The sequence below is a fragment of the Leucoraja erinacea genome, chromosome 4, assembly GCF_028641065.1.
Source record: "Leucoraja erinacea ecotype New England chromosome 4, Leri_hhj_1, whole genome shotgun sequence".
In the NCBI taxonomy this organism is placed as follows: domain Eukaryota; kingdom Metazoa; phylum Chordata; class Chondrichthyes; order Rajiformes; family Rajidae; genus Leucoraja; species Leucoraja erinaceus.
The window spans coordinates 99,252,790-99,324,878 of NC_073380.1; the positions used below are offsets into that span (position 1 = coordinate 99,252,790).

Here is a 72,089-nt window from a genome sequence, read left to right on the forward strand (position 1 = left end):
CTTTCCTGTTCTTGCCACCAAAGTGGATAACCTCACATTTATCCACATTATACTGCATCTGCCATGCATTTTCCCACTCACCCAGCCTATCCAAGTCACCTTGCAGCCTCCTAGCATCCTCCTCACAGCTAACACTGCCCCCCAGCTTCGTGTCATCCGCAAACTTGGAGATGTTGCATTCAATTCCTTCATCCAAATCATTAATATATATTGTAAATAGCTGGGGTCCCAGCACTGAGCCTTGCGGTACCCCACTAGTCACTGCCTGCCATTGTAAAAAGGACCCGTTTACTCCTACTCTTTGCTTCCTGGCCGCCAGCCAGATCTCTATCCACATCAATACTGATCCCCCAATACCGTGTGCTTTAAGTTTGTATACTAATCTCTTATGTGGGTCCTTGTCGAAAGCGTTCTGAAAGTCCAGATATAACACATCCACTGGTTCTCCCTTATCCACTCTGCTAGTTACATCCTCGAAAAATTCTATAAGATTCGTCAGACATGATTTACCTTTCATAAATCCATGCTGACTTTGTCCAATGATTTCACCACTTTCCAAATGTGCTGCTATCCCATCTTTAATAACTGACTCTAGCAGTTTCCCCATTACCGATGTTAGACTAACTGGTCTGTAATTCCCCATTTTCTCTCTCCCTCCCTTTTTTAAAAGTGGGGTTACATTAGCTACCCTCCAATCCTCAGAAACTACTCCAGATTCTAAAGAGTTTTGAAAAATAATCACTAATGCATCCACTATATCTGGGGCTATTTCCTTAAGTACTCTGGGATGCAGCCTATCTGGCCCTGGGGATTTATCGGCATTTAATCCATTCAATTTACCTAACCCCACTTCCCGGCTAACCTGGATTTCACTCAGTTCCTCCATCTCATATGACCTCCCGTCCCCTGCTGTTTCCGGCAGATTATTTATGTCTTCGTTAGTGAAGACAAAACCAAAGTAGTTATTCAATTGGTCTGCCATGTCCTTCTTCCCCATGATCAATTCACCTGTTTCTGACTGCAAGGGACCTACATTTGTTTTAACTAATCTTTTTCTCTTCACATATCTATAAAAACTTTTGCAGTCAGTTTTTATGTTCCCTACCAGTTTTTTTTTAATAATATATTTTCCCTTTCCTAATTAAGCAGTTTGTCCTCCTCTGCTGGACTCTGAATTTCTCCCAGTCCTCTGGTAGGCTGCTTTTTCTGGCTAATTTGTATGCTTCATCTTTTGGTTTGATACTAACCCTGATTTCTCTTGTTATCCACGGATGCACTACCTTCCCTGATTTTTTTTTTTGCCAAACTGGGATGAACCAGTTTGGCTGTCTCTATCTCAGTTTCTCTCTCTCTCTCTGTCTATCTCTGACACTCTCTCTCTGTTTCTGTCTGTCTCTCTGTCATAGAAACATAGAAATTAGGTGCAGGAGTAGGCCATTAGGCCCTTCGAGCCTGCACCGCCATTCAATATGATCATGGCTGATCATCCAACTCAGTATCCCGTACCTGCCTTCTCTCCATACCCCCTGATCCCCTTAGCCACAAGGGCCACATCTAACTCCCTCTTAAATATAGCCAATGAACTGGCCTCAACTACCCTCTGTGGCAAAGAGTTCCACAGATTCACCACTCTCTGTGTGAAAAAAGTTCTTCTGTCTCTCTCTATCTATCTTGATGTAAACTACCGCGGGCCCCGTCTTCCCCAGCAGGGCAGTGATGATGTTGGGTGGGGTAGAGCATCCCTTGAGCCAAGGGAGCAGCAGGGTGAGGCCGAGGGTAGCCGGCGCGGTGTCTCCCCGCCCCCGGGTTGCAGCCGGTGCTGGGACCAACTGTAACATAACTGTAACATAACCAACTGTAACAATACATTTACATACACTATCGTGCATCTTGACAAGACAAAAAAAAAGGCTGTTTTTTTTAAAGAATATCTTAGCTCACCGAGTTGGTTCAGTGATATGAGTAAGTGTGAATCGGCGTGCATTAGTGCCAGCGTGCACGCCCGATAGACGGGAAGTGTTCACGCTGCGCTGCCTCAAGTCTTTATTCCCAGTAAGCAGAATTCTTCCAACTTCCGTGGACCCCCTGCTGAAGCTGAGGGCGGCCGTGGCTGGACAGCGTTGGCCCCGGGAGGAGAGTGGGGGCTGTCCCGAGGGATGCGCTTCTTCAGCCGCTTACACCTTGGTGCTCGGGTTCAGAGTGCCCAGTCACCCTCCAGCCCCGGGCAGCCTTGTGTGGGAAAAGTAAAAGGCCTGGATAGAGTGGATGTGGAGAGGATGTTTCCGCTGGTGGAAAATTCTAGGACCAGAGGCCATAGCCTCAGAATAAACAGATGTACCTTTAGAAAGGAGATAAAAAGGAATTTCTTTAGTGGTACAACTGTGGAATCATCTCTTTTTGATATCTAGGTGAATTTTCATTGTCACGGCTCACAGATTTTTCGCTTTCAATTTATATTTTCGTTTCCTTTTCAATTCTTTCTCAAGTCTAAATTCTGCAGATTTTCTATTACAGACTCTGACAAATACTCAGCCTCTTGAGGCCGTTGTCGACATCAGCTGCAGCTCAGCTGGTGGTTGTCTGAGTCAACATGTTGTGATTTAAAGACATTCTTAAACTCACCATTTAGACTAATATCATGCTCAATACTAAAGCAATCCAGTACAACACTGTCGGAGGTCCTGTACTGTCAGATACAAAATTCTCTCTGAAGGATAAAAAAAATCCCAAAACAGAAATTTGAAGAAATTTGGTAAACATAGAAAATAGGTCAAGGAGTAGGCCATTCGGCCCTTCGAAGACCAATCATCCAAAATCAGTACCCAGTTCATACTTTCCCCCCATATCCCTTGATTCTGTTAGCCCTAAGAACTATATCTACTCTCTTGAATATATCCAATGAATTGGCCTCCACTGTTCTGTGGCAGAGAATTACACAGATGCACAACACTCTGGCTGAAAAAGTTTTTCCTCATCTCAGTCCTAAATGGCCTACCCCTTATTCTTAAACTGTGACCCCTGGTTCTAGGCTCTCCCAACATGGGAACATTTTCCTGTCTAATCCCTTAAGAATTTTATATGTTTCCATAAGATCCCCTCTAATCCTTCTAAATTCCAGTGAATATAAGCCCAGGATCCATTCTTTCATCATATGTCAGTCCCGCCATCCTGGGAATTAACCTGGTGAACCTCCATCAATAGCAGAATGTCCTTCCACAAATTAGGAGACCAAAACTGTACACAATACTCCAGGTGTCTCACCAGCGCCCTGTACATCTGCAGTACATCTTTGCTCCTAGACGTAAATCCTCCCGCTATGAAGGCAAACCTGCTGTACCTGCATGCTTACTTTCAGTGACTGATGTAACCTAATATGAGGTATCAAAATAGTACTTTTCCCTCAACCAATGCTTCAAAAGGAATTTCATTGTAAATAATCTTTTCATTCGGGGGTTGCAAAGGATTTACGTGAGGCATGTTACGTTTTTTAGAGAAGCTCACAAAAAGCAAGTTGGCTCTTTCACTGGAGCTGTCAATACCATTGCACTGTTTATTTTCTCTTTTGCTCTTCCTGCTGATTCATGTTTGGTGTGCTTCGCCTGTGGTAGGATGTGTAGGATGTGTAGGATCAAGTCATTTTACAGTTTTGGTCTCCAAATGTGAGGAAGGACATTGTTGCCATAGAGGGACTGCAGAGAAGGTTCACCAGACTGATTCCTGGGATGTCAGGACTTTCATATGAAGAAAGACTGGATAGACTCGGCTTATACTCGCTAGAATTTCAGATTCAGATTCAATTTTAATTGTCATTGTCAGTGTACAGTACAGAGACAACGAAATGCATTTAGCATCTCCCTTGAAGAGCGACATAGCAAACAATTTGAATAAAAAAAAATAAATAATGGTGTCCGGGGGGGGGGGGGGGGGGGGGGGGGGGGGGGGGGGGGGGGGGGGGGGGGGGGGGGGGGGGGGGGGGGGGGTGATTGGCAGTCACCGAGGTACGTTGTTTAGTAGAGTGACAGCCGCCGGAAAGAAGCTGTTCCTCGACCTGCTGGTTCGGCAACGGAGAGACCTGTAGCGCCTCCCGGATGGTAGGAGGGTAAACAGTCCATGGTTGGGGTGAGAGCAGTCCTTGGCGATGCTGAGCGCCCTCCGCAGACAGCGCTTGCTTTGGACAGACTCAATGGAGGGGAGCGTGGAACCGGTGATGCGTTGGGCAATTTTCACCACCCTCTGCAGTGCCTTCCGGTCGGAGACAGAGCAGTTGCCATACCATACTGTGATGCAGTTGGTAAGGATGCTCTCGATGGTGCAGCGGTAGAAGTTCACCAGGATCTGAGGAGACAGATGGACATTCTTCAGTCTCCTCAGGAAGAAGAGACGCTGATGAGCCTTCTTGATCAGAGTAGAGGTATTGTGGGTCCAAGAGAGGTCATCGGAGATGTTGACTCCCAGGAACCTGAAGCTAGAAACACGTTCCACCTCCGTCCCGTTAATGTGGATGGGGGTGTGCGTGCCACCTCTGGACTTCCTGAAGTCTACAATGAGCTCCTTGGTCTTCTTGGAGTTAAGGGCCAGGTTGTTGTCAGCGCACCATGCTGCTAAGTGCTGGACCTCCTCCCTGTAGGCCAGCTCATCATTGTTGCTGATGAGGCCAATCACCGTTGTATCATCTGCATACTTGATGATGGTGTTAGTACCATGTACAGGTGTGCAGTCATAGGTGAAGAGGGAGTAGAGGAGGGGGCTCAGCACACAGCCCTGAGGAACGCCGGTGTTCAGGGTGAGGGTTGAAGAGGTGTGCTTGTCTAACCTCACAGACTGGGGTCTGTTGGTTAGAAAGTCCAGTATCCAGTTGCAGAGGGAGGGGTCGATGCCCAGGTTACCGAGTTTGGTGATCAGTTTTGATGGAATAATGGTGTTGAATGCTGAGCTGTAATCGATGAACAGCATTCTTACATAAGTGTCTCTGTTGTCAAGGTGGGAGAGGGCGGAGTGAAGTGCCGTTGAGATGGCATCCTCCGTACTCCTGTTCTTGCGGTAGGCAAACTGATAGGGATCCAGTGTGGGGGGTAGGCAGCTTTTGAGGTGTGCCAGGACCAGCCTCTCGAAGCACTTGGTGATGATGGGGGTAAGTGCAACTGGGCGGAAGTCGTTGAGGCTTGCCGCAGTGGAGTGTTTTGGCACTGGCACGATGGAGGTGGCTTTAAGGCAAGTGGGGACAACTGCTTGGGCAAGTGACAGGTTGAAGATGTCAGTCCAGACGTCTGTCAGCTGCGCAGCACAGGCACTGAGCACGCGCCCGGGGATGCCGTCAGGGCCAGCAGCCTTACGTGCATTAGTCCTACTCAGTGCCACGTACACGTCGTAGGGGGTGAGTGTGAGGGGTTGGTGATCGGCAGGTACCACAGCCTTGATGGCTGTCTCTAGATTGTCCCTGTCGAAGCGGCCATAGAAGTGGTTAAGCTCCTCAAGGAAGGAGGCGTCGCTGGATGTGGGGGTGATGTTGGAGGGTCTGTAGTCCGTGATGGCCTGGATACCTTGCCACATGCGTCGGGGGTCGGAGTTGTTGTTGAAGTGTAGGAGATTGAGAGGGCATCTTATAGAAACTTAGGAAATTTAGGAGATTGAGAGGGCATCTTATAGAAACTTACAAAATTCTTAAGGAGTTGGACAGGCTAGATGCAGGAAGATTGTTCCCGATGTTGGGGAAGTCCAGGACAAGGGGTCACAGCTTGTCCTGGACCAAGTGTGCCTGAAGCAAGCCTCCACTCCTCAACCGGCCACCTGCTCCAGTACTGCTCCATATCTGACGGGGGTCCCAGCCGAGTACCATGACTTTGGGGAGGTTTTTAGCAAGTCTAGGGCCACCTCCCTTCCTCCTCATCGGCCCTACGACTGCGCCATAGACCTCCTGCCTGGTTCCGCTCCTCCTAGGGGTCGCCTTTACTCCCTGTCCGCCCCTGAGAGAGGCGCCATGGAGAAATACATAAACGACTCCTTGGCTGCTGGTCTCATCCGTCCCTCCTCGTCTCCTGCTGGGGCTGGGTTCTTCTTCGTGGAGAAGAAGGACAAATCTCTGCGTCCCTGCATAGATTACCGGGGGCTCAACGGCATCACGGTGAAGAATCGCTACCCTTTCCCACTCATCACCTCTGCTTTCGAGCTCCTGGAGGGGGCCACCATCTTTTCGAAGTTGGATCTACGCAACGCCTACCAGTTGGTCCGCATCAAAGAGGGAGATGAGCGGTCGCCTTCAACACTCCCACGGGACATTACGAATACCTGGTGATGCCCTTTGGCCTCACCAACGCTCCGGCCATCTCTCAGGCTTTGGTCAATGACGTTCTCAGAGACATGTTGAACAAGTATGTGTTCGTCTATATTGATGAGATCCTCATCTTTTCACGGACCAAGGAGGAACACGTACACCACGTCCAGGCAGTTCTACATCGGCTCCTGGAAAACTCGCTCTTCGTTACAGCTGAGAAGTGCGAGTTTCACTCCCCGTCAGTCTCCTTCCTAGGATACATCGTTGGCCAAGGGAACATCAAGATGGACCCCGCCAAGGTCTCTGCTGTCACCACCTGGCCTGTTCATGACTCCCGCAAGCAGCTCCAAAGGTTCCTGGGGTTCGCCAATTTTTACCGAAAATTTCCGTGGCTACAGTACTGTGGCCGCACCCCTCACGGCACTCACCTCCTCCAAGGTTCCGTTCTGGTGGTCTGCCGCGGCCGACGAAGCTTTTCAGACACTCAAGACAAGGTTTGCATGGGCCCCCATCCTCCAAGTTCCGGACTCAGAGAGACAGTTCGTGGTGGAGGTGGACACCTCCGACGTGGGGGTGGGAGCTGTTCTGTCCCAGGGGGCTGCCGGGGACCAGAAGCTCCATCCATGCGCCTTCTTCTCCCGACGCCTGACACCTGCTGAGAGGAATTATGACATTGGCAACCGAGAACTGTTGGCGGTTAAGTTGGCGTTGGAGGAATGGCATCACTGGTTGGAGGGAACCGAGCAGCCCTTCTTGGTTTGGACTGACCACAAGAACCTTGAATACCTCCAGTCAGCCAAGAGGCTCAACTCTCGTCAGGCCCGCTGGTCTCTCTTCCTCACCCGCTTCAACTTCTCCCTCTCCTACCGACCTGGGTCCCGCAACGTGAAGCCCGATGCCCTCTCTCGGCAGTTCTTGGCCTGCCTCTGGCCCCAAGACCATCCTCCCATCCTCGCACAGGGTTGCCTCCCTCACCTGGGAGGTGGAGGAGAAGGTCAAGGATGCCTTGGAGAACCAGCTGGGACCTCCTGATCGCCCGTTTGTGGTTTCTGCCCTGCAGTCCGACGTCCTTCAGTGGGCCTACAGTTCTCGACTCACCTGTCATCCCGGCATTCAGCGGACCAAGGAGATGGTGCTACGGAGGTTCTGGTGGGCATCGCTGGAGGAGGGCACTCGGGAGTTTGTCAACGCCTGTCCTGTTTGCAACCAGAATAAGGTCTCACACCAAGCTCCTGCGGGTCATCTGCTTCCACTGCCTGTACCCCATCGACCATGGTCCCACATCTCCCTGGACTTTGTTACCGGCCTGCCCCCATCCAGTGGTCACACCACCATCCGGACAGTGGTCGATAGATTTAGCAAGATGGCTCACTTCGTGCCTCTGCCCAAGCTTCCGTCAGCCAAGGAAACTGCCGAGCTCATGTTACTCCACGTCTTCAGGCTCCATGGTCTCTCCGACCAGGGACCCCAGTTTGCCTCTGTGTCCTGGAGGGAGTTCTGCGCGCTTGTGGGGGCCACCGTGAGTCGGACATCCGGATTTCATCCCCAGTCCAACGGTCAAACTGAGAGGAAGAATCAGGAGATGGAGACGGCGCTGCGGTGTATGGTGTCCAGGCATCCCTCCCTCCTGGTCCCAGCAGTTGTTGTGGGTGGAGTACGCCCACAACACCCTGACAAGCTCGGCCACTGGGCTCTCCCCTTTCCAGTGTGCCTACAGGTTCCAGCCTCCACTGTTCCCGGCGCTGGAGAAAGAGGTTTCCTGCCCGTCCGTCCAGGCCTTCATTCGTCGCTGCCGCAGGACGTGGACCCAAGCCAGGGCGGCTCTTCTCCGTTCCGTGGACCGTTACGCCACGGCTGCCAACCGTCACCGTACCCAGGCCCCCACCTACCTCACGGGCCAGAAGGTGTGGCTGTCGACCCGGGACCTTCCCTTGAGGGTGGAGTCCAAGAAGTTGGCACCCAAGTTCATCGGTCCCTTTGAGATCCAGAAGGTCATCAACCCAGCGGCTGTGAGGCTCAAGTTGCCTCGTTCCATGCGGGTCCATCCTACGTTCCACGTGTCCAGAGTAAAGCCAGTCCGGGAGAGCTCCCTGGTCCCCGCAGTCCCTCCTCCTCCACCTCCTCGTCTCATCGACGGTGGCCCCGCATTTACGGTGCACCGCCTCCTGCGTTCCCGCCGTCGCAGGAGGGGTCTCCAATACCTGGTCGATTGGGAGGGTTTACGGTCCAGAGGAGAGGTCCTGGGTTCCTGCTCGACACATCCTGGACGCCTCCCTCATCAGGGGGTTTCACCGGCGTCATCCCGACCAACCGTCCAAGTCCGCCACTCCTAGAGAGGTCGCCGCTCCTGAGACTCTGTCCCCTCTTTCGTCTGAGGCGCCCAGTGATGACGAGACGGAGCTTTCCTCTGATGCCATGGAGGAGGATGCGGACATGGATGTCTCGGACGAATATTAGCCCTCCTCCGGTCCCCCTCCTCCCACCCAACTCTGCGTGGGATTGGGTTTATTTTCTTTATTGTTTTTATTTTTGTTTTGGGACGTCAGGAGCCGTTCCTTGAGGGGGGGGGGGGGGTTCTGTCACAGTCTGCCCTCTCCTCATTCTCATCCAATTCATCTCCCAGTACTTTTCCACCGGTCTCTCCTTCTCCTCACCTGCCTGTCTGCCACTCCCCTCTCATCAGCCCAACTCTCCTCACCTGTTGCACTCAGTTGCCTCTGATCACCTAATAACCCGGTATATAGACTCTCCTCACCATTCACACAGTGCCAGATTGTTCTCAACATTCATGCAAGACTCTCCAGCGATTTCCCGACTGCCTACACGGATTCGAACCTGCCTGCCCCTGACCATTCCGTCCTGTCGTCTTCCCGGATATCACCTCAGCCTTCTGTCCCCGACCACGGCCTTCGTCCCGTACCTCCTGGTTTCGGTCTGCCTCTCTCCTGAGCTGTTTGGTGTATCCCTGCAACGGCTCCACGACTTCCTGCATGGCTTCGACTCTCCTTTTGTCTGTCCCTCGCTGGTTTGTTTGCATCGTGTGTTGGATCTCCTGGTTACTGGACCTTCCGCTACCCCGACTACGTCTCCTGCCTGCCCCTCTTCGGAACCCTCGCTCAATCCTGAGCCTCTGTGTGAGTACGGTGTACCCATTCCTGTGTTACTACTCTGTGTTACAGTATTGTAATAAAGTTCATTAACAATTATACCTGCCTGATTCTGTGCTGCTATTGGGTCCAAGCTATACCCGTTACAGTGAAGTCCCTTGATGCTGGGGTCCAGGGCACGGTTAAGGGGTTTTAGATGCTCTCTGATCCATTCTGAGCCTTGTTTTGGAGCATTTTTGCACCAAATTTATGACCAATATTTCAGAAATTAACAGGAATCTGAGGTAGCTTTTTCACACAAAGGGTGCTGGGTGTACGTAACGAGCTGCCAGAGGAAGTAAAGATAGAGACTATCCTAATGTTTAAGAGACATTTGGACACGTACACGGATAGGACAGATTTAGATGGATATGGGCCAAATGCGTGTGAGTGGGACTAGTTTAGATGGGACATGTTGGTCGGTGTGGGCAAGTTGGGCTGAAGGGCCTGTTTTCACTCTGCATCATTCTATGACTAAAAAGTGAAGAAGAAAAATGCATGTAGATAAGTAGAGCAGATTTGAAAAAGTAGTGAAATGTAAAGGCAGAGAGAGGTTTATGGGTGGAAAGGAACATAGGAAAGGAGGGGGGAGAGTGGGCTTGGGCAGATGGGTGAAGGGAAAATAGTCACAAAGTGCTGGAGTAACTCAGTGGGTCAGGCAGCATCTGTGGAGAATATGAATAGGCGACGTTTCACTGAATGCTGGAGTAACTCAGCGAGTCAGGCAGCATCTGTGGAGAACATGGATAGGTGACATGTCACAGAGTGCTGGAGTAACTCAGTGGGTCAGGCAGCATCTCTGGAGAAAAGGTATAGATGTGAAGTGGTGATTGGAGTGGAGTGGGTGTAGAAGGGCCCAGTCTTTGCAGACTGAGGTCAGGCTGTGTTAAAGAGGGAACTGCAGATGCTGGAGAATCGAAGGTTACACAGAAAAGCTGGAGAAACTCAGCGGGTGCAGCAGCATCTATGGAGCGAAGGAAATAGGCAACGTTTCGGGCCGAAACCCTTCTTCAGACTGTGAGTGCGGGTCAGTGAAGTGGTTGGGTGGGGTGGGAAAGGTTCCATTCTTTTCATACTGGAATCTTGCCTTAAGTAGGCGTGAAGTGGTGAATGGGAAGGAGAGGGTGCAGGGTCCATTCTTTGCAGACTGTGGTCTGGCTGTGTTTGTTGGGAAGGGGGTACCAGGTTTATGTTTCTGATTTTCAAGCCTGCAGTAAAACTCATTCAGGTTGTTCATCAGCTAACGATTGTCCAAAGAGCGGGGGGCTTTCCTCTTATAGATAGTGATTTCTTGCATGCCCTTCCAAACTGTAGAAGAATCACTAGCTGAGAACTTGCACCTCAACTTCTCAAGAGTATCTTTCCTTGGCAGCTCTGATTCCTCTTCTCAGCACTTTATCGATTAGGATATCGGCTTGATGCATATTTGCCCCCACCACCCCCCCCCCCCCCCCCCCCCCCCCCCCCCCCCCCCGATCTCAAAATGGAAATGTTACATCTGTGTATAATAATCCCATTAAAATGTGTATTTATGTCACAAACTATGGAATTCATATTTTTCAGTATTGTTATCAAGGAAAATAAAGTTCCAATTGTTTGATATTATTCATATGGAGGAGAAAATATAATAGCTTTAAAACCTACCTTAATTTTGCAATCTTGCTCAAGATAATCCCCCTTTCCGTCTCCTCTCCCTTCCCCTCTCTCTTTCTCCCCCTCTCCCCTCCCCCCTCTTTCGTGGGGGGGAGGCGAAGATGAAGGTGGCGCGGGCCCCGTGGAGGTGGCGGGGACCCAGCTGGTGTTGGTGGGGGTGGCGTGGACCCAGCGGGGGTCAGCGCGTGAGCCCAGCGGGGGTGGCGTGGACCCAACGGGGGTCAGCGAGGGGGGCGTGGACCCAGCAGGTGTCAGCATGGATGGCGTGGGCTCAGCGGGGGTGGCGTGGACCCAGCAGAGGTCAGCTGGGTGGCGTGGGCTCAGCGGGGGTGGCGTGAGCCCAGCGGGGGTGGCGTGAGCCCAGCGGGGGTGGCGTGGCGCCCAGCGGGTGGTCAGCGGGGGTGGTGTGGGGGGAAGATGGCTTGGGCACCGGTGGCAGGGGGGGAGGCGAGGGGAGCGGGCTCCGCCGCAGTGGCGACTGGTGTTGGGGTTACAGCCGTTGGGTTCAGATTCAGCCACTCCCGCCCGGGGACGAGAGAACAGAGAACTGGCCATTTCCAAAGTGGAAACGATTTTTTTTTGGTGACTTTTTTCTTAAGGGAAAAAAAGGGGGGTGCGGTCGCACCCAACGCACCCCCCCTTCGGACGGCCATGGACATGGACGAAGACATTTTATGCTATCAAAGCTTTGGACTGTTATGTTTTGGACTATATACTGGGTATCATGCCTGATTTTAAGGGTTTGGTGCGCACGGTATGACTTTAAACTAAAACCAGTGTTTTAATAAGATTAATAATCAAGTTATGCTTGCTTCTAGAAGGTGAAAGTGAAGATGGAAGGGTCGATGAAGAATTCTGATTGCGGATATATAGGGCACTATTTTTTCGTTAGTATAGTGGTTAGTGTCCCCGCCTGTCACGCGAGAGACCGGGGTTCAATTCCCTGATGGGGAGTCACGGGATTCAATTTCCTGACTTTTTGCTTTTGATCTAGCCTTCATGGCTATTTTTTTGATGTTTATTTATAATTGCCTCGTTATATACTCGGAACAATTAGGGCCGGTATGTGGTGGCTATTTGGCGTGTCATTAATTATGGCTTGTGTCTTTAAATTTTATACTGCCCGTTATGTGGGCAGGATTGATGACGTATTCTAGGGCATGCTTGGAGCTGCATTTCTTGCGCAGAAGCTTAGTTTTTAGTTTAGTTTTGGACTTGATGGGGAAGGCAATACAAAGTGTAACGGAGACACGAGGAGTTTTCTAACCTTTAAAGCGATATGTTGGAGTTCGATGAAGATTAAAGTGTATGAGTAGCAATGTTACAAAATTTTGAGATTTTAAAAATCAAGTCTGCAATTTATCCCATCAGATAAAGCATAACAATAAGTTTAATTTGACATCTAATTCACTTTCATATCTCAAGTATTTAAAAAGTTATGGCCATCTTCATACTCGGAAATTAGCATCTTGTTCCCTATTGATTTTCTATGGACATAACAAAAAAGCTGTGATCGTGGACAGTCAAAAGCCCATAACTTTCTTAAAAATTAAGAGAACTGAATGAAATTTTCAGTTATCTTAGATTGAAGCATTCTGAAACAAATATAAAATAATCTTACTTGGATGACCTGAAATTAAAGCATATAATTAGTTAGTTACCCAATTGGAGCTAATTTCAAACTTCAATTACTAGATCTAAACATCTATCCATTTCTTAAGAATAGATTAACATTTTTAAATAGCCTAATTGTCCAAATAATATTCACAAATAATTCGCAATAAAACATGATTTTTAAATCTCATTGACATTAATTTATAGGCCAAATGGAAGGAATTTAGTGTTCAATTGCTGTAAATTAAAGTCCATTTAAATCAGCTTTCTAGTGGGATCCTGTGAACGCGCTGGTTTAGAACGTTCACATTGCGGTAGATTTGTGCCCCCAAATGCCCAGAAAAATACTGCGGGATATAATGGGGCCCAAATTAGCTACTCGCAACATTAAACTTTGTATAAAGGGATCTTAAGAAGCCCTTTTTAATGTAAAAATAAACAGCCTACCTTCTGTTGTCCCCTGTATGAGATCCGGCCGGTTGCCGGCGGTCGCGGTTTAGAGGTTAATTTTTAAACTACTATAACAATTAGATAAAGCCCTTAAAAGTAATAATAGCTAAAGCGACGGAATCTTCCAGCGATTTTTCGTTAATAATTAACTAGGCTGAACATCCTCGATTTGAACAGCCTAGGGGAAATCGCGTTTTAAACCCGCCCCCTCTAAACGGCGCCAAAATCACGCACACGGGCTGGGACAGATTTTCAGCGACGCTTCAGGTACGTTTTGCAACATACCTAGTATGAGTTGGAGTATAGGGTTGGATGCACCTTATTGTTTTTCTTCAACAATAAAGAAACTATTAATCATAAGACTTTGTTATGAAGATTTGGCTGTGAAGAAGATCTGAAGGTCTCACGGAGAGCTCACATGCGTATTACGACATTCTCCTTAATCATGTAGTCTATTTAGTTGCTAGAGGGAGTAATCTCTTGAACGATATAAAAATCTGCTGCTACACTCGGTATTTCCCAATTCGGACCAAATAACTATCCTTCAACCAGCATTGCCAAAGCAAATTGTGTAGTCATCATCACAATGCTGTTTAGTGGAGGCTTGCTGTGTGCAAATTGATTACAATGCTTCCTTTATTACAACATAAATTGTCATTTGAATGTAAATGTGAGCTCTCCATTGATGGACTGAATGAGGTGCAGTAAAAGATTTGACGATAGAATCTTAATGACTATAGGACTAAGAGAGATGGCTCATTAAATGTTATACCTATTATTCTCTTAGGAACGGTGCAACCATGCGATGGAACGTTGTATTGTCATGGTAATGAAAATGTGCTTTTAATTATAGCATGTAATCACTCAGTATAGTTATGATTAATTGACCATGAGCCAATTGGTTAATCCATACACTTTTAACTATTTTAACTATTTGATGACATCCTTCCTTATAACTATAAAACTCCGATCTTGGATGTGTATTTACTTATTTATTTGTTTATGTGTGATCACATCTTCTCTAAAAAAACGACGCGGTAACGGTAAAATGTTGACATATTTCGATAGAGATTTATCCCTTGGAGTCCAAAATTGCCTTATCTGAAAAATTCATGTATTATTTCTCGAATTATTGATCAAAATGTTCAAAAATCTGAAGTAACTTAGATAATAAAACCAGATGGCTTTGGCTGACATCACAATTGGTTTGCACGCTGTGATCCACATGCTGGGAGTGACGTCACCCAGCAGCCTGCCGCCGTGGGCCGCCCGCCCCGCTCCCTTCCTTCTCTCTCCCCCCCTCTCCTCCCCCACCCCCCCCCCTCTCTCCCTCTTTCTCTCTCCCCCCTCTACCCCCTCTCTCACCCGACCTTTGTGTAACAATTTCAAATGGCTGATCATCCCCAATCAATACCTGCCTTCTCCCCATATCCCCTGACTTTTAAGAGCCCTATCTAGCTCTCTTGAAAGCATCCAGAGAACCTGCCTCCACCGCCCTCCGAGGCAGAGAATTCCACACACTCGCCACTCTCTGTGAGAAAAAGTGTTTCCTCGTCTCCGTTCGAAATGGCTCACTCCTTATTCTTAAACTGTGGCCCCTGGTTCTGGACTCCCCCAACATCGGGAACACGTTTCCTGCCTCTTGCGTGTCCAAACCCTTAACAATCTTATATGTTTCAATGAGATGCCCTCTCATCCTTCTTAACTTTCGGAATATCATTAACTTAGAGCAGCCCTCTGACATTCCTAATATTATTAATTTTGAATCTGACTCCAATTGAATTTTGAGTGTTTTAGAAATGGTATTGAATATTCCCATCCAGAAATGTTGTAATTTTAAACAGGATACAAAGGATTGTGTTAGGGTAGCTTCTTGGAGGTGACATTTATCACAGAGAGGGGAGACAGTTGGGAAAATCTTATTCAATTTGGTCTTTGAGTAGTATAACCTATGCCGTATTTTGAATTGTATCAGGCAATGCCTGACATTTAAAGAACAGTAATGTATGTATAGTAGGCTTTCCTCCCATATATATTTTGAAATGGGTAAACCCAACTCGTCCTCCCATGCTCGCCTATAAATCTCAGAAGGTGGGGTATCAATATTTAAGAGAGTGTTATAAATGTAAGATATCAACTTGTATCGGCATGTCTATTCAAACAATCGTCTCATATATATGGACCCATAAAAGGACAGTCTTGTGTATATGTTTTCACATAATCTCGGATTTGAAGGTATCTTAAAAAAATTGTTTGCGTTCAAGTGATATTTCTCCTGTAGTTCTTGAAAAGAAAAGAGAGTCCCCTTCTTTAAGAGGTCCCCCACAGTATTAATTCCTAGGTTTTTCCATTGAACAAACACCATATTTAAAGTAGACGGTTTAAACGAGGGATTGTTTGCAATAGGAAGAAGGACAGACATGTTTCTCAATTTAAGACTGAATTTCAACTGTTTCCAGATACGGATAGTACTGTGTATTATCGGATTTTGCCCACTGTTTCTGATTCTGAAACAAATGAAAAAAATCTGATTTCTGGAGCAATGCATTATTTAAAATTGGTGAGAATGGAGAACCAACTGCCAAATGCAGTGCTCTGGCAAATAACAGCTGTGGTAGAGAAGGCATATTAATATAAAAGTACTAGAAATCTTAAAATATGAGTGGAAGGGATAGAGGTGCAAATATGCAGGCAGATTACATAAAAGTGCAAAAACAATAGGGCAGTCACAATGGGAAACTTTAATTATCCCAATGTAATCCTTCAGGATGTTACACAGCACAGAAACGGGTATTTCAGCCCACCATGTCCATGCTGGCCATTGTCTATATTAGTCCCATGGACCCACATTTGATCTGTAGTCTTCTATGCCTGGGATAGTAATAGGGTTAAGGGCAGAGAGGGTAAAGATTTTTTATAAAATGGGTCCACCATAATATTCCAGAATAATATGTTTCAAGGGGAAAGGGTGATGTTTTGGATTAGAGTGTTACCATTGAGGTGATCAAGTACACCATGTTTAGGTAGGAGAACATTTAGGAAATAGTGAACATAACATTATAAGACTTATGTTAACTGTCGAAAAGAGTTGGGGTGATCCAAATTAATAATATTTAATTGGAGGAAACCTGTTTCATGGAATGAGAATGGAGCCAGTCTAGCTAAATTGGAACCTAACACTGACAGATAACAGAACATAGATTACCTTTTATGGAAAGCATTGTTCAAGTTCTGATGCAGCACATTCCCTGAGGGACAAAGGAAAAGAAACAAATCAAGTGCTCCCAGGATGAGGAAAGAGATACAGAGCAAGATAAACCAAAAAATTAATGTGTATGACATTGTAAATACCAACAAGAGCCAATGTCAACACAAAAGAATTAGGGACATGAAAATTAAAACGAGAGGCAATAAGAGACTCTGTACAAAGATCAACTGTCAACATATATGGGAACGTCAAGTGTTCTATAGGCATACAAATAGTATAGATAGTTCTGCTATAATGGCACAGTTGCGTACCGAAGAATTGTATTGTATTGTATTCAAATTTATTGTCATTGTCTCAATTTGAGACAACGAAATGAATTTCCCTTACAGGCAGTATCATGAAAAAAATCACCAAAAAATAAATAAATAATAAATAAATAATAAAACATATTAAAAATAAAATTGAAATTGAATTTTTAAAAAAAAGCACAAACACAGAAAGTCCACGACACAACATAACAATGATGAGAGGGATAGACAGAGTTGATGTGGACAAGCTTTTCTCTTTGAGATTAGGGTAGATGCCAACAAGAGGACATGACTTCAGAATTAAAGGGACAGAAGTTTAGGGGTAATATGAGGGGGAACTTCTTTACTCAGAGAGTGGTAGCGGTGTGGAATGAGCTTCCAGTGGAAGTGGTGGAGGCAGGTTCATTGGTATCATTTAAAAATAAATTGGATAGGCATATGGATGAGAAGGGAATGGAGGGTTATGGTATGAGTGCAGGCAGGTGGGACTAAGGGGAAAAAACATTTGTTCGGCACGGACTCGTAGGGCCGAGATGGCCTGTTTCCGTGCTGTAATTGTTATATGGTTATATGGTTAACATAAATGGCACCAAGGTGAGGATGGCACCATAGTCCAGCCAGCCTCCCCTCCGTGTTCATCCGTGGTCGGGGCCTTCCGAGCACCCGCAGTCGCCGCCCCGGTTGGCCCGATGTTCAGGCCCTCACGCCAGGCTGGTGGAACGCCGACGCCGAACCCCGACGGTGAGCATCCTCCTCCTCAGCGGCCCGGACCTCCTGATCAGCCGCCTCCCGCTGCCGGAGTCTGCAGCTCCTGAGTCCACAGGCTGAGCCGGGCAGAGTCACAGTACCCCGCAAGAAACCTCACATTATAGAATATCACATTATTAATATAGTCAATGCGGTAAGGAAGGTTATGGGTTTGAGTGTTTCAAACTCGCAATGCCAAAGATTTCTTTTCTGCAGGATTTTTAAAAATTCTGTGTTTTTTTATTTTGTAACTGCTAGCTAAAACTTTTAAAAGCTGTATGTCACATTGTTTCGTAGAAAATCGTTGCACAATTGATAATAGACGTAATTGCAATTTAAATGACCACAAATGGCCAACAAATTACATTTAACCAATTTGATAGAATGTTTTGATGAGGTGGCAGATGGAGTTGATTAAATTAATCACAGCAGTCTGGTACACAATGGCTTCCAGAAGCTTTGACGAAATACCACATAAAAAGCAAATGTAGGGTTTTCCAGACAATTGATGGGGTTTGTAGAAAATTGCTGGGGTGAATTTGTTAGAAATTACTGACTCGTTGAAAAGAACAATCTGAAGTGGTACGGAGACAAAGAACAGCCTGCAAATGTAAGGTTATAAGTGTTAAAAACATAGACAGAATTGTGAATAACAACCCCTTCTGAGGACAAAGGTGATGAGGTAATGCCAATCGCCCCCCTGGAATCAGGACCAATAAGGAAGAGCACACTGGACACTAAATGCTGGAGTGACTCAGCATGACAGGCAGCTTCTCTGGAGAGAAGGAATGGGTGACGTTTCGGGGTCGAGACCTTCTTCAGACACAACACGGTGACTGGTTTTGAATCAGTAAGATGCACCACAAAGATTGATTGCATAATCTTCTATAAATAAAGAAGCCTGTTTTCAGCTCTATTCTGCAGTCTGCTCTGTGATCCTCAGATCTTTTAGTCTGTGGACATGGTGGACATAGCAAAGATAAGTGGGAACCAGAGGATTGGGTAACATTTAAAGAGCAACAGAAGACAACTAAAGCAGGCAGTGAAGAAAGCGAATGGCATGTTGGCCTTCATAACAAGAGGAGTTCAGTATAGGAGCAAAGAGGTCCTTCTGCAGTTGTACAGAGCCCTAGTGAGACACACCCAGAGTATTTTGTGCAGTTTTGGTCTCCAAATTTGAGGAAGGACATTCTTGCTATTGAGGGAGTGCAGCGTAGGTTCACAAGGTTAAGTCTTGGGATGACGCGACTGTCATATGCTGAGAGAAAGGAACAGCTGGGCATCTATACTCTGGAATTTCGAAGGATGAGAAGGAATCTTATTGAAACATATAAGATTATTAAGGGTTCGGACATGCTGGAGCAGGAAACATGTTCCCGATGTTGTGGGAGTCCAGAACCAGGGGCCACAGTTTAAGAATAAGGGGTAAGCCATTTAGAAGGGAGATGATGAAACACTTTTTCACACAGAGATTCGTGAGTCTGCGGAATTCTCTGCCTGGATGCGTTCAAGAGAGAGCTAGATAGGGCTCTTAAAGATAGCGGAGTCAGGGGATATGGGGAGAAGACAGGAACGAGGTACTGATTAGGGATGATCAGCCATGATCACATTGAATGGCGGTGCTGGCGTGAAGGGCCAAATGGCCTACTCCTGAACCTATTGTCTACTGTCTTAGAATGCTTCAGTTTGATACCATGAAACCACTGTACCTGAATAAAAAGTTTTAAAATGCTATCATTGGACTTGACAAACAACAGCAAAGCTGAATCACTTGGCATGAAATGACCATTGATATGAAGGATACAAATTTGACAATGGTAATGGTGATAGGTCTTTTATTGTAATGCCCCATCTATAGGAATTCAAGCCACAATTTCTGACTTTTAAGATACCATAAAACGTGTTAACTGCAAAGAAGATATTGATAGACTGTAACATGATATAAACAGGCTGATGAATGGGCGGGTGCATGGCAGATCAAGTTTAACGCAGAGAAACGTGCCGTGATGTACTTGTTAAGGTAAAATAAGAATCTATACAAAGGACACTGTTCCAAATGGGGTGCAGGGGCATTGAAACCTGAGGTATAGGTGCACAAATCATTGAAAGTGGCAGGGTAGGTTGAAAAAATAGTTCATAGAATATACAGAACTTTGGGCTTTATTAATAGAGGCATTAAGATCATTGGGACCTGTATAAAAATATTGCTCTGGCCTCAGCTGTTCTGTTCTGGTCACTACATTACATAACCATATAACAATTACAGCACGGAAAAAGGCCATCTCGACCCTTCTAGTCCGTGCCGAACACATAATCTCCCCTAGTCCCATATACCTGCGCTCAGACCTTAACCCTCCATTCCCTTCCCATCCATATAACTATCCAATTTATTTTTAAATGATAAAAACAAACCTGCCTCCACCACCTTCACTGGAAGCTCATTCCACACAGCTACCACTCTCTGAGTAAAGAAGTTCCCCCTCATGTTACCCCTAAACTTCAGTCCCTTAATTCTCATGTCATGTCCCCTTGTTTGAATCTTCCCTACGCTCAGTGGGAAAAGCTTTTCCACGTCAACTCTGTCTATCCCTCTCATCATTTTAAAAACCTCTATCAAGTCCCCCCTTAACCTTCTGCGCTCCAAAGAATAAAGCTCTAACTTGTTCAACCTTTCTCTGTAACTTAGTTGCTGAAACCCAGGCAACATTCTAGTAAATCTCCTCTGTACTCTCTCTATTTTGTTGACATCCTTCCTATAATTAGGCGACCAAAATTGTACACCATACTCCAGAATTGGCCTCACCAATGCCTTGTACAATTTTAACATTACATCCCAACTTCTATACTCAGTACATGTGGTAAATGAGGGTATTCAAGAGAGTCAAAAGATTTTTGTGAATGGCGCCTGATATCAGAAACAAGAATATAGAAGATGGAACTACTTTCTTGGACATAGAGGAAATTTGATAAGTATATAAAATTATGAGGGATCTGTTCAGACTGAATAGTAATAGGTTGTTCCATTTCATTGTGGAGGAGGGGTGGGTGAGGACTAGAGATTAGTGGTCAGAGGTGCAAACTAAAAGCGGAGAGAAGTAAGAGTAACATGATGGAAAACATTTTTATGTAGCGTGTGGTTGAAATCTGGAATCCACTGCCTGCAGGTGTTGTAGAGGCAGATAAATAAACAGCGATGTAAAGTTTGCAAGACAATGAAGAAATGGCTGAATGATGCTACTGTGTTGCTCTGGTCAAAAGCTGGCCCCGACACATTGAACTGAATGGTCGATCACCTTCTGTGCTTTAACCATTCTATGAACATTTTGGAACACTTTGGTGGTGAGAGAGAAATGGGGCTAATATTTCAGATGGATTTTACTTGAAATGTTAACTAACGTTCCCTCTTGCAAGATAGGCGTTGCCTTGTAGTAGTTGCAGAACCAAAAATTATTCTTATAATCCTAATTTTGGGAAGCGGTAATGTTGGCACTACCTTAAGTGACATCATATGGCGAGAATCCATTGAAGTTTTTATTAGTTTCAAATAACAATGTAATCTTGCATAAAATCTACTGCTTTTTGCTTTACCATAGCCCCAGGCTTTTGTTAGGCTTTAAGTAAATCTACCCTGAAATATTTGGTGGATTCCAGGCGCAAGCTTGTAGTTAGAATCATACACACGGAAACAGGCCCTGCAGTCCAAATCATCTATGCCGATCAACATGTCACATTTAAGCTTGTCCTATTTGCTAGTCCTGTTTGGCCCATATCCCTCTATACCTATCCATGTACTTGCCCGAGAGTCTTTTAAATGCTGTTATAGTATTTGCCTCAACCACCTCCTCTGGCAGCTCATTCCATATACACACAACCCTCTGTAAGAAAAAGTTGCCCCTCAGCTTCCTGTTAAATCTTTCCCTTCTCACATTAAATACATGTCCTCTTGTTTTTGATCCCTGCCCTAGGTAAAATACTTTGTGCATTCACCCTATCTATTCCCCTCATGATTTTATAAACCATAGTAGAACCTCCCTCTTCCTGCATGGCAAGGAATAAAGTCCTAGCCTGACTAACCTCTCCATATAGCCCAGCCCCTCATATCCTGGCAAATCCTCGTGAATCTCCTCTCTCTTTCCAGCTTAATGATCCTTCCCACAACAGGGTGACCAAAACTGAATACAGTACTCCAAGTGTAGCCTCAACCAGACTTGTACAATTGTAACATAACAACCAAATTCTATACTCAATACCATGGCAGATGAAGGCCAATGTACCAAAGGCCTTCTTGACCACCTTATCTACCTTGATGTCACTTTCTGGGAACTATGTACCTGTACTCCTACCCGATCTCCTGGTTGCTCAGCACTAAATCCCCCTCCCATTCCTAATCTGACCTTTCTGTCCTGGGCCTTCTCCATTGTCAGAGTGAGGCCCAGCGCAAATTGGAGGGACAGCATCTCATCTTTCCGTTGGGTAGCTTACACTCCAGCGGTATGAACATTAACTTCTCTAACTTTTAATAGCCCTTGCTTTCCCTCTCTCTCCATCCCCTCCCCCTTCCAAGTTCTCCCACTGGTCTTACTGTCCAACTACATACTATCTCTGGCCCGCTCACTCTCCTGACATCTTTTGGTCTCCAAATCTGAGGAAAGACATTCTTGCCATAGAGGGAGTACAGAGAAGGCTCACCAGACTGATTCCTGGGATTCAGGACTTTCATATGAAGAAATACTGGATAGACTCGGCTTGTACTCGCTAGAATTTAGAAGATTGAGAGGAGATCTTATAGAAACTTACAAAATTGTTAAGGGGTTGGACAGGCTAGATGCAGGAAGATTGTTCCCGATGTTGGGGAAGTCCAGGACAAGGGGTTACAGTTTAAGGATAAGGGGAAATCCTTTAGGACCGAGATGAGAAAAATATTTTTCACACAGAGAGTGGTGAATCTCTGGAATTCTCTGCAACAGAAGGTAGTTGAGGCCAGTTCATTGGCTATATTTAAGAGGGAGTTAGGTGTGGCCCTTGTGGCTAAAGGGATCAGGGGGTATGGAGAGAAGGCAGGTACAGGATACTGAGTTGGATGATCAGCCATGATCATATTGAATGGCGGCGCAGGTTCGAAGGGCTGAATGGCCTACTCCTACACCTAGTTTCTATGTTTATATCAGTCTGAAGAAGGTCTCGACCCGAAACATCACCCATTCCGTCTCTCCAGAGATGCTGCCTGTCCCACTGAGTTACTCCAGCATTTTGTGTCTACCTGTTCTCCAAGATCCGTTTGCTCTATAACACTCCACAGGGTCCTCTGTTCACTGTAAATGTCCTGCATTGGTTTGACTTCCCAGAATCCAACACCTCGCACTTATCTGCATTAAAATCCATTAGCCATTCCTCAGCCTACTTGCCCAGCTATCAAGAGCCTGCTGTATTATTTGATAGCCATGTTCGCTATCTATGATACACCCACTTTAGTGTCATCTGCAAACTTACTTTTGTACATTCTCATCCAAATTGTGGATAAAAACCAGACAGCAATGGGCACAAGCCTCGAGACCAAAAATCACCCTTCCACCACCACCCTCTGCTTCCTTCCATGACGCCAATTATGTATCCAGTTTGCTACCTCTCCCTGGATCCCAAGCAATCTAACCTTTCAGAGTAGCCTACCATGCAGAACCTTATCATAGGCCTTGCTGAGGTCCACATAGGCATTTTCCTTTTCAAAAACCTTAATAAAACTCTTAAGACACGATCTCCCATGTACAACTATGCTGACTCTCCCTAATCAAACCCTGTCCATCCAAATGCATATATATCTTATCCCTCAAAAATCCACACCAGTACCTTACCTACCACAATTGGAAGGCTCATTAGTCACTTCCCAGACTTTTCCTTGCAGCCCTTTTTAAATAGAGGCATATTAGTCAAGTCCGTCACCTCACTGATATCTGACAGCGATTCATATATCACATCCAGGGTTCCTGCAATTTCTTTCCTAGCTTTCCACAACATCCTTGGATGTAACATATCAGGTACAGCAGATCTATCTACTTCATACACCCTAAGTACTGTAAATAAGTAATTGTAAGCTCCCCCCCCCCAGTCTAGTTTCAGTAAATAAAATATTGAGTCGAGCACTTGTGCATCTAAACTTTATTTTGGAACATAACAGTTCTCCACTACTATACCTAACCTATGTGGGTTTGATCCTTGTATCTGCTTGGCCAAGCCCTCCTAGCCTCGTGTAAGCAGAGACACTCCAAAAGGTCACGCAGTCCCAAGCGTTCTCCCAGAAGATCGACACAGGACTTCGTGGGAGCGACCTTTTATAGATCCCCGAACATTGAGGGGCCCAACTATATGGGGATGGTCTCTTTACAGTCCAATAACAGATATAGATTAACACAGTACATGATAGACATTTCCCTAACGCAATAATACAGTAACTAATACAATGTATTCAAACGGAGCTTCTGGAAGGAATCAAGACCAAGGAGCTCATTGTAGACTTCAGGAAGTCCAGAGGCGGCACGCAAACCCCCATCCACATTAACGGGACGGAGGTGGAACGTTTTTCTAGCTTCAGGTTCCTGGGAGTCAACATCTCCGATGACCTCTCTTGGATCCACAATACCTTTACTCTGATCAAGAAGGCTCATCAGCGTCTCTTCTTCCTGAGGAGACTGAAGAAGGTCCATCTGTCTCCTCAGATCCTGGTGAACTTCTACCGCTGCACCATCGAGAGCATCCTTACCAACTGCATCACAGTATGGTATGGCAACTGCTCTGTCTCCGACCGGAAGACATTGCAGAGGGTGTGTGAAAATTGCCCAACGCATCACCGGGTTCCTCGCTCCCGCCATTGAGTTCTGTCCAAAGCAAGCGCTGTCTCTGCGGAGGGCGCTCAGCATCGCCAAGGACTGCTCTCACCCCAACCATGGACTGTTTACCCTCCTACCATCCGGGAGGCGCTACAGGTCTCTCCGTTGTTGCGAACCAGCAGGTCGAGGAACAGCTTCTTTCCGGCGGCTGTCACTCTACTCAACAACGTACCTTGGTGACTGCCAATCACCACCCCCCCCCCCCCCACTTATTATTATTTATTCAAATCGTTTGCTATGTCGCTCTTCCAGGGAGATGCTAAATGCATTTCGTTGTCTCTGTACTGTACACTGACAATGACAATTAAAATTGAATCTGAATCAGAATCTGAATCTGACATTGCAACATTTGCCCAGATATTCAAGAAACCCAGACAAGGCTCAACACTTAGCCCAATCAACATCTCGCAAAGTAAAGCTTTGCAACAATATGTACAATGTGTATGTCTGGTTTGCATTCACCCAATCCGTTTCATGCAATTTACACCCAATTGTAAGAATCTGCAAATGTTCCCTTCTTTCCCTGCAACTCTTATCTGGGCACTAGACAAGCTGGCACCATTCTGCAGTTTGTCCCATTTCTGCAAAAGGCACATTTAAATTGACCAAATGGCCTAGCAGCCCAGAAGCCTTTACTTAATTTTAGTGTCCTGGCATCTCCAATTTGGCCAGAATTAACAGTACCTCTTTGATAGGAAGACAGACTGTCCTTGCGATATCTTCATTAACTGCCCCCAATTTCCCTAACATTCATGTTTTCTCCATGGTAAACAGAGAGGAGAAATATTCATTGAACACCGTGCCCATCTGCTGCGGCTCTATACATATATGGCAGCTTTGGTTTCTGTGGGGCCCTGTCAAGTCCCTCTTGTCAAGTGTCTTATTGTCATATGTCCCAAAACAGAACAATTACATTCTCACTTGCAGTGGCACAACATATATATAAACAAAGTACTCTTTAAACACCATAATGAACAATTAAAAAGTCAGTTTATTAAAAAAAACACAATAATAGAGCGAACACAAAATCAATGGCGTCAAGTCTACATAGTTCAGAACTTATTTGGAGGTGGTAGTGTTTAATAGCCTGATGTTTGTTGGGAAAATGCTACTCCTGAACCTGGACGTTCCAGTTTTCAGGCTCCTATACCCAGTGTTGCAGTGCTCATTATTTAGGTGCTTGGGAGGGGCATGCTAGTCTCCCAAGGGTCAAACAAGATTATAGCCTATCACCACATCCCAGTGCATTACTAGTGCAATAAAACATATAAAACTTAATTCTGCTGCTGCCCCTCCCCACTACCTCCCCTCCAGCCACCCTCTCCTCCACCCCCTCCTCGCCCCTTCCTCTTCCCCCCCCCCTCCCCCCCTTCCTCTCCTCCCCCCCCTCTCCCCCCTTTCTCCCCTCCTCTCTTACCTCTACTCTCCCCCCAACATCCCTCCCTCCCCCCCCCTACCCCCCCCCCCCCTCTACTCCCCCCTCTCTCCCCCCTTGCCTCTCTCTCCCCCTCTGACCCTTGCCTCTCCCTCTCCCCCTCTGACCCCCCCCCCCCTCCCCACTACCCCCCTTCAGGGCTGCCAACATTGGGTAAAGGTTGAGATTGAGAAATTGCGTGGGAGTGTAGCGACCGAGGGGGGGGGAAGGGTGCAGGATGGGGTGTCCCCCCTCCCATGGTAGGGAAAGGGGACACCTCCTCTCCCCCCCCTCCCCCCCAACCCCCTCCTCCTCCTCTCTCCCCCCCCCCTCCCCTCCTCCCCCCCCCCCCCCCCCCCCCCCCCCCCCCCCCCCCCCCCCCCCCCCCCCCCCCCCCCCCCCCCCCCCCCCCCCCCCACCCCCCCCCACCCCCCCCCCCCCCCCCCCCCCCCCCCCCCCCCCCCCCCCCCCCCCCCAGAGGAGAGCACAACCTCCCCCCGCTCCTCGATCGTCTGTCACTCTGGTGGGTGGGCTTACCCTCGCGGAAGCCACAATCGGCCGGCCCACCGCTGCTTTTCACTGTCCTCGGATCACTCAGGGCCTCGCTCTGGTCCACGCCGGCCGCAGCCTGGCTTGGGAGGATTCTGCTCTACGACCTGGGTAGGTGCTGCCTCTACCCCCTTCCCCTCCCTCTCTACCCACTCCCCAGGGCAGAGGAAGAGAGAGAGGAGAGGAGGGGAGTGGAGAGGGAGGAGAAAAAGGGGGGGGGAGGGAGCCCTCCCTCTCTGCCCCCCTCCCTCTCAGCCCCCCTCCCCTCTCAATCCCCCTCCCCTCTCTGCCCCCCTCCCCCTCCTTCTCTGCCCCACCCCTCCCTCTCTAGGAAGTGGTGAATATTGAGAGCTATGGGTGAGTGGTGGAGTATTGCGTTCGGGAACCAACCCTCCCCTGTGACGCCGTACCGCCCCACCCCACCCCTCAATCTCTATCACCATCCCTCTCCCTCTCTACCCCCCCCCCTCCCTCCCCCCCTCTCTAGTCTCGCGTGCACAGTTGGGGGTTATGCGAGAATAGCTAGAGCGGTGGATGGGGGTAAAAGGAGCGAATGAATAATATCCATAACATGAGACTTTTAATTATATAGGGTGATTTCACTAAAGGTCACTGGAGCGTAGAATAATTATCGCGTTTGCTCGCTGAATTTATCAAAAGTAATGCCTTACTTTTGATGAAATTCAGCGAGCAAACGCGATAATTCCCGATATTTTGGACCTGTAAATATCCACGGCAAATGTCGGCTGTTCATTTCCGGCGGTTTGGCACCTTCAGTTCCCTCTTGAATTTATCTTACTTGCTATCTTTCTTTTTCCTGTAAATCTAAGTAGCTGTGCCTCACGGTCACCCCGACTGGCACAGTAAATTGCAGCTCACAACCTCGCCGTTTTCTATGTTTTTAACGGGTGGGAAAATGCGTTTTTTCCCATCCACTAACATGTACCGAACCCTCGAGTGTCCTCCACTTGAGAATTTTGGTCACGTGGGTGCGGATCTACGCTCCAGTGACCTTTAGTGAAATCACCCTATATAATTAAAAGTCTCATGTTGACCACTTCCTGTCTGTGCTGTATATTGATGTTAGAAAAAACGGTACCCTGTATCACTGTGATTTTTGGTGTGAGTGTATGTGAGTGTTTGAGTGTACGTGTATGTGTGTGTGTATGAATATATGTGTGTATATGTGTGTTTGAGTGTACGTGTATGTGTGTTTGAGTGTATGTGGGGGGGAGGAGGAAGAGGGGGAAGGAGGAGGAGAGGATGAAGGAGGAGAAGAGGGGAAGAAGGAGGAGGAGGGGGGGGGAAAGGGGGGGTGACTTCAGCACGTGTTCTCCAGCACGTGTTCTCCAGCAACCCATTGATGATGCGATTGGTGAGTTTGAGTGCGACGGAACCACGAGCGCACCTTATATAGAAGTGATGTCAGTTGGTCACGTGTGGTGCCGGGGGGGCGGGGACGTGGTTTGACATTTGTCTCGAGCAACAACCGTTGACATTCGGTTTCCCTCCACGCGCCGCGAGTGCCGGCGGCTCCATTGTGTTCGCGAGCTCAGCCCGGCCCGGCCGTGTCTTGTCCGGTGAGTCGACGCTTCAATATAAAGGAGGGGGAAGGGAAGGGTCGAGTCCCTTTTGCTTAATTTCAGTCAGATGCCGTAGGGTAGGGTTAGAAAATCGCCTTTTCAAAAGGAGCGAGACAAAAGGGTAAATCATAGATTGGGAGGGTGTGGGGTTTTCGCCGATGCCTGTGACTTAGTGACGCTCCGGTTTAGTGTGAGTAATAAAGCTCTTGGCCGTCGCTCTCTCGCTCGCTCTCTCTGCCTGTGGGGGAAGTTTCTGACTCTGCTGCCATGTGATGTGATGAGAATCCAAGATGATTTTACTTGTGTGAATCTTGTATAACTTTTAAAACTTGCCCGGCAAAGGCCTCTTGCAAGATATGTGTTCGATTAGTATGTATGACTTAAGACCTATCAAAGCAACGAGGATTTGGTGATCTAGAAATCGCCAAATGAAAGAAAGATCAGCATTATTTCTGGTGCCGAGTGAGTTTCTCTGGCAGGACGGCGCCCTTTTGCTCATCGGGAGCAGTTTGATAGAGAGAACCAAAGATTTTGGAGTGAACTGAAATGTATTTAATTAATGTGCATGTAAAGTGTGGCGCCTGCTGATAGTAAAGACGAAAATATTCCAAAGGTAGACGCAAAATGCTGGGGTAACTCAGCGGATCAGGCAGCACTCCATGGCATGAGTCGGAACTCCCGTGTTAACTTCAGACTCCATGATGTTCTCCAGGGATGGCTGCTCCAGGACCCGCTGAGTTACTCCGGCATTTAAGTCTACCTTTGGTATAAACAAACCAACACCTCCAGTTTCTTAGGTACACAAAAATGCTGGAGAAACTCAGCGGGTGCAGCCGCATCTATGGAGCGAAGGAAATAGACGACGTTTCGGGCCGAAACCTCACCCTCTGAGTTTCTCCAACATTTTTGTGTACCTTCGATCTTCCAGCATCTGCAGTTCCTTCTTGAACACCTTCAGTTTCTTGTTTTTTTTTTACAAGGAGATACTCTAATTTACCAACGTTCTTGACGGAAATGAAGTTGTACTCTTCTGTGGGTTCTTGCCACCAAGTGTTCGCAGAACTACGTTATTCACTCTTAACTTCATTTCCAAATAATAGTTTGTGTTAAAAGATTCACTCTAATTTACCTTTCAGTTAGCCATTAGCATTGACCAAAAACACTTAGGCCATACTATTCTATATAGGGGGGTTGCACGAAAGGTCACTGGGTCAGAGGGCTCGACGCACGGAACCGCTAAATCCAAATGGAAGACATCCGTCACTTCCGGTATATGTTATTAATGTTGGAAACGCGTACTTTCCTACCTGTTAAAAACCGCCAAAATGTTGGATTTTTGCGCTGAAAAAAACTGGGAGTCGGGGTAAGTGTGAGAGACATGTACCCAACTTTAGAATTCCAAACGTGAAGCGAAATTAAGGTATAGAGAGGCGAGAACTGAAGGGACTGCAGCAGCTAAAGTGCTTGGTAAACATTGAAAATATTGGGAATTATCGCGTTTGCTCACTGCATTTCATCATTATTTGTGTTTTTCTTGATTCCTTTGGTATCTAAAAAGTCTCAAAAGTAATGAATCTGGCTGTAAATTTTTCTACCGTGATTTCTCCTCACTTTTGGAATTCTGAAGTAGGCTAAATGTCTCACACACTTATCCCGATTAACATAATTATTTACAGCGCAAAAATTGACAATTTCAGCGGGTTTTAACGGGCCCGCTACGCTGGAATCAATGGTAAGTGCCTACCTGCAGTTCATCGCGTGTAATCCATTTGGAGTAGCCTAGCAACAGTACGGGTCATGGGTCGTGACCCGACTACCGTGAAACCTCCCTATACCCATATTTCCCGGCAATGATACGCACCTGCGTCGAAGATGCACCCCACAATTTAAGTTGTTATATTTTGGGAAAAGGATGGTAGGACAGGATCAAGGGTTTGGTATAGTCCATGGGTTGGCAACATTGCCTGTGGACTGGCTACAGTTCCCAGATCCCTCGCGTCCCCGGGACTAGTTGTAGTACTCAGGTCGCCTGCACCGGGACTAGTAGAGAGAGAGAGGGAGAGAGCCCAGGTCGGAGCAGCCAGCCTTCCACCCATATCCGCTAACCTCCACTGTGGCAGGCGGGTGGGCCGGCAGAAGGTGCTGAGGTGGCGGCCGGTTTCGCTGTCTGGTCTCGGCACCCGCTCGCAGCCACCCGAGCTACTTCCCTCCCCAGCCACAATGCGGTGGCTCAGCGCCCGGAGGCAGTGGTGAGTGAGTGAGTTGCTGGCATGATCCCCGACCACCTTCTTCTCAATGCTCCTGCCCTCCCCACAACTTTACCCCTGGCCAGACTCCCCACACGCTGTGAAAGGAACTACCCCCTCCCCACAGCAGCGCTGTCCTTTTACAGCCGCATCCCATCAACTGCCAGCAATGAGGGATAGAACATCGTTCTTGATGTTGCTGTACTGATGGATAGCCAAGTCTATCTTTCTTGGCTAACAATCTAACCTTCGGCCTCCAAGTCGCAGGTAAAATTTTGTGCCTTTTTGGGTAAAAAATAGTGTCTTCATTGCCAGGAATTACCGGTTAATGCATTTACCGGTTAATGCATTTCAAGAGATCTGTACAAGTCTCCAAGAAGCCTAGTGGGGTTTCAAAGGTATTTTATTGTTACTTGTGCCAATTAAGGTGCAGTGATCTTCGAATTACCATACAGCCATACTAAAAGAGCAACAAGACACACAACTACATAAAAGTCATCTCTCTCTCTCTCTCCCCCTCTCCCTCTCCCTCTTCCCCCTTTCGTAAATCCATGCTGACCCGGATCGATCCTGTTACTGCTATCATCTTTTATAATCGACTCCAGCATCTTCCCCACCACCGATGTCAGCCTGACTGGTCTAATTTCCTGTTTTCTCTCTACCGCCTTTCTTAAAAAGTGGGATGACATTAGCTACCCTCCAATCCACAGGAACTGATCCTGAATCTATAGAACATTGGAAATTTAAAACCAATGTGTCCACGATTTCTAGAGCCACTTCCTTTAGTTACCTGGGATGCAGTCCATCAGGCCCTGGGGATTTATCAGCCTTCAGTCCCATCAGTCTACCCACCACCATTTCCTGCCTAATGTGGATTTCCTTCAGTTCCTCCGTCACCCCTGATCCTCTGGCCACTAGTATACAGGTGCACAACCTTTTATCCGACAGCCTTGGGACCAGACACTTTTCGTAATTTGGAATTTGTCGGTCTTCGGAATGGAAATTTTTTAGCGTAGATTTTAATGGCTGGCTCAGTGGTAGAGTGCCCGGCTCATATCCGCAAGGTCGCGAGTTTGCGCCTTGGTCCCGGCAGTTCCTTGGTCGCGAGTTTGAGTCTTCAGTGTAGTTTTTTTCTTGCAGAATAAATGTCTGTATGAAATGCAGTGTGTTGAATGAGTTCCTGAATTTGTAAATGTGACCGCAGCATTGAATCACCTCCCGCACTCATGTCACCCTAGCGGGGCTACATTCCCTAAGGCGGCCTAAGGCGACATTTTCACACTCTTATATCCCTGTGCAGCAGAGGCGCCAAACGTGAGCTTTGGTGTGCAGACGACATCCTGGAAAAAATGTCTGGTTTCTTCCAGGTAGGCGATATACCCTCCCGCGCAATATACCCTCCACTTCTCTTTTTAGTTCCCCTTTCTTCCAGGACCGACCCGAGGTTCCGCTGTCACCTCTGCGGGCCACCCTCGGTGACCGCTCACTCAACTTTGTCTTGGGATTCCTACTCTCCCGGTCAATGTACCCTCACCTTCTCTTTTATGAATGGGGATTTAGTTCCCCCTTTCGTCGAGGACTGACCGGAGGTTCCGCTGTCACCTCTGCGGGCCGCCCTCGGTGAACGTCCTGTCTCCCTGTCCCTGGGATAGCAGGGGGCGATCAAACAGCACAATACCCCCCTCCCCCTCCAACTCCAGAGGAATCCGCTCTCCGATGGGCCGCTACGGCGACAAGTGGCAGTTCGCCCACAGCCCGAGCTGCGCCACCCCAAGAACAAGACGCACCTTGCGCACCATCAGTTTCTGCCCCTCTGGAGTTGGAGCGGGGCTGGAGTTGCTGATCTGGGATCTCCGTGCTTGCAGTGGGCCTGGGGGTCGGTGTCCCGATGAGGGGGCACAGCTCGGGCTGTGGGCGAACTGCCACTTGTCGCCGTAGCGGCCCATCGGGGAGCGGCTCCTGGTGGTCCCGATGTCTCCCGCTAGTTTGCAGTTTTCCTCTGGAGTTGGAACGGGGCTGGGCTGCTGCTGGCTGTGGGTCTCTGGGATCTCCGTGCTTGCAGTGGGCCTGGGGGTCGGTGTCCCGTTGGTCCTGACGTCTCCGGTGACTGGCATTGCCGACGTGAAGACAGTGCAAAGCCCCCACGCCGGTGCAATGGGCGGGGAGCTGGAGAGGGGAGGGAAGGGGTCACACACATGGCCGGGAAGCAGAGGGGTGTAGGTGGGGTGAAACTGAAGGGAGCGACAATCTGCAGCTCCCTGCCCGCTGAGTTAAAAAAGTTCCCACGCAAGACTCACGATACACTGTGTATCGTGAGTCTACCGTGGGAACTTTTTTAACTCAGCGGGCAGACAGCAGCATATTGTCAATTATTAACCCTCCCGCGCAATATACCCTCACCTTCTCTTTTATGGATGGGGATTTAGTTCCCCTTTCTTCGAGGACTGACCAGAGGTTCCTCTGTCACCTCTGCGGGCCGCCCTCCATGAACGTTTTCAAGGACCTTTTTTCAAGGACTGAAAAAATGTCGCTATTCGGAGGTTTTCGTTATTTGGATCTTCGGATAAAAGGTTGTGCACCTGTATCAGGAAGATTGTTTGTGACTTCCTTAGTGAAGACGGATCCAAAGTACCTGTTCAACTCATCTACCATTTCCTTTGGCTCCATAATAAATTTACCTTTTTCAGTCTTCAAGGGTCCAACTTTGGTCTTAACTAATTTTTTCCTCTTCATATACCTAAAGAAGCTTTTACTATCCTCCTTTATATTCTTGGCTAGTTTACCTCCGTGCCTCAACTTTTCTCCTCGTATTGCCTTTGTAGTCATCTTCTGTTGCTCTTTAAACATTACCCAATCCTCTTGCTTCCCGCTCATCTTTGCTATGTTGTACTTCTCTTTTATTTTTATACTGTCCCTGATGTCCCTTGTCAGCCACGGTCACCCCTTACTCCCCTTGGAATCTTTCTTCCTCTTTGGAATGAACTGATCCTGTACCTTCTGTATTATTCCCAGAAATACCTGCCATTGTTGTTCCACTGTCATCCGTGCTAGGGTATCTTTCCAGTCAACTTTGGCCAGCTCCTCCCTCATGGCTCCATAGTTCCCTTTATTAAACAATAACACCGACACCTCCGATTTACCCTCCCTCTCCAATTGTTGATTAAACTTGACCATATTATGGTCACTACTTCCTAATGGCTCCTTAATCTCAAGTTCCTTTATCAAATCCGGTTCATTACATAACACTAAATCCAGAATTGCCTTCTCCCTGGTAGGCTCCAATACAAGCTATTCTAAGAATCCATCACAGAGGCACTCCACAAACTCCCTTTCTTGGCGTCCAGTACCAACCTGATTTTCACATTCTACCTGCATGTTGAAACCCCCATAACAACTTAGCCTTACCTTTACTACATGGCAATTTTAACTCCTGATTCAATTTGTATTGTATTGTATTGTATATCTTTATTGTCATTTTCCTGAGTACTCACATACCCAGAGGAAACAAAAAAAAGTTGCTCAACCAGTGTCCATTCAGTGTGCAGTAAAAATAAATAGAAATAAAAATACATATATCATGAACAAATTAACACTCTACTCTCTACTAAACATAAACAGGCGTTCTGATCGGCAGCGGCACGACAGTGGCTCTGCTGCAGTGTGTCCAGGTTGGTGCGCGATACTTTGGCAGGGGGCAAAGTCCATTTATCAGTCTTATAGCCTGCGGGAAGAAGCTGAGGAGCATCCTGCTGGTTTTGCAGCTAATGCTCCTGTACCTCTTCCCAGATGGCAGGATGGAGAATATGTGATGCGATGGGTGGTAGGGGTCTTTGATGATGGAGATGGCTCTGCTGATACATCTCTTCCTGTATATGTCCAGCAGGGAAGGGAGTAGAGCACCAATAATCCTGCTGGCGGTCTTCACAATCCTGTCTAGTTGGTGCCGTTCGTGCACCTTGCAGCCTATATCCAGACTACTGTTTGGGGGCCTGTAGATTAGTCCCATTAGGGTCTTTTTACTCTTAAAGGCAGCATCCTCACTGATTCTGGGAAATTGCTGGTCCTGACCACTCATAATTAAGAAGCACTTGGTTTAATATAGAAAACTAGAATTTGTGCATTGATGACAAACAAGAGCATGCCGGATCGCAAGCATCCAGACATAGAAACATAGAAAATAAGTGCAGGAGTAGGCCATTCGGCCCTTCGAGCCTGCACCGCAATTCAATATGATCATGGCTGATCAGTATCCTCAACTAAACTCAGTATCCTGTACCTACCTGCCTTCTCTCCATACCCCCTGACCCTTTTAGCCACAAGGGCCACATCTAACTCCCTCTTAAATATAGCCAATGAACTGGCCTCAACTACCTTCTGTGGCAGAGAGTTCCAGAAATTCACCACTCTGTGTGAAAAAAGTTTTTCTCATCTCGGTCCTAAAGGATTTCCCATCTATCCTTAAGCTGTGACCCCTTGTCCTGGACTTCCCCAACATCGGGAACAATCTTCCTGCACCTAGCCTGTCCAACCCCTAAAGAATGTAAGTTTCTATAAGATCCCCCCTCAATCTTCTAAATTCTAGCGAGTACCACCCTGTGAGCGGTTGTAATTTTCACATTTTCTTCATCTACCACTCAAAACTGGATTAAAGCAAATAATACCTGATTGCAACGGGCTGTCTAAGAAGAGAAGATAGTTTTCCATCTTACCGGTCTCAAAAATTGACAGCATTCTTCCATTCTTCTGCCCAGTATACTCTGGTTCATTTCTCTAAGTCCACTGATGTCACAGGCACTCGCCACCCTCCGTCTTTAAAATATAACCTGCCCTGTGTAACTCCTTTACACTTTGCCCCTCACCTTCAAGATATGCCCTCTAATATTTGATATTTCCATCCTGTGGGCAAAATGTTCTGACAGTTTATCTGACAATTTTATATACTTCTATCAGGTTCTCCCTTAACCTCTGGCGTTCCAGGGGGAAAAAAAATCAAGTTTGTTCAATTTTTCCTTGCAGCTAATCTAGACATCATTTAGGTAAACCTCCATTCCAAAGCCTCCACATCCTTCTCATATTGAGACAACCAAAACTGCATGCAATACTTAAAATGCCTAATCAAAATCCTGTAAAGCTGCATGTGATGTCTCCATTGCCTGCCTCTTTTTTCAAACAAAGATACAAGAGACTGTAGATGCTGGAATCGGGATCAACAAACAGTCTACTGGAGGAGCTTTGTGAGTTGACCAACATCTCTGGGCGTAAAGGAATGTTCGAGATATGTCAAAATCTCAGCTGCTACCCAACTTGCTGAGTTTCTCCAGCAAATTGTTCTATTTGCTTTCAAACCTATGTTTGTATTAAATATTGCACAATTTTGTTGCAGTTTATTGCTTCTTAGAACAAGCTGTTGAAATTAATTAAATGATCATCATAAACGTACTGACTACTTGATGGTCTAGGCTGCTGTATTACCTCTCTCACAGTGGGGTTCAACAGGTCTTGCAATTCCGACTTTTTAAAGTCCAAATGAAATGAATGATTTGAATTTAAATGGAAAAGGCAATTGAGGGGGTTGTAATTAAAGGTGGCAGACAAGGCAAGAATTGCACAAAATCATAACCAGTAAAAAATGGAGACATGAAGGATCCTGAGATGTATTACTACAGATGCTGAAGATAGCAGGACTGAAAGTAGTTCATGCATATGTTTTTTTTTTAACCTATTGCCAGAGGTAAGTGCAGCTGATGCTAAAGTTGTAACCATGGCATTTTATATATAGTTTCAGTCACCATGCCTCGAGGTGGTGTGGGGGACACTGAATGAGTGCCTTTTTTCATAAGCTTCATGAATCCATGATTAAGGTGGAAAAGTGTTTTTGTTCCATGATTTGTTACCTGGACATGGCTTGGGAGATGTGATATACCTGTGCTATTGGAACTAAAGATCATATAGCAAGCAAGATAGACCACTCCTTCTAAATACAATGGGCTGCCGTGTAGTACGCAGCGGGGCTAAACGTTGGCCTTTTTTTCATCCATTTCAGTAACCCGACCCGCCTCGCAGTGTAATCAGCATTGCGGGGGAACAATTTGTGTTAATCTATCTATCTATCTATATATTATATATATCTATAAAACTCTGGGGCCATCCGACCTACTGCCGACCGGCGCCCTTCCTGCCTTTCGATTCGTGCCCGATACTCGCAGATGTCCAATCGGAATGGCCGATGCTCGCAGATGTCCAATCAGAATGGATTCATTTGCATGTACGGCTGCCGGCTGCATTTCGTCCTTTGATTCATTGCCACGCCCAATCTAGACGCTCAATCTCCGAGATATTTTCCATTTGGTGATTTTATTTGATCCCAATGGCTGTCGTGAACCTCCATTTGTTGATTTAGGTCCATTGTCAAGGTACGTGAAGCCAACAGTTGTGAACCTGGGTTTTAGGATGGACAGTGACTTTAAATTAGATCGCCAAATATGCGCGGTGGTTAAGTCCAGCTTCTTTCACCTAAGGAAGCTGGCGAAGGTGAAGCCCATTCTCGAGCGGCAGCATTTTGAGACAGTAATCCATGCCTTTATTACATCTAGGCTGGATTACTGTAACGCGCTCTATTTTGGTGTTGCTCGTTCTTCACTGGCTCGTCTCCAGTTGGTTCAGAATGCTGCTGCTCGCCTTTTAACAGGGACTCGAAAGAGGGAGCACATATCGCCAATTCTGGCCTCCCTACACTGGCTCCCGGTGCACTTTCGGGTTCATTTTAAGTTACTGTTATTTGTTTTTAAATCTCTGAATGGGCTCGCCCCGCCTTACCTCTCTGAGCTGCTCCACCCATACACTCCTGCCCGGTCCCTCAGGTCAGCTGGTCAGCTGCTCCTGGAGGTACCGAGGTCTAGTCGGAGGCTCAGAGGGGATAGAGCCTTCTCTGTTGCTGCTCCGGCACTCTGGAACACCCTGCCGCTGCACATCAGACAGGCCCCCTCACTGTCCATCTTCAAATCCAGTGTTAAAACGCATTTGTACTCCCTGGATTTTGACCATGCCTGAGGCTTTGCTTCTGTTTGTGGTGTTTTTGATGTTTCTTTATTTTACATGTCTTTTCCTACTATTTCTTTTGATTGTTATTTTTGGTGTGTATTAACTTTTTTGTCAATGATTAGTGATGTACAGCACTTTGTTGCAGCTATGTTTGTTTTTAAAGTGCTCTATAAATAAAATTATTATTATTATTATTATTATTATTTCGGTAGAGATTTCGCTTTTCTTTCTAAGTATCCGCTCCTCATTTCATTTCGTCGTGTTGAAGTACACGTTTTTAATCAAATCCTTCTCCCCCCCCACACCCCCAAGTATTTCAAAAATAAACAGGCTTCTCCATTTACATGTCAGCTTCCAACACACTTCGAAACAAAGTTGCAAGACAGGAACACTGAACTTTTCACTGCTGCAGCAGGCAGGGGAGGTGCCATTGGATTTTTTTTTAAATCCACTGCTGAGGGAGGCAGGGCAATGCTGGAATCTTACTTTTGGGAACGGCTTCAGTTCCATTGGAGGAGACGGGTGCATGGTGGAATATTGGGTTGGGGGATCACACCATTGGGGGAGCAGACCCAACGGGTCTGCACTTGGTCTAGTATACTTTTAAAACTCTGGCCCCATCCGACCGCCTGCAGTACGGATCCCTTCCTGCCTTTCGATTCGTTCCCGCCGTGCGATGTCACAATGTCCGATGCTCGCGGACGTCCAATCGCGATGCCCGACGCTCGCGGACGTCCAATCGGAATGGATCCATTTGCATGTACGGCTTCCGGCCGCGTTTCTTCCTTTGATTCTCCGCAACTCCGAAACCGGACGCAGAATCGCCGACGTCTTTTCCATTTCGGTAGAGATTTCGCTTTTCTTTCTAAGTATCCGCTCCTCATTACATTTCGTCGTGTTTAAGTACACTTTTTTAATCAAATCCTTCACCCCCCCCCCCCCCCACCTCAATATTTCAAAAAGAAACTGGCTTCTAACCCATAGAAGCAGCCCCAGCCCCAGCCCCCTGGTGAACGTTCCATCGTGTGATGTCACAATGCCCGATGCTCACAGATGGCCAATCGGAATGGATTCATTTACATATGCCTTTGCAGGAGCCACAGCCCCTGGTGAACGTTCCATCGTGTGATGTCATAATGCCCAATGCTCAAATACATTGTTGCCATAGAGAACGCTCAGCGATTATTCAAATTCTTCACTAACTGTCATTCCGAGATGAGGAAAACATTTTTCACACAGATAGTGGTGAGTCTCTGGAACTCTCTGCCACAGAAGGTAGTTGAGGCCAGTTCATTGGCTATATTTAAGAGGGAGTTAGATGTGGCCCTTGTGGCCAAGGGGATCAGAGGGTATGGAGAGAAGGCAGGTACAGGATACTGAGTTGGATGATCAGCCATGATCATATTGAATGGTGTTGCAGGCTAGAAGGGCCGAATGGCCTACTCCTGCTCTTAATTTCTATGTTTCTCTGTTTCCCTCTCCTCACCCCTCTCCCTCTCCCACCCACCCCTCCCTCTCTCCCCCACCCCCCCTTCCCTCTCTCCCCCCCCGCCCCCTTCCCCTACCACTCTGTCCCTCTTCCACCAGCCCCTCTACCCCTCCCTCCCCCCTCTCCCACTTCTCTCCCCTTACCCCACCCCTCTCCCTCCCTCACCCCTCTTTCTACCCCTCCCTGTCACACCCCCTTCCCCTACCCCCGTCCCTCTTCCACCACTCCCGCTACCCCCTCCCGCCCTGCCCACTCTTCCCTTCTCTCTCCTCCCCCTCTCCCTCTCCCCATCCCTCTCTCTCCCCCGCTCCCTTCCCCTCTGTCCCTCTTCCACCACTCCCCCCTACCCCCTCCCTCTCCCACTTCCTCTCCCCTTACCCACCCCACCCCTCTCCCTCCTCCACCCGTCTCTCCCCCTCCCTTCCCCTCTCTCCCCCACCCCCTTCTGTCCTCTTCCACCACTCCCCCTGTCCCCCTTCCACCACTCCTGCTACCCCTCTCCCCCTCCATCCCTCCCTCCCTCCCTCCCCACTCTTCCCCCCCTCCCCCCCCCCACACACTCTCCCCCTCTCTCCCCCCCCCCCACCCCTCCCCCCCCCCATCCCACTCTCCCCCCCCCTCCCTCCACACTCTTCCCCCTCTCCCTCCTCATTCCCTTACCGTGCACAGTCTCTGCCTTTAAGAAGGAACTACATATGCTGGAAAGTCGATGGTCGACATAAAAAAATGCTGGATAAACACAGCGGGTGCGGCAGCATCTATGGAGCGAATTGAATGGTCAACGTTTTTGGCCGAAAACCCTTCTTCCGGGTTTCGGCCAAAAACGTTGCCCTTTTCCTTCGGTCCATAGATGCTGCTGCACCCGCTGAGTTTATCCAGCTTTTTTGTTGTTGTTCCAGCCTCTCTCTCTCTCTCTCTCTCTCTCTCTGCCCTTCTCTCTTCTCTCGACTCATGCACACCCGCTCCAACCCCTCCCCCCCCCCCCCCCCCCCCCTCTCCCCCCATCCTCTCCTCCCCCTCTTCTTCTCCTCCCCCTCCCCCTCTCCACCCTCCTCCTCCCCTTCCTCACACAATATTTTTTGTGGGGGCGGGTCCACAGTGTGTGTGACTGTTTGTGGAGGCAGCCACGCGCTCTCCATTCAAGAAGACGCTCATCTGTTTGTGGAGACGCGAGCTTAGTGTGTGACCAAAGATCTTATAGCGGAGCTCACCGCTACAAGATCTTCGTGCGTGACGACACACGCTCACCCCCCCCCCCCCTTTGGTGCAGGAGGCGCGCGCAGCATCTGAACGTTCAGTGATTGTTGGAATTGCTGGAAGATTGGTCCCGATGTTGGGGAAGTCCAGGACAAGCGGGACACAGTTTAAGGATAAAGGTGAAATCCTTTAGTACTGAGATGAGGAAAACATTTTTCACACAGATAGTGGTGAGTCTCTGGAACTCTCTGCCACAGAAGGTAGTTGAGGCCAGTTCATTGGCTATATTTAAGAGGGAGTTAGGTGTGGCTAAAGGGATCAGGGGGTATGGAGAGAAGGCAGGTACAGGATACTGAGTTGGATGATCAGCCATGATCATATTGAATGGTGGTGCAGGCTCAAAGGTCCGAATGGCCTACTGCTGCACTTAATTTCTATGTTTCCCTCTCCCCACCCCTCTCCCTCTCCCACCCATCTCTCTCTCCCCCACCCCCCTTCCCTCGCTACCGCTACCGCCACCCCCCCTTCCCCCTACCCCTCTGTCCCTCTTTCATTCACCACTCCCCCTACCCCTCCCTCCCCACTCTTCCACTTCTCTCCCCCTTCCCCTCCACTCTCCCTCCTGACTCTTTCCCCTCTTTCCCACCACACCTCTCCCCATCCCTCCCTCCTCCCCACCCCCCCCTCCCCCACATCTCTCTCCCCACCTCTCACCCCCTACCGCGCTCTCCTTTCCTCCCCTCCCAAATCTATCCCGTTTCCTCCTCCTCCTCCCTCCCCTCTTCTCACCCCCCCCCCCCCCCCCCCCCCGCAAACGCCGTTGGGGAAACAGACCCAACGGGTCTGCACTTGGTCTAGTATATCTATAAAACTCTGGGGCCATCCGACCGACTGCCGTCCGGCGCCCTTCCTGCCTTTCAATTCGTGCCCGATACTCGCAGATGTCCAATCGGAATGGCCGATGCTCTCAGATGTCCATTCCTACGCACCGGTAACATTCATGATTAAATTAAATGGAATGTCCGAGAAACAAGCATATTGGAGATTTAACCCACAAATTTTGAACGAAAGATCATGCCAGGAATATATTATTAAACAGATTCAAATATTTTTTGAGGTAAATGACAACCCTGACACACCTATTTCTCTTATGTGGGAAACGTTCAAAGCGTATGTTCGAGGTACATTAATTTCCGCCCAAGCATTTTATAATAAAGAAAACAGGATTAAACAACAAGCACTGGAAAGTGAAATCAAACAACTAGATATAGAAAATGCGAGAATACCATCTACGTTAAAACATAATAAAATTGCTGTATTGAAATATAAATTAAATAAAATGTATTCAGAACAAGTAATAAAACTTTATCAAAAAAACAAACAATTACATTTTGAATTTGGAGACAAACCACAAAAATTATTAGCACGCCAGTTACGAAAAATGGAAGGGGAAAAAATAATTCATAAAATTAGAACAGAGACAGGAGAATTATTAAAAATGCCCAAGGATATAAATGATAGATTTCTCCAATACTATCATAACCTTTATTCAACTAAAACCGTAGCACAATCAGAAGGAATAGCAGATTTTTTTAATAAAATGTAATCTAAAAGGTTTAGATTCAAACGATAGAGAACTATTAGAAAGGGAGATTACGATAAAGGATATTGAGGATTCTATTGGCTCTCTAAAAAACGGTAAAGCAGTAGGACCAGATGGTTTAGGTTCCGAATTTTACAAAAAAATTTATGATTTGCTTTGCCCACGCCTACAAAGACTGTATGAGTATATCTATACTCAACAGAAACTTCCAGACACTTTAAATGAATCTATAATAACACTTATTCCTAAAGCTGATAAAGATCCGGAAGACCCGGGATCATACAGAGCAATTGCACTTCTGAATACAGACCAGAAAATATTAACTAAAATACTAGCGCGTAGATTAAGTACAGTGATGAATAAATTAATACACCCTGAACAAACAGGCTTTATTCAGAAACGGTATTCATATTATAATCTAAGAAGATTATTTAATATTATATATTCCAAGAGAATTATTAATGAAGATCTAGCAATAATCTCACTTGACGCTGAAAAAGCATTTGATCAGGTCGAATGGCCTTATTTATTTTCGGTGATGGAAAAGATGCAGCTAGGGGAGAAATTTTGTACATGGATAAAACTGTTATATACAAATCCCACGGCTAGAATACTTACTAACCAAAGGTTGTCATCTAAATTTAGTCTGTCTAGAGGTTGTAGACAAGGATGCCCGTTATCTCCATTATTATTTGCACTTGCTATTGAGCCACTGGCAGAAAGAATTAGGGGGCATCCGGAAATACACGGGTATAACACTAAGGACACAGTGAATAAAATTTCTCTATACGCAGATGACGTATTAATTTACATTACAAAACCAGAAATTAGTATCCCAAACTTATTAAAGCTAATAAACCAATTCGGTGCACTTTCAGGATACAGAATAAATTGGAATAAAAGTGAAATTATGCCAATAAGGGAACATAACAAACAGATAATACAACAATTTCCATTTAAAGTAGTAAATGAAAAATTTAAATATCTAGGTATTTATGTAACTAAGATATATACATCATTATTTAAAGCAAATTTCCCCCCATTATTGAATAAACTACATAAGAATATCCAATACTGGAAAACACTACCTATTTCAATGGTTGGCAAAATTAATGCCATAAAAATGATTTTTTTACCGCAAATATTATACCTTTTTCAGACGATTCCGATATACCTGGCAAAACACTTTTTTTTTAAATTGGACTCTATTGTTAATGATTTTATCTGGGATTATAAGAATCACAGGATAAACAAAAGACACCTGTGTAAATCAAAAAGTAATGGAGGCTTGGTTTTACCTAACTTTTTGTTTTATTTCTGGGCAGTTAATATTAAAAATATGAACTTTTGGTTGGAAGAAATAGACCAGCAACCAGACTGGTTAAAAATGGAAAAGGAAGATTGTCTACCTTTTGATATTGGTTCGATATTATTTGCTACGTCTAAATTAAACAAAAAAATTTATAGGGAAAACCCTATAATATTTAGTGCTATAAGAATTTGGAAACAATTAAAAAAGACATTAAAATTAGATAACGTATCACTTTTTCTTCCAATTGTGAATAATCCTTTGTTTAAGCCTTCATGGTTAGACGGGGGTTTTGCACAATGGAAGAATTATGGAATTAAAAATATGGGACAACTTTACAAGGAAGGCACCTTTCTGACATTTCAGGAGTTGCAACAGACTTATGGACTTCGAGGAAATGATTATTTCAGATATCTTCAACTTAGAGATTATGTAAAATCGAATTCTCAAAATTTTCGAATTAGAAACTCAGAAATTCTTGATGAATGTTGGAACAAACATCCTAATACAGAAAAATTAATATCTTATATATATAATATCTTATTAGACAGTGACATTCCTTCGACGGACTTACACAGACAAACATGGGAAAAATAATTAAATCAAGTAATAACGAAAGACACTTGGGAAGAAAGTTTACAACACATACATCAGTGTTCACTAAACGCCAGACATTCTCTAATACAATTTAAAGTAATACATAGGTTACATTATTCAAAAACAAAATTACATAAAAATTTTCAACATATCTCACCTATATGTGATAAATGTCAACATTTAGAAGCTACATTGTCACATATGTTTGCAAACTGTACAAAAATTAAAAAATTCTGGGTAAATATTTTTAGTATAATATCTAAAGTAACCAACACACAATTGGAACCAAATCCAAAATTAATAATACTCGGAATATTAGAAGTAAATCAAACATTTAGAATAACACAAAGAAACTTTATTGATTATAGTTTAATAACAGGAAAAAAATTAATTCTAAAATTTTGGAAAGGCCCTACGGCCCCCACAATCAAAATGTGGATTATAGAAATGACGGAGACCTTAAACGTGGAAAGAATCAGATTTTCCCTGTTGGACAAACAGGAATTATTCGTTGGAACATGGTCTCCTTTTATTGATTACTTAAAGGGTCAGAATAGTTCAGCACAGGAACCTGACTAGCACTCGGGCTAAAGATTGGATGAAATGCTACACTCTGAAATGTACGAACATATCTCGAATGATGTTTTTTATTTTAATAAATTTTTCCATTCTTCTTTAACTATCTCTTTCCCCCTTTTTTTCTTTTTTTTTTTTTTTTTTGTTTTTTTTTTTCTTTCCTTTCTTTTCTTCCTCTATTTCATCTATCTCTTTAGTTCTATCTAGTTTAAAAAAAAATGAAGAAAAAGGCAAAAAGTATTGGAGACAATGTAATAATAACCGACAATATTATCAATTTAAAAACGTAAGACAGTAATGATGTAATAGATTATGTACCTATCTCCAATAAAAAATATTTTCAAAAAAAAAAAAAGGAATGGATCCATTTGCATGTACGGCTGCCGGCTGCATTTCTTCCTTTGATTCATTGCCACGCCCAATCTAGACGCTCAATCTCCGAGATCTTTTCCATTTCGGTAGAGATTTCGCTTTTCTTTCTAAGTATCCGCTCCTCATTACATTTCATCGTGTTGAAGTGCACGTTTTTAATCAAATCCTTCTCCCCCCCCCCCCACACCCAAGTATTTCAAAATTAACTGGCTTCTCCATTTACATGTCAGCTTCCAACACACTTCGAAACAAAGTTGCAAGACAGGAACACTGAACTTTTCACTGCTGCAGCAGGCAGGGGAGGTGCCATTGGATTTTCTTTTTAAATCCACTGCTGAGGGAGGCAGGGCAGTGCTGGAAGCTTACTTTTGGGAACGGCTTCAGTTCCATTGGAGGAGACGGGTGCATGGTGGAATATTGGGTTGTGGGATCACACCATTGGAACTATCTACATGTAGCTGACCAATACTACAGCTTTTATTATTTTGTCTACTTAGGTATGGCCCGTGGACATCAGAAGGTGCAGTCCCAGCAGCGGAATGCAAAGAAGCAGGCTGAACAGAAAAAAAAATCGGGACATGATCAGAGGACTGCTGCAAAAGCAGCTCTTGTCTACACTTGTTCTGTCTGTAGGGTAAGGGGAGCTGGGGACAAAGCATTCTTCTGAACAGCTCTACGTCCTAGTTTAGGACCTAATGAAGTGTGACAACAGTTAATCTTTATTAATGGAAAAAATGACAAATATGCCTTATGGACTAGAATCTATACAATTAAGCCCATGCACAAATCCGTTTTGTAAGTTAGGTTTCTTTCACTCCTTTAGTTATACAATGTTGTCTTTACATGGCCTGGATTTTAATTATTTATGTAATTTTGTACCAATTACTTTAAATTCTCTGCTTGGGCTCAAATAAATCCCAAACTCTTTATATATAAATTTATCTTAACACATTTTGATTCCCTTCAGTATTGACTGTCCTTTAGTTCTCAGACCATAAAATATTGCAGGCGGAAATTTTCACTGTCTGGTAAACCCTCGCTATAACAGACCACACGGGGGGAGAAGGGTAGTGTCCATTATTACCAATTGTCTGCTCTAACTGAATATGGGGGTTCATATGTACAGCACTATTGGAAAAAACAACCAATAAACGTACAATACACAATAAACAGTGAAGCACATAAAATACACAATGTCTTGGGACGTGGTAGTGGTGCCACCTTATAGCGCCAGGGACTTGAGTTTGGTCCTGATCTCTGGTGCTTCCTGTGACAACGTAGGTTTCCTCCAGATGCTCAGGTTTCCTCCCATGTTACGGAGACGTGCACATTTGTGGTTTGGTTGGCTATGCAGGTTGTGTGGGTTACTGGTGGAGCCGGGGGCCCGGGTTTGATCCTGGTCCCCTCCCCCCCGGGTGCCCTGTCACACCAGCTCCACCCCACATACAAAGTGATCACTTGTCAGCGCAGACTCCGTGTTTCCATGCTGTATCTCTATACTAAACTAAATTAGCTCAAATGTGGAATTCTTCAAGTTTTCAAAAGACTTTTACTAGGACAGTAGAAAAAATAGCAACATCAACGTACTGTGCCAGCATCCCTAAAACTAAACTAAACAAAAATCGCTCCATTCACCTAATGGTCATTCTGTGAAACAACAAACTCTTTCTACAACAGATTCATAGAAACATAGAAAATAGGTGCAGGAGTAGGCCATTCGGCCCTTTGAGCCGACACCGCCATTCAATATGATCATGGCTGATTATCCAAAATCAGTACCCCCCCCATTCCTACTTTTTTCACCATATCCCATGATTTCATTAGCCTTGAGAGCTATATCTAACTCTCTCTTGAAAACATCCAGTGAATTGGCCTCCACTGCCTTCAGTGGCAGAAAATTGAACAGATTCACGACTCTGGGTGTAAAAATGTTTCCTTGTCTCCATCCTAAATGGCCTACCCCTTATTCTTAAACTGTGACCCCTAGTTCTGGACTCGCCCAAGATGGGGAACATTTTTTCTGCATTTCGCCAGCCCAATCCCTTAAGAATTTTATATGTTTCTATAAGATCCCCTCATCATTCTAAATTCCAGTGAATATAACCCCAGTCGATCCATTCTTTCATCATATGTCAATCCTGCCATCCCGGGAACTAACCTGGTAAACCTACGCTGCACTCCTCCAATAGCGAGAATGTCCTTCCTCAAAATAGGACACCAAAATGGCACACAATACTCCAGGTATGGTCTCACCAGCGCCCTGTACAACTGCAGTCGGACCTCCTACTCGAAGACCAAATCATCTCGCTATGAAGGCCAACATGCCATTTGCTTTCTTCACTGCCTGTTGGACCTGTATCCTGTACAACTAGCCACTTTCCTCAGTCTCCTCCATTGTCACAATGAAGCTAAACGCAAATTGGAGGAACAGCATCTCCTATTTTGGTCGGGCAGTTTACAGCCCGGTGGTATGAATATTGGTTTCTCTCACTTCAAGTAGCCCTGGCATTCCTCTCGCTCTCTCATATCATGGTTACTTTTTTTGCATATCTTTCATGTATGTGCACACTCACCCAACCTCTCCAAGACACCTTGCAGCCTCATAGCATCCTTCTTGCAGCTCGCACTGCCCCCCAGCTTTGTGTCATCCACAAACTTAGAATATGTTACATGTGATTCCTTTGTCTAAATTGTTAATATATATTGTAAATAACTGGGGTCCCAGCACTGAGCCTTTTCGTGCCCCACTAATCACTGTCTGCCATTCTGAAAATGACCCGTTAATTCCTACTCTTTGCTTCCTGTCTGCCAACAGTTCTCTATCCATGCCAATACCCTACCCCCAATACCATGTGCTCTAATTTTGTACATTAATCTCTTGTATGGGACCTTGTCAAAAGCTTTTTGAAAGTCCAGATACACCACATCCACTGGCTCTCCCTTATCCATTCTACTTGTTACATCCTCAAAAAATTCCAGTTGATTAGTCAAGCATGATTTCCCCTTCATAAATCCATACTGATGTTGTCACCCAAATGCGCTGTTACTACATTTTTAATAATCGACTAAAGCATCTTCCCCACTGCTAATGTAAGGCTAACTGGTCTATAATTCCCTGTTTTCTCTCCTTCCTTTCTTAAAAAGCGGGGAGTTACATTTAATTGCTTCATCTAATTTGGTCTGCTATAACCAAAATCCATTCTAAAGAGGTCTGTTATTGCGAGGGTTTACTGTCTATAAATCTGTTTTTTTAACTTTTGAAGTAATTAAAATTCTAACTCTAAATAAATGAAATTGCTACTTTGTAGTCAGTGCAAATGGCAACAACCCTTGGCAGGACGTAGATTTTTTGAAGATGGAAGAGCTGGTTAGTTGTGCTATATTCTTTATACTCAATAAGTAAAAGACACCATATAACAATAGGTCTTCAGTATGGAAAGCTAAATTAACCAAACTCCTCGCCAGTGATAGTTTGGCTCATGGGAGAACCCAAACTGCCTAATCAAACACTACCTGATGGTAGCAAGATTGACAGTGAAGGATTCTGGCCCTTAAATATTATTCACAGTGATTTATTTTTATTGCATCAATTTATGTTAGAGCATAAATTTCTATTTGAAAGTATTAAAGTGCTTAGGTTTTTCTAAGCTGGAGTAATTCTTAGTTTGATATTGCTCCTCAAGAGAAGAATACTGACCAGACCTCAATTATAGCTTTTGGAAAGAAAAATAAATATTATTGAAAAGATCAGCTGTGTTAAACTGAAAATAACATTTCTAAAATCTCATTTAGTTATGACTGTTACATTTTGATCTATCTTTCTAGCTGTGTTTAATGATTATTTGATTCTAACTTTGTCTATTAGACCCAGATGCCAGATCCAAAAACATTTAAACAGCACTTTGAGAACAAGCATCCTAAAGCACCAATGCCACCAGAACTTGTTGATGTGCAGGCATAGATAAATTGTCAACATGTTATTTCTGGTATGTACTGTTTTGATATTTTGAAATTTCATGTGACCAGTTGTCACTCCACATTCTCTATTTGGATCCATGTAACTAAATTATTCGTAATTGGAACAGAGATTCAGGGGTAGATTCAAGATTCAAGAGAGTTTATTGTCATGTGTCCTAGATAGGACAATGAAATTCTTGCTTTGCTTCAGCACAACAGAATATAGTAGGCATAAATGAATAAATACAGAACAGATCAGTGTGACCATATACCATTGGGAAAAAAAATATATATATATACACACACACACACACACACACATATATATATCTGTGTGTGTGTGTGTGTGTGTATATATATATATTTTTTTTTTCCCAATGGTATATGGTCACACTGATCTGTTCTGTATTTATTCATTTATGCCTACTATATTCTGTTGTGCTGAAGCAAAGCAAGAATTTCATTATGTGTATATATATATATATATATATATATATATATACACATAAATAAGCAGATAAAGCGCAATGATCTATAAATGTTCAGAGTTTTGTTTGAGTTGATTATTTCATGAAAATAATGCATTGTTCAGTAAAAATGTGCCTCAAGGCTAAAATTCAGATCCATGACATGTTGGCACAATGCAGACATTGTGCAACATTTGCAAAAAAGATACTGCCTGCATTGAATTTTGGAAAAACCCAGATGTAAGCAGAAGCTGCTTTGACAAGATAGTAGTATATTTAATGGGAAATCTGGCTTGTCCAAATAAAACAATATCTTTTGCCAAGATTGTAATATGCTGAAGAATTTGCCGTGAACCAGAAATCTATTATCCCCCTTAAAAATACTGAACCTTTAAAACAAGATGGCTTGCAAGATTTCCAGCAGTCTAAAGCTGCATAATACTAATTTGATTTCGTTTTGTGCTACACATTGTCTTTGTTCAATGACAATGACGTGCTCTGTTTCTTGCACTGCTCTTGTATCCAATGGTCTTGGTACTTTTGATAAGGAATATCCCTTGTGTCTCTAGATTATTAGCTTGATGGTGGAAATGGGTAACTGCAAAAATGGTGAATTGGGCATTAGATTAAATGTCCAAATCCTGCCACTGTTTAATCAATAAAATGCTTGTTCTGAACATATTATATATATCTATATATATCTATATATATATATATACACACGCACACACACACGCACACACACACACACACACACACACACACACACACACATCATCTGAATTGTTCTGAACATTTCTCCATCGGTACTTTTGAAGTTTTTCTCCAAACTGGTTCCAATCAAGAATTGTAAAATAATTTAAAGCTTCCATGTAGACTATTTGTAATTCCATGTACAGGTGCACAACCTTTTATCTGAAATTCCAAATAGCGAAAAGCTCCGAATACCGGACATTTTTTCGGTCCTTGAAGAAAGGTCCTTGAAGACGTTCACCAAGGGCGGCCCGCAGAGGTGACAGCGGAACCTCCAGTCGGTCCTCGAAGAAAGGGGAACTAAATCCCCATTCATAAAAGAGATGGTGAGGGTACATTGCGCGGGAGGGTTAATAATTTACAATCTGCTGCTGCCTGCCCGCTGAGTTAAAAAGTTCCCACGGTAGACTCACGATACACAGTGTATCGTGAGTCTACCGTGGGAACGTTTTAACTCAGCGGGCAGGCAGCAGCAGATTGTCGCTCCCTTCAGTTTCACCCCACCTACACCCCTCTGCTTCCCGGCCATGTGTGTGACCCCTTCCCTCCCCTCTCCAGCTCCCCGCCCATTGCACTGGCGCGGGGGCTTTGCACTGTCTTCACGTCGGCGATGCCAGCAGGTCAGTGCCAGTCACTGGAGACGTCAGGACCAACGGGACACCGACCCCCAGGCCCACTGCAAGCACAGAGATCCCAGAGACCCCCACAGCCAGCAGCAACTCTAGCCCAGCCTCGTTCCAATTCCAGAGGAACCCGGGTTGCGGATGAGGGGGCGCAGCTCGGGCTGTGGGCGAACTGCCACTTGTCGCCGTAGCGGCCCATCGGGGAGCGGGTTCCTCTGGAGTTGGAGGGGGAGGGGGATATTGTGCTGTTTGATCGCCCCCTGCTATCCCAGGGACAGGGAGACACAGCGGCTTTTGAGAATGGTGGGCAATCACTTCCAAAGTTCTGCCGACACAGTCAGTACGCCTCTCCTACACTTGTCTCCCGCACTAAGATCATCTCGCAGAGAATGATCCCATCCTAACCCTCCCTATTCTCTCCTATTCTGCAAGAAAAAACTACATTGAAGACTCAAACTCGTGATCGAGTAACTGCCGGGATCGAGGCGTAAGCTCGCGACCTTGCGGATATGAGCCGAGCACTCTACCACTGAGCCAGCCGTTAAAATCTACACTAAAAATCTTCCATTCCGAAAAATTCCGAATTACGAAAAGTGTCTGGTCCCAAGTCTTTCGGATAAAAGGTTGTGCCCCTGTACATGAATATAAGATAGTGGTTATTTGTCAAGAAGCATCAAATATGGAATGCTGTAAACTGATTAGTTTACACACTGGAGAGAGTCAATGAGTTAATATTTAGGACAGCAACATTTTGGTGGTTGACTTATTCGATCAGTTTACAAAATGCATGATATAGCTCAGTGGTAGAAACCTTGCCAGAACAACAGGATATTAGGATTCAAGTGCCATTTTCAGGATTTGAGCGGATAAACTGGGAATACAATCAGCATTGTTCTGAAGTGTTTTGTGATTAACTAATCATTTAAGTGGACTTCAATCTCTGCAGGATTTGAAGTATGAATGTTCTAGCTACATTACTTATTAACCAAGCATGGGGATATCATGTCACATATCTCAATTTGTTTGTGGTATTGTGTGCAAAGTGGCTTCGCTAATAATTGATCTTGGAAGTATTTCCATCGGCTTTGACATGTATTTAAGGGTAATATCAAACCTTAGAGTGCCCTCCATAATGTTTGGGACAAAGACCCATCATTTATTTATTTGCCTCTGTACTCCACAATTTGAGGTTTGTAATAGAAACAAAATCACATGTGGTTTAAGTGCACATTGTCAGATTTTAATAAAGGCCATTTTAATACATTTTGGTTTCACCATGTAGAAATTACAACAGTGTTTATACATAGTCCCCCATCCCCATGTCAGGGCACCATAATGTTTGGGACACAGAAATATCATGTAAATGAAAGTAGTCGTGTTTAGTATTTTGTTGCATATTCTTTGCATGCAATGACTGCTTGAAGTCTGCGATTTATGGGCATCACCAGTTGCTGGGTGTCTTCTCTGGTGAGGCTCTGCCAGGCCTGTATTGCAGCCATCATTAGCTTATGCTTGTTTTGGAGGCCAGTCCCCTTCAGTTTTCTCTTCAGGGTATAAAAGGCATGCTCAGTTGGGTTCAGATCAGGTGACTGACTTGGCCTCAAGAATTGACAATTTTTTAGCTTTGGAAAAACTCTTTTGTTGCATTCGCAGTATGTTTGGGATCATTGTCTTGATGTAGAATGAACTGTCGGCCAATGAGTTTTGAGGCATTTGTTTGAACTTGAGCAGATAGGATGTGTCTATACACTTCAGAATTCATTATGCAACTACCATCAGCAGTTGTATCATCAATGAAGATAAATGTCAAAGTCAATTTTATTTGTCACATGCACATCACATGCAGTGAAATGAATTTGCCAGCAGCGATACACTTAAAGAACACACAATACACAATAAAAATTTAACACAAACATCCACCACAGCATTCTTCACTGTGGTGGAAGGCAACAAAGTTCAGCCAGTCCTCCTTTGTTCACACGCGGTTGGTGCCATAGACCATCCGTAGTCGCCGCTACACACGGCACGATGTACAGGAGATGGAACACACTTGGAGGTCCCGAATCGGCACTTTCCTACTGGAGTCCGCGACTTCAGGATGTTGTAGGCCGCAAGTCGGCGGTCGGAGCTTATCCCCTGCGAGGGATCCCAGGCCTGCCTAGGAGCTCCGCAGAGCATGGCTTCAGGATGTTATAGGCCGCAGGCCGGCGGTCGGAGCTCTTTTCCGACGATCCCCAGCAAGGGATCCCAGGCTCCGGATCATAAGTCCACTCCACGCCCGTGGCTAAAAGCTCCACAGACCACAGTCCCCGCGGTGCCAAAGTCACCAGGCCAGCGATCGGAGCACTCCTCTTTGGCGACCCCGGCAAGGGTTTGCCCGTTCCGCGATGGAAAGTCCACGCTGCTCCGGGCCCGACTCCGGGAAAGGCCGCACCAATCCATGGTGTTAGGCCGCGAGGGAGGCGACATGGAAAAAGTCACCTCTCCAAGGTGGAGGCGGCCGAACGCGGTTTCCCCCTTACCCCTCCCCACCACCCCCCACATGAGACGTATCAAGAGACTAACACCAGACACACCAAAAAAAACAAGAAACTAACACCAGACACACCAAAAACCAAAAAAGGTAGAAAAAACGAACACGCTGCTGGCGTGTGAGCCAGTATCTTCAGCAGCCATACATGCCCAGGCCATAAAAACCCCCACCACCGTGCTTCACAGATGATGTGGTATGACAATAGACAGTAGGCAATAGGTGCAGGAGTAGGCCATTCGGCCCTTCGAGCCAGCACCACCATTGTGATCATGGCTGATCATCCCCAATCAGTACCCCGTTCCTGCTTTCTCCCCATATCCCCTGACTCCGCTATCTTTAAGAGCCCTATCGCTCTCTTTTGAAAGTATCCAGAGAACCGGCCTCTAACGCACCCTGAGGCAGAGAATTCCACAGACTCACAACTCTCAAGAGAAAAAGTGTTTCCTCGTCTCCGTTCAAAATGGCTTGCTCATTATTCTTAAACTGTGGCCCCTGGTTCTGGACTCCCCCAACATCGGGAACATGTTTCCTTCCTCTAACATGTCCAAACCCTTAACAATCTTATATGTTTAAATAAGATTCCCTCTCATCCTTCTAAACTTCAGAGTGTACAAGCCCAACCTCTCCATTCTCTCAGCATTTGACAGTCCCACGATCCCGGGAATTAACCTTGTAAACCTACGCTGCACTCCCTCAATAGCAAGAATGTCCTTCCTCATGTTAGGGGATCAAAACTGTACACAAAACTCCAGTGGTTTTACTAGGGCTCTGTACAACTGCAGAAGGACCTATTTGCTCCTATACTCAACTCCTCTTGTTATAAAGGCCAACATGCGATTTGCTTTCTTCATTGCCTGCTGTACCTGCATGCTTACTTTCATAGACTGATGAGCTAGGACCCCCAGATCCCTTTTCCCAACTTGACGCCTTTTAGATAGTAATCTGCCTTCCTGTTTTTGATACCAAAGTGGATAACCTCTCATTTATCCACATTAAACTTCATCTGCTATGACCCCTGGTTTGGATCTTGGGCAGTTCTTTCTCTCCTTCATATCCACACCTGAAGAGTGTTTCTGATCCACACAAATCCACACCTGAAGAGTGTTTCTGATCTGTCGGATGGGTGTTTGGGGATTTTTCTTTATTATAGAAATAATTCTTCTGTCTTCAGTTGTGGAGGGCTTTCTTGGGCTGCCAGTCCCTTTGCGATTAGTGAGCTCACCAGTGCTCTCATTCTTCTTAATGATGTTCTAAACAGTTGATTTTGGTAAGCCTAAGGTTTGGCTAACAGTTTTATTCTTAGAAACATAGAAAATAGGTGCAGGAGTGGGCCATTCGGCCCTTCGAGCCTGCACCGCCATTCAATATGATCATCCAACTCAGTATCCTGTACCTGCCTTCTCTCCATACCCCCTGATCCCTTTAGCCGCAAGGGCCACATCTAACTCCCTCTTAAATATAGCCAATGAACTGGCCTCAACTACCTTCTGTGGCAGAGAATTCCAGAGATTCACCACTCTCTGTGTGAAAAATGTTTTTCTCATCTCGGTCCTAAAAGATTTCCCCCTTATCCTTAAACTGTGACCCCTTGTGTCTGAACTTCCCCAACATCCCCAACATCGGAACAATCTTCCTGCATCTAGCCTGTCCAACCCCTTAAGAATGTTGTAAGTTTCTATAAGATCCCCCCTTCTTGTTTCTCAATCTCATAATGCCTTCTTTGACTTTCATTGGCACAACTTTGGTCATGTTGATGAACAGCAATAAAAGTTTCCAAAGGTAATGGAAAGACTGGAGGAAAGACTATTTGCTGAGAGCTCTCTTATACCTGCATTAAGGAGGCATTTAAACACAACCTGTGAAGCCATGTGTCCCAAACATTATGGTACCCTGAAATGGGGGCACTATGTAGGTTACATTTGCCAAGAAGTACTTAAAAGAGCAACCGCAGTTCTGGAAAAAGGTCTTGTGGACACATGAGACGAAGATTAACTTGTATCAGAGTGATGGCAAGAGCAAAGTATGAAGGAGAGAAGGAACTACCCAAGATCCAAAGCATACCACCTCATCTGTCAAACACTGTGGTAGGGGTGTTAGGGCCTGGGCATGTATGGCTGCTGAAGGTACTGGCTCACTTATCTTCATTGATGATACAACTGCTGATGGTAATAGCATAATGAATTTTGAAGTGTATAGGTACATCCTATCTGCTCAAGTTCAAACAAATGACTAGAGCAAGACATTGATCCCGAACATACTGCTAAAGCAACAAAGGAGTTTCAAAGCTAAAACATGGTCAATTCTTGAGTGGCTGTCAATTACCCGATCTGAGCCCAATTGAGCATGCCTTTTATATGCTGAAGAGAAAACTGAAGGGGACTAGCCCCCCAAAACACCATGCTAAAGATGGCTGCAATACAGGCCTGGCAGAGCATCACCAGAGAACACACCCTGCAACTGGTGATGTCCATCAATTGCAGACTTCAAGCAATCATTGCATGCAAATGAAATGCAACAAAATACTAAACATGACTACTTTCATTTACATGACATTGCTGTGTCCCAAACATATGTATATATATCTATACGCAATATTAAGAATGTTTATGAAAAGTCAGTCATGCAACCAGCAATCTTTTTCTTTGCTGATTTTAAACTGATGCATTTCTTTTTTTCTTTATACAAAGACTGCAAGTCACTTATTAAAGCCATATCCTGGAAGAAGAATCTGCAAGTGCAGCCTAATTCTGGCCAACTATAACAAAGAACTACAAATACATTGCTTTCTTGCCCTTTTATTTCCTTCTGGGCCATGAGTACATCCACTCTAATGCATTGTTGACATTGCAGAATTTTTGATTATTGTAAAAGGATTTCAACTCTTGTAACTGCTCATTGTGTATAATATTTAATAAAATAGTAATTTGATTTATTTACAGCACTGTCTGCCATTTATGATATCTTAAGCTTAAAATGGGTTGTATAAAATCTCATTACTCTTGCAATCTGTTGAAGTTACAATACAAATTTTAATGACGTATAACGTTGCACTCCTGCAGGAAAGGATAGGAAAGCACATCCTTTCTCCCTCTCCTTAGTCATATTCATGCTTTTATGTCTCATTGATAATATGTAACTTTTTGCTTAAACTATATTCTTGTTGTAATTTGCTGTGTATTTTTAGATGTGTTCCAACTTAACAGATAGCTATTAATGACTATGATATAGTTGGGATCACGGAGACATGGCTCCAGGGTGACCAAGGCTGGGAGCTGAACATCCAGGGATATTCAATATTCAGGAGGGATAGACAGAAAGGAAAAGGAGGTGGGGTAGCGTTACTGATTAGAGAGGGGATTAATGCAATGGAAAGGAAGGACATTAGTTTGGAGGATGTAGAATCGGTATGGGTAGAGCTGCAAAACACTAAGGGGCAGAAAACGCTGGTGGGTGTTGTGTACAGGCCACCTAACAGTAGTAGTGAAGTTGGAGATGGTATCAAACAGGAAATTAGAAATGCGTGCGACAAAGGCAAAACGGTTATAATGGGTGACTTCAATCTACATATAGATTGGGTGAATCAAATTGGCAGGGGTGCTGAGGAAGAGGATTTCTTGGAATGTATGCGGGAGTTATCTAAATCAACATGTAGAGGAACCAACGAGAGAGCAGGCTATTTTAGACTGGGTATTGAGTAATGAGGAAGGGTTAGTTAGCAATCTTGTTGTACGTGCCCCCTTGGGCAAGAGTGACCATAATATGGTTGAATTCTTCATTAGGATGGAGAGTGACATTGTTAATTCAGAAACAATGGTTCTGAACTTAAAGAAAGGTAACTTTGAGGGTATGAGACGTGAATTGGCCAAGATTGACTGGCAATTAATTCTAAAAGGGTTGACGGTGGATATGCAATGGAAGACATTTAAAGACTGCATGGATGAACTACAAAAATTGTTCATCCCAGTTTGGCAAAAGAATAAATCAGGGAAGGTAGTACATCCATGGATAACAAGGGAAATCAGGAATAGTATCAAAGCGAAGGATGATGTGTACAAATTAGCCAGAAAAAGCAGCATACCGGAGGACTGGGAGAAATTCAAAGACCAGCAGAGGAGGACAAAGGGCTTAATTAGGAAAGGAAAAATAGATTATGAAAGAAAACTGGCAGGGAACATAAAAACTGACTGCAAAAGTTTTTATAGATATGTGAAAAGAAAGAGATTAGTTAAAACAAATGTAGGTCCCTTGCAGTCAGAAACAGGTGATTTGATCATGGGGAACAAGGATATGGCGGACCAATTGAATAACTACTTTGGTTCCGTCTTCACTAAGGAAGACATAAATAATTTGCCGGAAATAGCAGGGGATCGCGGGTCAAAGGAGTTGGAGGAATTGAGTGAAATCCAGGTTAGCCGGGAAGTGGTGTTGGGTAAATTGAATGGATTAAAGGCCGATAAATCCCCAGGGCCAGATAGGCTGCATCCCAGAGTACTTAAGGAAGTAGCTCCAGAAATAGTGGATGCATTAGTAATAATCTTTCAAAACTCTTTAGATTCTGGAGTAGTTCCTGAAGATTGGCGGGTAGCAAACGTAACCCCACTTTTTAAGAAGGGAGGGAGAGAGAAAATAGGGAATTACAGACCAGTTAGTCTAACATTGGTAGTGGGGAAACTGCTAGAGTCAGTTATTAAAGATGGGATAGCAGCACATTTGGAAAGTGGTGAAATCATTGGACAAAATCAACATGGATTTACGAAAGGTAAATCATGTCTGACGAATCTTATAGAATTTTTCGAGGATGTAACTAGTAGCGTGGATAGGGGAGAACCAGTGGATGTGGTGTATCTGGACTTCCAGAAGGCTTTCGACAAGGTCCCACATAAGAGATTAGTATACAAACTTAAAGCACAAGGCATTGGGGGTTCAGTATTGATGTGGATAGAGAACTGGCTGGCAAACAGGAAGCAAAGATTAGGAGTAAACGGGTCCTTTTCACAATGGCAGGCAGTGACTAGTGGGGTACCCCAAGGCTCAGTACTGGGACCCCAGCTATTTACAATATATATTAATGATCTGGATGAGGGAATTGAAGGCAATATCTCCAAGTTTGCGGATGACACTAAGCTGGGGGGCAGTGTTAGCTGTGAGGAGGATGCTAGGAGACTGCAAGGTGACTTGGATAGGCTGGGTGAGTGGGCAAATGTTTGGCAGATGCAGTATAATGTGGATAAATGTGAGGTTATCCATTTTGGTGGCAAAAACAGGAAAGCAGACTATTATCTAAATGGTGGCCGATTGGGAAAGGGGGAGATGCAGCGAGACCTGGGTGTCATGGTACACCAGTCATTGGAGGTAGGCATGCAGGTGCAGCAGGCAGTAAAGAAAGCGAATGGTATGTTAGCTTTCATTACAAAAGGATTTGAGTATAGGAGCAGAGAGGTTCTACTGCAGTTGTACAGGTCTTGGTGAGACCACACCTGGAGTATTGCGTACAGTTTTGGTCTCCAAATCTGAGGAAGGACATTATTGCCATAGAGGGAGTGCAGAGACGGTTCACCAGACTGATTCCTGGGATGTCAGGACTGTCTTATGAAGAAAGACTGGATAGACTTGGTTTATACTCTCTAGAATTTAGAAGATTGAGAGGGGATCTTATAGAAACTTACAAAATTCTTAAGGGGTTGGACAGTCTAGATGCAGGAAGATTGCTCCCGATGTTGGGGAAGTCCAGGACCAGGGGTCACAGCTTAAGGATAAAGGGGAAATCCTTTAAAACTGAGATGAGAAGAACTTTTTTCACACAGAGAGTGGTGAATCTCTGGAACTCTCTGCCACAGAGGGTAGTTGAGGCCAGTTCATTGGCTATATTTAAGAGGGAGTTAGATGTGGTCCTTGTGGCTAAGGGGATCAGGGGGTATGGAGAGAAGGCAGGTACGGGATACTGAGTTGGATGATCAGCCATGATCATATTGAATGGCGGTGCAGGCTCGAAGGGCTGAATGGCCTACTCCTGCACCTAATTTCTATGTTTCTATATCATTTCAATCGGTTTGATGTCAAAACTGTGTGCAGCATAAGTTGAAGCCTGTCTGGACTATTCGACAACTAGATCACAATTTCCTGTAACTTGCATTATACTCTTTGTTCGACGTAGGTTAGACATGCTTCATGTTGAGACTGCAGATACCCCTGTACCGGAATTTGGCACAAAAACAAACTTTTGATGGAACTTTGCATGTTGAGCAGCATCTGTGGGAAGAGAAGGAATTGTTGGCATCTCAGGGTCAAGACCCTGCGTCAGGACTTACTAAATCCACTGAGTTCCTCCAGAAGTTTGTTTTTGTTTCATACTGAGTGTTCTCAATCTGTGTTAACCTTGGATCTGTGATCTTGTGGCTGAGTCAGAAGTTATGGGTCAATACCACATTCTAGAAACCAGACTGAAGTAACAAATTACAGTTCATAGCATTTGCAGGAGTACAGTTTTAATCTCTGTGGCCTCTACATCGATGAGACCAAGCACGGATTAAGTGAACACTTTGCCAAACCATGCGGATCTCCCAGTTGCAAGGACCTTATCAAAGACTTTCTGAAAGTCTAGATACACCCGGCTCCCCTTCATCCATTTTACTTGCCACATCCTCAAAAAATTCCAGAAGATTAGTCAAGCATGATTTTCCTTTCATAAATCCATATTGACTTGGACTACTCCTTTTACTGCTATCCAAATGCCCCATTATTACCTCTTTAATAATTGACTCCAGCATCTTTCCCATCACCGAAGTCAGGCTAACTGGTCTGTAAATCCCCGTTTTCTCTCTCGTTCCTTTCTTGAAAAGTGGGATAACATTAGCTATCCTCCAATCCACAGGAGCTGATCCTGAATCTATTGAACATTGGAAAATGATCACCAATGCGTCCACTATTTCTAGAGCCACCACCCTGAGGACCCTGGGATGCAGACCATCAGGCCCAGAGGATTTATCATCCTTTAGTCCCATTAGCCCACCCAATACTATTTCTTGCCTTTCTTTCAGTTCCTCTATCCCCTTCGATACTCTGTCCTCTGCTGGGAGTACTTCTGGGAGATTGTGTCTTCCTTAGTGAAGACAAATCCGAAGTACCTGTTCAACTCTTCTGACATTTCCTTGTTCCCCATAATAATTTCACCCGTGTCTGCCTTCAAGGGACCCATATTTGACAGGTTGAGGGGCCAAATAGCTTATTTGTGCTCCTTTAACATAGTTTATTATGTTCCTGGCTTCCTGCAACCGGGGGAGGGAGACGGCTTCAGGTGGGAGCTGTCGGGGGCCTGTGGTGGGGCGCCAGCGTCCTGTAGCCAGGGGAGGGAGACGGCTTCAGGCGGGGGCCAGAGTGGGGGAAGTTTTCTGCAACCGGTGGAGGGAGAGGGGTGTGCGTGGTAGGGTGGAGGGGCGTGTGTGGTGGGGGGAGTGCATGGGCTCAGCGGCTCCCGACCCCGGCCTCACTCAATGGCTCCCGGCTCCGGACTCACTCAGCGGCTCCCGGACCCGACCTCACTCAGCGGTACCCAGCTCCGACCTCGCTCAGCGGCTCCCGACCCCGGCTTCGACCGCACTCAACGGCACCCGGCCCCGGCTGCACTCAGCAGCTCCCAGCTCGTGGTGGTGGTCGCTGCTGCCGCCCGCAGACTCACACAGCCCCTGGTGATTGGCAGCGGATGCTGGAAGGGGCATCGCCGTTCTGGCGAATGACAGGAGAGAAGACCAATAACTTTTGTAATATTTCCCCGATCAGAACAAAACTGCGTGCACTTGCAGCACAGGAGAATGGTGAGTAAAGTGGCGAAAAATCGTTGTGCTATCGGGTACCATTTTTGCGCAAATTTAAAAACATTGCAGACTGGAAGAGGACAAGATTAATGTTTTAGTTAAGGAGAGAGAGAGAGAGAGTTTTCAGCAATTTCTGTTTGTTACCCGGATTTCCAACTTCTGTATTTTTTATTTTCACCTTGTTCTGAAGTACAGAGCAATTTGGTAGCTATCTCCAACATAATTTCCAAAAATTAGTGATATGATGTGAGATTGATAGTTACGCACCATCCCTGCTGCAAAATTCCACAAAATCTGATACTTTGGTGCTTGAGCCCCAAATTCGTTTTTAAAGGCCACCCGAGTCATGGTTACTGCTCGACAATCTCTGGTCATAAAATACTATTTTCAGATGTGGAACTTGACATGGCATCAGAAATTTTTTTTAGTATCCAGGCCTTTTATCCTTTATCTTGAGGACTACTTTAAACCTGCATAAACAGTTGTAATCAAAACTTTCTTCTTTACTGTGTTAAATTTTTGAAATATTTGAAATTGCAAGCAACAATATGCAAAGGATTGACATTAAAATAGGTATGTTGCAAAGCCTACCTGAAGCGTCGCTGAAAATCTGTCCCAGCCCGTGTGCGCGATTTTGGTGCCGTTTAGAGGGGGGCGGGTTTAAAACGCGATTTTCCCTAGGCTGTTCAAATCGAGGATGTTCAGCCTAGTTAATTATTAACGGAAAATCGCTGGAATATTCTGTCGCTTTAGCTATTTTTAGTTTTAAAGGCTTTATATAATTGTTATAGTAGGTTAAAAATTAACCTCTAAACCCCCGACCACCGGCAACCGGCAGTGTCTCATACAGCAGACAACAGAAGGTAGGCTGTTTATTTTTACATTAAAAAGGGCTTCTTAAGATCCCTTTATACAAAGTTTAAAGTTGCGAGTAGCTCATTTTGGGCCCATTATATCCCGCAGTATTTTTCTGGGCATTTGAGGGCACAAATCTAGCGCAATGTGAACGTTCTAAACCAGCGCGTTCACAGGGACCCAGTAGAAAGCTGATTTAAATTGACTTTAATTTACTGCAATTGAACTAAATTCCTTCCATTTGGCCTATAAATTAATGTAAATGAGATTTTAAAATCATGTTTTATTGTGAATTATTTGTGAATATTATTTGGACACTTAGGCTATTTAAAAATGTTAATCATTTATTAAGAAATAGATAGATGTTTAGATCTAGTAATTGAAGTTTGAAATTAGCTCCAATTGGGTAACTAACTAATTATATGCTTTAATTTCAGGTCATCCAAGTAAGATTTATTTATATTTGTTTCAGAATGCTTCAATCTATGATAACTGAAAATTTCATTCAGTTCTCTTAATTTCTAAGAAAGTTATGGGCTTTTGACTGTCCACGATCACAGCTTTTTTGTTATGTCCATAGAAAATCAATAGGGAACAAGATGGTAATTTCCGAGTATGAAAATGGCCATAACGTTTTTAAATGCTTGAGATATGAAAGTAAATTAGGTGTCAAATTAAACTTCTTTTTATGCTTTATCTGGTGGGATAAATTGCAGACTTGATTTTTAAAATCTCAAAATTTTGTAACATTGCTAATTAAAAGGCAATCTCTTTTTTAACAGAATCAGGAACTTAGACACAAAAACTTCAAGAACACACAATGTTTCTGTGATTAGTTTTATAATCAAAAGCTCTGAAGTTTGAACAGTTTAATTATCACAGCCACCTGCTCCAATCATACAGCTCTCTGAAGAATCTACTCCTCTGGGCCCTCAATGTAATTACTGTGGCATTTGTGACCATGCCTTCATCTGTCATAGCCTAACACTGGAATTCTTCCCCTAAACCACTGATTCTCTATTTATTCCTCAAAAAATTATCTCTTTGACCAAGCCTTTCATCCCAACTCTATTACCATCTTTAATTTTGCCAATAATCTTATTACAAAGCTTCAAGGGTGGTCCCCACTTACTTTACTTAGACTTAGTTCCTCCCACACTGTTGAGTGCATAGGGCAGCAAGCTTTGGCCATTCTGTTCTGTCATGTGCAGCTTCTTCCACCCTCAATAGGTTAGTGTCCCGGGCTTCCAAATCCTTCTGGAATGTTCGCCTCCATGTGTGTTTTGGTCGGCCTCTTTTCCTTCTTCCTTCACATTGCCATGTAATTTACTATCTTAGGTGCACGTTCTGGTGACACTCTGAGTACATGTCCTGCAAATTTCATCCTGCGTACCTCTTTGTCCTGGCTGAGAGGCTTTGTTGCAGTTTCACGGTAGATCTCCTCATTTGTGATCTCTCTAGAGGATCTTCCTCAAGCAGAGTTGTTGGAATGCATCCAATTTATTTTTCATCTTCACATTGATTTTCCATGTCTCATTGGCATAGAGGGCTGTAGGGAAGATGACGGACTGGAAGAGCTTGACTTTTAGCATCTTGGGTATCCCGCCACCAGACCATATTGGCTGCATTCTTCTGAAGACTGTTGCAACTTTACCAATTCGGGAGTTGATGTCGACCTCTACATCTCCATCTGCTGTGAACATGCTGCCAAGATAGGTAAATCTTGTGGTGTTTTCCACAGGTTCCCCATTGATTATCAGTTGGTCTATTGGCTGCTGCTCCCCAGTCTGCATGGTCTTAGTCTTCTGGCAGCTGATCTTTAATCCAACCTTTGATGCATTCTCCTCCAGAGCAGTTGTCATCTCTTGAAGGGTGTGCCTCGACTCTGCTAGTAGTGAAATGTCATTGGCAAAATCTAGGTCTGTGAGGCGTCTTCCTGTTCACCATGGTGTTCCCTAGTCAGGTTTGTTCATTGTCTTCCACATGACATAGTCGATAGTCAATTCATTCCCCCCTCCCCAATCCCACATCGGTCTGAAGAAAGGTCTCGACCCGAAATGTCACCTATTCCTTCACTCCATAGATGCTACCTCACCCGCTGAGTTTCTCCAGCAATTTTGACGACATAGGAATCTGAGGTGTAACTTTTTCATACAAAGGGTGGTAGGTGTATGGAACAAGCTGCCAGAGGTTGTTGAGGCTGGGACTATCCCAACATTTAAGAAACCGTTAGGCAGGTACATGGATAGGACAGGTTTGGAGGGATATGAATTAAGCGCACGCAGGTGGGACAAGTGTAGCTGGGACAAGTAGGCCAGTGTTGGGCTGAAGGGCCTGTTCCCGCACTATCACTCTGAAATTAACATTTTACTATATCACACTGATCATGTTCATTCATGAATTTTCAGTAAATCAGGAATTTGTTAGTTCAAAGTAAAATTCTAATTTTGTTAAGGAGAATTAATGTTGAAATGTGATAGATTCAAATGTTCTCTGTAATGTCTGTCTTTGCAATTTACCTGGACCTAATCACAGCACCATTATAAATTAATGGGTACACATGATTCATTTACACAAGTGGCTGTTAACACAGAATCTAGTAAAATGTTTAGTTTGAGTATTAGAGATACAGTTTGGAACCGGCCCTTCAGCCCACCAAGTCCAAGCTAACCAGAAATCACCCATACACTAGTTCTATTCTTCAATCTAGGGACAATTTACAGAAGCCAATTAACCTACAAACCAGCATGTCTTTGGAATGTGGGACCCCCCCCGGAGAGCACCCCCGGAGAAAACCCACGCTGTCACAAGGAGAAGATACAAACAGCGCCTGTAATCAGGGTCGAACCGGATCTCTGGTGCTGTAAGGCAGCAACTCCACTGCTGCGCCACTGTGCCACCCTAGTGTAAAAAGCCAAAAGCATGACACAGATTCTTCCAAAATCTACAGATTTAAACACACTGTTCAACTTGATTACTAGTGCCAGATGTTTGTTTGTGCTTAATTCAGATGCTCAATTTTCTGTTTATCATAGTCCAATTGATGATTATTGCATCCTTGCATTTAATATGAGTCTTTTCTAGCAGCTAGTGGATCATAATGGTGCGAGGTTTTCACAATTACAAATTTGGAAAATTAGTCATTATTGATCTTGTTTGATTTCTAAATTACATTAATTCCCTCTGTTTAAATCGATCAATCATTTAAAATATTCCAAAAGTAAGTTTGGATAATAACATTTATTGTTAATTCATCTAAATGGTCCAATATTAAGTAAACAATTTTGTTGATGGAGTTGCCATCAAAATGTTATTAAAATTCTACAAATGCATGAATAAAACTTTATGAAAATGTACCAATTATATAAAATGTATCTGTAAATAAATCTACTTCAAACTATAAATCAAAGTAACTTCTAGCAGATGAGCCAATGGAGTTGTAAGTTCATAAGCACATGAGATCTGCTAAAAGTTACGATTAATCTGAGACATATTAGTCTCAAACCAATTTAAGTGAATTTGTATTCTTGTACAGTTGCCAGTGTTATTTACCAAATGATTAGTTCTTGTGCAATAATTATTTTTGCTTTAACAGTCCCCTAGTCCTTTTGTACAGGAGCATGCAAATATATCCATTGACTGCACACAAAGGTCATAATTTAGATCTGTTCTGTACTTCATTCCTAACGTTCAAGAGATTAAATGTTTTTTAAAGGTACACAAAAATGCTGGAGAAACTCAGCGGGTGCAGCAGCATCTGGAGCGAAGGAAAAAGGCAACGTTTCGGGTCGAAACCTTTCTTCAGACTGATCGGGGGTGGGGGGGCAGGGAGAAGAAAGGAAAAAGGAGGAGGAGCCCGAAGGCTGGGGGATGGGAGGAGACAGCAGGAGGGCTGAGGAAGGGGAGGTGACAGCAAGGACTAACAAAATTGGGAGAATTCAATGTTCATGCCCCCAGGATGCAAACTCCCCAAGCGGAATATGAGGTGCTGTTCCTCCAATTTCTGGTGTTGCTCGCTCTGGCCATGGAGGAGACCCAGGACAGAGAGGTTGGATACGGAGTGGGAGGGGGAGTTGAAGTGCTGAGCCATCGGGAGGTCAGGTAGGTTCCTGCGGACCGAGCGGAGGTGTTCGGCGAAACGATCGCCCAACCTCCGCTTGGTCTCACCGATGTAGATCAGCTGACATCTAGAGCAGCGGATGCAATAGATGAGGTTGGAGGAGATGCAGGTAAACCTCTGTCGCACCTGGAACGACTGCTTGGGTCCTTGAATGGAGGTCGAGGGGGGAGGTAAAGGGACAAGTGTTGCATCTCTTGCGGTTGCAAGGGAAAGTGCCCGGGGAGGGGGTGGTACGGGTTGGAAGAGAAGAATTGACAAGGGAGTTATGGAGGGAGCGGTCTTTGCGGAAGGCAGATATGGGGGGAGATGGGAAGATGTGGCGAGTGGTGGGGCCACGTTGGAGGTGGTGAAACTGACGGAGGATTACTTGGTGTATGTGATGGCTGGTGGGGTGAAAGGTGAGGACTAGGGGGACTCTGCCCTTGTTGCGAGTGTGGAGATGGGGAGAGAGAGCAGTGTTGCGGGGTATGGAAGAGACCCTGTTGGGAGCCTCATCTATGGTGGAGGAGGGGAACCCCCATTCCCTGAAGAATGAGGACATTTCAGATGCCCTGGTGTGGAATGCCTCATCCTGGGAGCACATGCGGCGTAGACGGAGGAATTGGGAGCAGGGGACGGAGTCCTTACAGGAAGCAGGGTGGGAAGAAGTATAGTCCAGATAGCCATGGGAGTCAGTAGGTTTATAGTGGATGTCGGTGTTTTTTAAATATCCTTTTAAATCTTTCAGTAGATATGGCACAAAATGATAGACTTAATTTAAAATAAACATAAGGGTGTGGACCAATACTTTTTTTGTAGACATAAATTTACTGGTATGCACCATAAGTTTAATATGGCCAGAAAACGAAAAAATGACGTTTTACTTTGTAGAGGCTACCGTACCATCACAGAAAAAACACTGATAAGGACAATTATACATGAACAGCAATGCCATAAATGTCTTGAAGGATACCAGAGATATCTTCACTGTTCTTTAAAATTGAGCTATTGTGCATTTCATCAGAATCAAATGGATGTGCCACTGAAGCACTTTAATATGAGAGCAGAGATCTCTGCTTATACCTCTTGACGAACCCACAACATTTTGACACAAAAGCAAGAATGCTACTAAATGAGGGACGGCTCTATTGGATTTATATGGATCATCAAGGTTGTGGATATAGAGATATACGGAGATATACAGAAATACACCTTTGGTCCTCAAAATCTACACTGACCATCAACCACTTATTTGCATGAATTTTACATGAATGCAATATTTTTATTCTCACTACTTTCCCCTCAACTCCCCCCCCCCCCCCTCCCTCATGGATTCTACCACTCGTCTACATATTATCAGCAATTTACAGTAGGCAATTAGACTATCGACCTGCACATGTTTAGGATATGGAAGGAAAGAGTACCCAGAGGAAATCCACTGGATCACAAACTCCCCATGGACTATTACCCAAGGTCAGGATTGAACCCAGTTCTTTGGCGAAGTGTAGTAACAACTCTACTACTCTACTAGCTGCACCGCAGTGCCACTCGTAAAATAATATAACATGAGAATCAAAAAGTTTGCAGATGGAGTAAATGTGAAATGAAATTCATAGCAAAAGGATTTGAGTATAGGAGCAGGGAGGTTCTACTGCAGTTGTACAGGGTCTTGGTGAGACCACACCTGGTGTATTGCGTACAGTTTTGGTCTCCAAATCTGAGGAAGGACATTATTGCCATAGAGGGAGTGCAGAGAAGGTTCATCAGACTGATTCCTGAGATGTCAGGACTGTCTTATGAAGAAAGACTGGATATACTTGGTTTATACTCTCTAGAATTTAGGAGATTGAGAGGGGATCTTATAGAAACTTACAAAATTCTTAAGGGGTTGGACAGGCTAGATGCGGGAAGATTGCTCCCGATGTTGGGGAAGTCCAGGACAAGGGGTCACAGCTTAAGGATAAGGGGGAAATCCTTTAAAACTGAGATGAGAAGAACTTTTTTCACACAGAGAGTGGTGAATCTCTGGAACTCTCTGTCAGAGGGTAGTCGAGGCCAGTTCATTGGCTATATTTAAGAGGGAGTTAGATGTGGCCCTTGTGGCTAAGGGGATCAGAGGGTATGGAGAGAAGGCAGGTACGGGATACTGAGTTGGATGATCAGCTATGATCATATTCAATGGCGGTGCAGGCTTGAAGGGCCGAATGGCCTACTCCTGCACCTAATTTCTATGTTTCTATGAAATTAGAAAATGCCGGAAACAATCAGCAAATCATATGGGATATTGTGATTTTATCTTATTTTACTGGTGGTACGGTGGTGCATTTCAAGAAACATATATTTCCTTTATGCATGTAGGAAGAAAGCCCCATTGGTGCTGAGGCTTTTGCATGTTCTTAAAGGGGCTGTCCCACTGCGGTGACCTCATTCGCGAGTTTAGAAGAGTTTGCCCTCGACTCGTACTCGCAGCATGGTCGACACGAGGTCCTGGGAGGTCTTTGTAACTCTCCTTCATGCTCGAGAGTAGTTCCCACGTACTCAAGGCCTCAGCTAGGTCCCCGCGTTTTTTTTAACATGCTGAAAAATGCCCGCGAGTAAAAATAGTTTGCCATGGAAAAAATCGATATTTTTTTACTCGTAGGTTTAGTTGAGGTAGGTCGTAGTCGGTCGTAATCCTATCATAGGTAGTCGAAGGCAATCAAAGGTAAAGCTCGTTGCCCCCCCCTTCTCTCCCCCCCCCCTTCTCTCTCCCCCCCTTCTCTCCCCCCCCCCCCCCTTCTCTCCCCCCCCCTCTCCCCCTCTCTCCCCCCCTTCTTCTCTCCCCCCCCTTCTCTCCCCCCCCTCTCTCCCCCCCTCTCCCCCCCCTTCTCTCCCCCCCCTTCTCTCCCCCCCCCCCCCTTCTCTCCCCCCCCTTCTCCCCCCCCTCCCCCCCCCTTCTCTCCCCCCCTTCTCTCCCCCCCTCCCCCCCCCTTCTCTCCCCCCCCTCTCTCTCTCCCCACCCTCTCTCTCTCCCATCTCTCTCACCCCTTTCTCCCCCTCTCTCTCTCCCACCTCTCTCCCCCCCCCCTCTCTCTCTCCCCCCCTTCTCCCCCCCCTTCTCTCTCCCCCCCCCTTCTCTCCCCCCCTTCTCTCCCCCCTTCTCTCCCCCCCTTCTCTCCCCCCCTCTTCTCTCCCCCCCTTCTCTCCCCCCTTCTCTCCCCCCCCTTCTCTCCCCCCCTTCTCTCCCCCCCCCCCTTCTCTCCCCCCCTTCTCATCTCTCCCCCCCCCCTTCTCTCCCCCCCCATCTCTCCCCCCCTCTCTCCCCCCCCCCTCCCCCCTCTCTCCCCCCCCCTTCTCTCCCACCCCTTCTCCTCCCCCCCCTTCTCTCCCCCCCCCCCTTCTCCCTGCCTTCTCCCCCCGCCCTTCTACATCCCTCTTCTCTCCCCCCCCCCCCCCCCTCCCCCCTTCTCTTCCCCCCCCCCCCCTCTCCCCCCCCCCCCCCCCCCCCCCCCCCCCCCCTTTTCTCTGTAAAAACATCCAATGGATTGATTTCAAAGAGCCAGGAAGTTATCTTCAGTGTCCTGGGCAAAACCTACAAATAGATTGTGAAGAAATGTTTTTCCTGTGTTTCCTTTGTTATTTATAAAATGTACATTATTATTATTATTAAAATTCTATCTGCAAGGCTTCTCTTTTAATATACGATTTAAGTGATTAAAGTGACTTCCCTGCAAAGAGTTCACATCACTACTATCTCAGGAAAACATAAACAACCTATACAGTGCTCACATTTAATAAATACTAGACCAAGTGCAGACCCGTTGGGTCTGTTTTTCCAACGCGCGTTTGCATGGGGGGTTGCTGCGATTTCACACGCATACTAACCACCACCCCCGCCCCACACACACACGGGGGGGAGGAGGTGGAGGATACAGGAAGAGGGCGAAGGAGACAACATTGGTTCATAGATTAAGTACATACATAAATACTTACTTATAGCCCTCGCTCAGAGGACATCAAGAAAGGCTTGGGAGTAGAGATGTGTTTTCAGTCACGACTTAAAGGAGTCGATGGAGGGGGCAGTTCTGATGAGAAGGAGGATGCTGTTCCACAGTCTAGGAGCTGCAACCGCAAAGGCGCGGTCGCCCCCGAGCTTATGCCTAGACTGCGGGACGTTCAGTAACCCCAAGTCGGCCGATCTGAGGGACCTGGAGGTGGAGTGGTGGGTAAGCAGACTTTTAATGTAGGAGGGGGCAAGCCCATTGAGGGCTTTGTAGACATAAAGGAGGATCTTGAAATTTATTCGGAACTGCACAGGGTGCCAGTGGAGAGGGGCCAGGATCGGGGTGACTTTTTAGAGTGCCCGTCAGGACAAAGTAATACAAAACTAATAATGGGTGAACATTTATAGAAGAATACTCCTGTATTTTGGGAAATCAACTCATTTGGATGGGAAATATACCTTAATACTTTGTCTGAAGAAGGGTTTCGACCCGAAACGTCACCTATTTTCTTCGCTCCATAGATGCTGCTGCACCCGCTGAGTTTCTCCAGCAATTTTGTGTACCTTAATACTTTATGCCGTTTCCATTTGCTACCATGTCTTATGCGTGCAACACTTTGTGGACGACAAATATTTTGTTTTACAAAAGCTTCAGTACTTCAGCACCCAGTTTTATTAAAGTCTTGCTCTTGCAACAATTTGTGGTGATTAACGTTAGTTTGTATTGTTTTATGTTTGCACTAGATTCCTCATTGTGCTCTGCATGAGAACAATTAACAGGTTGGCTGCTTTTGTTAACTAATTGGCTGATAATTGACCGTAGCTATAATTCTGTAGCAGTGAGGTAGTTTTCTATCCCATCCAGTTTTGTAATCAAGAAGCTAACTTTAAATTATTTATACCTCACAGGCAGGTTAGAGCGGACCACCTTTAGCCCATGTATTTGCATTTTAATGGATAAAAGGGTAGGGATTCTGACCTTCCTACACACCCCCATCCCCTTTCTTTCTCCCTGCCCCTTCCCTGAGCCCCAGCTAACCTTGCAACTATCTCTCCCTTCTAAAAATATAACCCCATAACAATTACAGCCCCAGGCCATAACCGTGCAAACACGTATCCCCTCCCATCACCTGCATTCTAAATACTTTCCCGTCCATCTTTTAAAATTTTAAATGACCTGCATTAAGAAACATAGAAAATAGGGGCTCTGAGGAGGTTCCATTGTTACCCCTAAACTTCTGTCCCTTCGAGCCCCTTGCACCGCCATTCATTGCGAATACTTCATGCATTAGAAACATGAAAATAGGTCATCCCCAATCAAGCCAACCCGTGCGATCATGCCTGATCATCCCCATATAACCCTTGACTCCTCTATTCAACCCCTAGAGCTCTATCTAACTCTCTCTTAAATCCATCCAGTGATTTGGCCTCCACTGCCCTCTGTGGCAGGGAATTCCACAAATTCACAACTCTCTGGGTGAAAAAGTTTCTTCTCACCTCAGTCTTAAAAGGCCTCCCCTTTATTCTAAGACTGTGGCCCCTGGTTCTGGACTCGCCCAACATTGGGAACATTTTTCCTGCATCTAGCTTGTCCAGTCCTTTTATAATTTTATATGTTTCTATAATATATCCCCTCATCCTTCTAAACTCCAGTGAATCCAAGCCTAGTCTTTTCAATCTTTCCTCATATGACAGTCCCGCCATCCCAGGGATCAATCTCGTGAACCTACGCAGCACTGCCTCAATCACAAGGATGTCCTCCCTCAAATTAGGAGACCAAAACTGTACGCAATACTCCAGATATGGTCTTACCAGAGCCCTGTACAACTGCAGAAGAACCTCTTTACTCCTATACTGAAATCCTCTTATTATGAAGGTCAACATTCCATTAGCTTTCTTCACTGCCTGCTGTACCAGCACGCCAACTTTCAGTGACAAGGACACCCAGGTCTCGCTGCACCTCCCCCTTACCTAGCCTAACCCCATTGAGATAATAATCTGCCCCCTTGTTTTTGCCACCAAAGTGGATAACCTCACATTTATCTATATTATACTGCATCTGCCACGCATCTGCCCACTCACGCAACCTGTCCAGGTCACCCTGCAACCTCTTAACATCCTCTTCATAGTTCACACTGCCACCCAGCTTTGTGTCATCCGCAATCTTGCTAGTGTTGCTCCTAATTCCCTCTTCCAAATCATTGATATATATGGTAAACAGTTGCGGCCCCAACACCGAGCCTTGCGGCACTCCACTCACCACTGCCTGCCATTCTGAAAAGGACCTGTTCACTCCTACTCTTTGCTTCCTATCTGCCAACCAATTTTCTATCCACTTCAATACCCTACCCCCAATACCATGTGCTTTAATTTTAGTCACCAGTCTCCCGTGCGGGACCTTATCAAAGGCTTTCTGAAAGTCTAGATACACTACATCCACTGACTCCCCTTCATCCATTTTACTTGTCTCATCTTCAAAAAATTCCAGAAGATTAGTCAAGCATGATTTCCCTTTCATAAATCCATGCTGACTTGGACTAATCCTTTTACTGCTATCCAAATGCCCCATTATTACCTCTTTAATAATTGACTCCAGCATCTTTCCCACCACCGAAGTCAGGCTAACTTGTCTGTAATTCCCTGTTTTCTCTCTCGCTCCTTTCTTGAAAAGTGGGATAACATTAGCTATCCTCCAATCCACAGGGACTGATCCTGAATCTATTGAACATTAGAAAATGATCACCAATGCGTCCAC

General features: G+C 45.3%; 2 protein-coding genes across 2 annotated transcripts; both read left to right on the forward strand.

Annotated features, from left to right (window-relative positions):
- Positions 1–7,634: 7,634 nt before the first annotated feature.
- LOC129696070 (uncharacterized) lies at positions 7,635–8,604 on the forward strand. The gene is made up of 2 exons (XM_055633478.1): positions 7,635–7,790; positions 7,909–8,604. The coding sequence occupies exons 1-2, from the start codon at positions 7,635–7,637 to the stop codon at positions 8,602–8,604; spliced, it is 852 nt and encodes a 283-aa protein (XP_055489453.1).
- A 19,066-nt stretch (positions 8,605–27,670) lies between these two features.
- On the forward strand, positions 27,671–55,519 carry znf706 (zinc finger protein 706). The gene is made up of 4 exons (XM_055634854.1): positions 27,671–27,821; positions 44,752–44,888; positions 48,120–48,240; positions 55,275–55,519. The coding sequence occupies exons 2-3, from the start codon at positions 44,754–44,756 to the stop codon at positions 48,213–48,215; spliced, it is 231 nt and encodes a 76-aa protein (XP_055490829.1). The 5' UTR covers positions 27,671–27,821; positions 44,752–44,753; the 3' UTR covers positions 48,216–48,240; positions 55,275–55,519.
- The last annotated feature ends 16,570 nt before the right edge of the window (positions 55,520–72,089 follow it).

Excerpts from the sequence above, each read along its gene's own strand:
- znf706 (XM_055634854.1), top strand. The coding sequence starts at position 44,754 with ATGGCCCGTGGACATCAGAAGGTGCAGTCCCAGCAGCGGAATGCAAAG. Across the intron at positions 44,889-48,119 it reads ACACTTGTTCTGTCTGTAGG|ACCCAGATGCCAGATCCAAA; the intron begins GTAAGGGGAGCT and ends TTTGTCTATTAG.
- LOC129696070 (XM_055633478.1), top strand. The coding sequence starts at position 7,635 with ATGGCTCACTTCGTGCCTCTGCCCAAGCTTCCGTCAGCCAAGGAAACT. Across the intron at positions 7,791-7,908 it reads GCGCGCTTGTGGGGGCCACC|CAGTTGTTGTGGGTGGAGTA; the intron begins GTGAGTCGGACA and ends TCCTGGTCCCAG.